General features: G+C 49.7%; 1 protein-coding gene and 1 pseudogene across 4 annotated transcripts; one reads left to right on the top strand and one right to left on the bottom strand.

Annotated features, from left to right (window-relative positions):
- Positions 1 to 15,594: 15,594 nt before the first annotated feature.
- On the bottom strand, positions 15,595 to 49,271 carry ANP32A (acidic nuclear phosphoprotein 32 family member A). Of its 3 annotated transcripts, none has more exons than XM_080930629.1 (7): positions 48,395 to 48,532; positions 22,669 to 22,818; positions 22,377 to 22,499; positions 20,513 to 20,705; positions 19,555 to 19,652; positions 17,321 to 17,384; positions 15,595 to 17,161 (listed from the first exon to the last, which is right to left on the bottom strand). In XM_080930629.1, exons 1-7 carry the CDS (start codon positions 48,404 to 48,406, stop codon positions 17,100 to 17,102), a joined length of 702 nt encoding a protein of 233 aa, XP_080786755.1. In that variant the 5' UTR covers positions 48,407 to 48,532; the 3' UTR covers positions 15,595 to 17,099. The 3 variants fall into 3 exon arrangements, with proteins under 3 accessions (XP_080786755.1, XP_080786756.1, XP_080786754.1); XM_080930630.1 differs by lacking the exon at positions 48,395 to 48,532 and adding an exon at positions 45,171 to 45,204; XM_080930628.1 differs by lacking the exon at positions 48,395 to 48,532 and adding an exon at positions 49,083 to 49,271 and having other exon boundaries at positions 15,633 to 17,161.
- Positions 46,074 to 49,076, top strand: LOC308431268 (annotated as a pseudogene). The gene is made up of 2 exons (XR_013975669.1): positions 46,074 to 46,695; positions 48,662 to 49,076. The product of XR_013975669.1 is annotated as an uncharacterized misc_RNA (transcript).
- Positions 49,272 to 63,675: the final 14,404 nt, after the last annotated feature.

Below are 63,675 nucleotides of genomic sequence, written 5' to 3'. Positions count from 1 at the left end.
GAGTTTGAGGACAGCCAGGGCTACACAGTGAAACCCTGTCTCAAAAAAGCAAACAAGCAAATAAATCATCCTTTTCTCCCCTGAGTTGCTTTCAAGCCTGGAATGATGGCTCAGTGGTTAAGAGCACTGACTGCTCTTCCAAAAGACCTGGGTTCAATTCCCAGCACCCACATGGCAGTCCACAACCCAGTTGCAGGGAATCTGATACCATAACACAGTCATGCATACAGGCAACACACCAATGAACATCAATTATAAATAAATACTTTTTTTAATCAGTAAGATGGATAGCTCCTGAGGAATAACACTTCAGGTAGTCCTCTGCACTCCCTCCACACACAAGCATACCATGTTCTCACACATGAACACACAGGTGTAAACACACATGTGCACATACATGAACGTACACACATACACAGACATGCAAAAATACTAAAAATATGTGAGTTGTCAGGTGTAATGATGGTACTTGTGAACATGACCTCAGGAAGCAGACACTTGAAGCTTGCCCATACATTTCAGGTCAGCAAGCACCGCATAGTGAGTCCATCTCTCAAACAAAAACAAAATGCAGGTGTTTTGGTTATTGGTTACGCCTAAATGACCACACAAGGCCCTGTATCAGACATAAGAAGAAAGTTAAAATACAGAAATAACTGACCATGGGGTACCCAGCCCCAGCTGATACATCTACAATATAATGCCAGCATCTGAGCCTCAAGGGACATCTTGGAAGAGAAGGCAGACAGACTATGAAAGCCAGAAGATCAGGAACTCTGCTATGAGATTGCATCTCCTGGAAATGGTGGGAAACTACACTCACGAAGTCTCGCCAACGTGGCTGCTCAAACAAGACCTAGACAAACACAACAGCATAGAAGGAGGAAATCTCGTGGGGCCCACCCTAGACAAAGAACTACAGGCACCTAGAAATGTTGAGAGTGAGGGAGAGAGACAGTCTTTCCTGGGGATGAGTCTCCTAAATGGTTATCCAGTGACCAACTGCACACACACACACACACACACACACACACATATTATATCATATATATATATATGTATATATAATACATGTGAGTGGGTGTGGGGGTATATATATATACACACACACACATATACATTTATACATATGTACATATGCAAATATGTGTGTGTGTCTGCATTTGTGTATATACATGATGCCAGAGCTGGAGTTACAGGCCTGTGTGAGGAGACAGATGTGGTTGCTGGCAACCGAACCAAACTGAGATTCTCTGGAAGAGCAGTCAGTGCTTTTAACCTCTGAGCCATCTCTCCAGCCACACTTGTAATCCTAGTCCCTGGAACATTGAGAGAGGAGGACGTCAAGTACAAGGCTTGCCTGGGCTGTAGTCAGTCCAGAAAGGTCGGGCTATGAGACTGTCTCAGTACAAACAAGAACAGAAAAGGGATTTAACAAGTGAAAACATCAGCAGTTATGGTACGGCTGTGCTGACTCCACCGGAGAACACACCGGCACTCTCAAAGCAGAACAGGAAGACTGTTGCTGGCTAGTGGCTACGTGAGGAGCTTGCCCAAATCATGCAGCCCCAAGCCTTATTCTTTACCTTCCTTTTATGCATAAAAACCACGTCCTGACTGACACACCCTGGTTAGGACCTGTTACAGTATTTACTGCTTTTTAAGATTGGGTTCCTGAACCAATAACCCCCCTTTTCTCTCAGAAGCTGGGAGGTATTTGGGATTGAGCAGTGGTTGAGTCTTACCCTACACCTGTGTCTACGGATTCACAGCCAAAAAGTGCCTCTCTCTCCCAGGCACAAAGCCTAGGCTGTCTGTATGGGAGGGGAGGGCAGGGGAGGAAAGGGTCCCAGTTGCCGTATAGCTTTCCTCTAAATTAGTATTTATGAGCCAGACCTAGTGGTCACACCTTTGATGCCAACACTTGAGAGGAAGTCAGATCTTTATGAGTACAAGGGCCAGCCTGGTCTATACAATGAGTTTCAGCCAAAGCTACAAAGTGAGTCTCTGTCTAAAAAAGGGTTACTTATGAATTTATGGATCGTTTGTGGTTCTAAGAACTAACCCTACGACCTCAGAGATGCTAAGCAAGATGTGCGCTACTAAATTATATATCAACCATCCCTTTGCATTATTTTAGGCCATCAAAAATGAAAAATCAAAAAAATTTTTTCAGGCCAAAAGGAAAAAAGAAAAAACAAATAAACAAACAAACAAAAAACAGGCTTACTGGGTGAAGGAACTTGCAGAACAAGCCTGCTAACATGCGTTCCATTCCTAGGAATCCATGCGAAGGTGGCAGGAGAGAGCAGGTCCACAGAGCCATCCTCTGGTCTCCATGCACACACGCGCACACCCACCTACCCGCCCACACAGAATAAATAAATGTTAGAGGTGATGGTGACCAAACCCGAGTCTTCTGCAAGAGTAGCAAGTGTCTTGACCTCTCAGCCATCTCTCCAGCCCCCAAATGTAGCCGTACTGAATTCTTGGCTACAGTGACGTTCCTTTCCACAGCATGGTTTTATAATAACAGTCAACTAACTCTTTAGAACTTTAAAAAATGTTATTTTATGTGCACTGGTGTGAGGGTGTCAGACCCCTAGAAGTGGAGTTACAGACAGTTGTGAGCTGCCATGCAGGTGCTGGGAATTGAACCTGGGTCCTCTAGGAGAGCAACCAGTGCTCTTAACCACTGAGACATCTCTCCAGCCTGGATTTAAAAAAAAAAATCATTTCAAAACAGTGTCTGTGCACTGCAGAGTGTCTGCCTCCCTAGTTTCTCTCAGTGAGATGGTTTGCCCTATGCACTTCGAGCTTCTGTGTCTGGAAAACTGGGCTGGTGGCCCCTTCCCCACATGAGACCAGAAGCTTTATATCTGTAAAGCTCTGAGCAGTTCCTTTCACATCCCACCAGCTTTCATCTCGACACATGCCTCGGCCGTTGGTGTGAGCAGTTTGGGCAAGACAGTTTTCTAGAGAGAGACGGTGCCATGAGATGGGTCTAATAGTTTGTGCCATTCGATCTTAGTGCTTGAGAAGCTAAGGCAGCAAGATCGAAAGCTCAGGCTTAGCATGGGTCATACGGCTTGGGCTACAGAGCTAGACCACGTGTCAAAAGAAATAAGTAAGTAAATAAATTTAATTAATTACTTAAGAAAGGTAGAGTGGGAAGAAGAAAGAAGTGAAGGAGGGAGGGAGGAAGTGAGGGAGGAAGGGAAGAAAGAAAGAAGAAAGGCAGAGAAAGGAAGGGCTAAAATATCAAAGCACGTTTCCACAGCCATTGTTGGCGTCTGAGCCAACCTTGTACCATACACTTGTTCTTTTCCCTCTAGGCCCAGCCCCCCCTTTTTTAAAAAGATTTATTTATTTATTAGATATCAGTACACTGTAGCTGTCTTCAGACACACCAGAAGAGGGCATTAAATCTCATTACAGATGGTTGTGAGCCACCATGTAGTTCTGGGATTTGAACTCAGGACCTCAGAGGGAAGAGCAGTCAGTGCCCTTAACCACAGAGCCATCTCTCCAGCCCTAAGGGCAGCCTTTTAAATACTTCTTTTCAAACATTCATGGGCTGGGGTTATGGCTCAATTAGTATAGTGCTTGTCTGGCATGCATGAAGCCCTTAGTTCAATCCCAACACTTAGCAGCCATGGTTACACACCTGTAATCCCATCACTGGTGTGTGGAGAAAGAAAGATCAGACATTCAAAGGCATCCTGGATTAGACAGTGAGTATGAGGTCAGCCTGAACTGCATGAGACACCCCTCCCCAGTTAAACACTCACCCACGGTTAGAAGCAGGACTTGAGTTTCACAGAGATGTGAAAGTTCCAAGTCCATATGGTGGCTGACCTCAGGATGCCAAGTCTGGAAATGAATCATCCGGGCGCTGCAGCTGGCCCGCCAGACAACGTGGCTACAGAGAACACATCGCAGCTTTGTGCGTGGCAGAAACAGCCTGGAAAACAACAGAGGACTAGTTAAATAATTCACCGCTTACCCACACAGTGGATTACTGTGTCACCCTTTAAAACAGAAGGAAGGCTCTCTCTGTACCCAGAACAATACCCACGATTCATTTCCCAATGGGAATCCAAGAGTGCAAACTTTAGTTCCCAGATCTCTCCCTCCATCAAGCTGAAGACACGTGCTTCCTTACTCCATAGCATATTTGAAATAAAGATGGATTTTATTCTTAGTATGTAAAATAAGGACATGTTTTACAACCCATAGCATTTGGGATTTTTTTTAAGTCAATAGCATTTACCAAGTTAAAGGCATTGTCTTGTGTGATATGCTGATATTGCATATATGTTTCGTTTTACCACATTTATTTAGTTTTTCTGTGTGTGTGCAAGCCTGTGCTCTCTTGAGTGTATGTGCACAGACAGTCCAAGCCCAGGGGGCTCCAGTATCCATTTGTTATTTTGGTATTTTGATTTTTATCTCTTAAGCCCCTGACAGATTTCATTTTGTTATTCGGAAGTACCGAGGGACAGCAGATGAATGCTTCCCTTAAGCCGGACCACACAGGCTGTGGTTCTGAGCCACAATCCCATGGCTCTGCCTCACACGTGGGTCCCCCAGACCAAGCCAACAGAAGCAGGGCACCATGGCTAACCCTCTGAGGGCAACAGCACAGATGCCAGCCGTGTTGGAATGGGGATTTGTCTTCTAAGTCCTTCATCTCCCTACGGGTTCAGTGTCGTTAGCTCTGACGTCCTCTGCCTCACAATCCACAGGGTCTGAATTGCTTAAATATCAGGATTCAAACATCATCTTTCCCATTTTTTAAAATGATTAGTTTATTATTTATGAGTACACTGTAGCTGTCTTCAGACACACCAGAAGAGGGCATCATATCCCATTACAGAGGTTGTAATGTGGTTGCTGGGAATTGAACTCAGGACTTCTGAAAGAACAGTGAGTGCTCTTAACCACTGAGCCATCTCTCCAGTTCATCTTTTTCATTTTTAAAAAATGTATTAGAGCATGTGTGTGTGTGTGTGTGTGTGTGTGTGTGTGTGTATGTGTGTGTGGTGTGTGTGCTCGTGTGTGTGTGTGCTCGTGTGTGTACGAGTGTGTGTGGTGTGTGTGTGTGTGTGCTCGTGTGTGTACGAGTGTGTGTGGTGTGTGTGTATGTGTGTGTGTGTGTGTGTGTGTGTAGAATAAGCCTTCTAATAGATGCTCCTGGGAACTGCTCCAGTGTCTTGGGGATATAACAGTGAGGAGTCCCCAGTCTGCAGGAAGCCCTGGGCTCCGCCCCAGCACTACGTACACAAGGCATGGTGGTGCACACTCGCACTAGCTCTTGTGTGGTGGAAGCAGGAGGATAAGAATTTTACGGCCATCCCTCGTGGGGACATAACGAGCTCAAGGTCAGCCTGGGCAGCATGAGACTGTCTCTCATCCCCCATCCCTTGAAGGAGGCCATGTTAGTGTCCTGCATGGTTTTGTTGTTGGATAGTTTTGTTTTAAGTTTTACCTTTTTGGACCAAGCATAGGGATGGACTCCTTTCATTCCCCTGGGGAGGCAGAGGCAGGAGCATCTGAGTTCAAGGCCAGCCTGGTCTACAGAGTGGGTTCCCGGACAGCCAGGCTACTCAGAGAAACCCGTCTTGAAAAACCTAGGCCAGCTAGAGCCCTTCAGTTTTGCCTCTGTGTATGAATGTCTTGTCCACATGTATGTTCGGACACTTCTTGCTTACCTGCTACTTCTGAAAGCCAGAGACGGTCCCAGAGCTGGGAACGGTTGTGAGCTGCCGTGTGGGTACTGGGGACTGAGCCAGGGTCTTCTGAAGCGCAGACAGTGCTTTAACCACTGAAACATCTCTCCAGTCCCACTAAAGTCACATTTTAGGTACTGGAGAAAATAAAGAGACACCAAATAGGCTCACAAAAAAGATTGTGTATATTTCAAATATCTGTATTTTATATTTTATTTTACTTCATTGTATACACAAAAGTCTCATATATCCAAGCCTGTGTGAAACCAATGGTGACTAAAATAGGCCCTTTCAGTACAAAAACAAAGTTAAAATCAATTCATCCTATTTTTGTTAACCAGGAGATAATTACAGAATTCATAAATATTCACCCACAGTGCAATGATTATACATTCCTGACATGAAAAATCATATTATCTACAATTACTTTAAAATCAAAATGAGTTCAAAGATAAGTGATAAATGGGGAGAAACAAATGGTACCAACACATGAGACGTGGGATTACAGTTACCTCACAAAAGCACCAAACATCCCTCCCACTGAGGAAAAGGGTTAGGGAGACCTAAAAAGCCATGCAAATTTTTATCTTGTGGCTCACTATATTCAAGGTTCTGGGTTCAATTCCCAGACACACACACACACACACACACACACACACACTATGAATAATAACCCAAATCAAAACTATTAACTTGTAAAACGCATGGTGGGTGGGATGGCTCAGTGGTTAGGGGCATGTGTTCCTCTTGAGGACCTGGGTTCTGTTCCTAGCACCCACACACATCAGGTGGCTCACAGCTTCCTGTCACTCGAGATCCAGGGGATGTAGCAGGTCTGGCCTCCTCCGGCACCTGCACACACATGGGAAGGACACATGTTTATAAATAATACATCTTTAAAAAATATTTAATTCAGGCCAGCAAGATGGTTCAACAGATAAGAGTGCATGGCACACAGCCCTGGAGAGGATCAAGATGGTAGAAGGCAGAACTGAGTCGTGGGAGCCGCCTTCCAGCTCCCCTTCACACGTGAATTCACACTCATGTTCACGCACACACTCATAAAAACAAGACAGAGAGTTAAAAGTGAAGTCAAAGCAAGTTCCTCCTCTGCAGTGGGAGAGGGGCACAAGTAAAGAAAGGTAAAGGAAGTCCTAAGGTAGGATGGTGCAGATGTCCGAAGGTTTCTGGAAAATAATTTGCTAGTATTAAATATTCAAAAAGTAAAACAAAGCCATCAACCCACATCAAGGAAGGAAACTTCAAAACATGGCCTGAGGCGATATTCCCTGAGCCTTGTTGTAGACAGAAAGTTGGAGGCTAGCTAGCATGTGACGCAGTGGACAGACAACTCACACAGCGAGGGGACACTGCTGACTGAAAGTTGTGCTTTTGAAGTCAGCTTCAGCCAAGTGTGAGGCTACACACTGAGGAAAGAGGGAGCATATTGCTGTGTTCTTAAATGAGTTCTAGGTGGGTCATTAGACTGATCGATCGATTGATTGATCGATCGATTGATTGAGACAAGATCTCACTATGTAGCTCTGGCTGGCCTGGAACCCACTGTGTAGCATAGATTAGCTTTGAACTCAGAGATCTGCCTGTGCCTGTCTCCTGAGTGCTGGGATTGCAGGTGTTAGCCACTATGTCCAACCATGGTCCAGAGCTCCTGTTGACAGTGTGTGTGTGTGTGTGTGTGTGTGTGTGTGAGAGAGAGAGAGAGAGAGAGAGAGAGAGAGAGAGAGAGAGAGAGAGAGAGAGAGACAGACAGACAGACAGACAGACAGACAGAGACAGAGAGACAGAGACATGGAGACAGAGACAGAGAGACAGGGTGCCATGGCGCATGTGCAGAGGTCAGAGGACAACTTTAGGATATCATTTCTCCTCTTTCTACCTTGGGTTCAGATGGTTGACTTGGTAGCAGGCACTTTTACTCACTAAACTTTCTTACTAGCCCCTTTCACTTCGGTAATATAAAAAATCACATTGAAGTATTTTAGTTAACTGTGAAAACACGACAACATTCTCGATGATCATAAATTGGCTGTGGTTGTCAATTTGTGTTCTTGGTTTTGCATGTAATCTCCATGCTGTTGTTTAATTACGGCGTTTTCCCACACACAGAAAGCCCGATAATATATTTGCCACCTCCGTTCTATAATTAACCTTTTTTATACTTACTTTATCACATGTACATCGATCCATATAATTTTTATGCATTACTAAATAAATTCCAGAAATCAGCGCCACTTCATCCCCGGGTGCATCAGCACACACGGCGTTAGCCGTGGTTCACTGCTTGCCTACATACAGTTGTGTGGCTTTTTGGTTTACACACAGTGAAATGCATAAATCTTACATGGTCGATGAATTTTGATAAATGCATACACATGTATAATGCACACCCAATTAAGATGTAGAGTAATTTCACCATCCCAGGTCAACCTCCCCCCCCAATACATTCCTGTCCCCGAGTTCCTGGAGGCCAACCAGTGTCTGACACTGCACGGTACTTTTGCTTGTTACTTCACTTCATAGGAGTGTTTGGGGCTGTAGCTCAGTGGTAGAGAACGTGTGTTTAGTGTGAGCAGAGCTCTGGGTTCTACCCCTGACACTATACTGTAGGCATGCATGAGCACACACTCATGCACTCGCGCACTCACACACACACACACACACAGTCTGTGGGTGGGCTAAGGGAGATTGCTTAGTGGGTAGTGTTTGCTGCATAAGCATAAAAACCTGAAATCAGGTTCCCAGAACCAACATAAAAGCCAGGTGTAGTAGAATGTACCTGTGACCTCAGCCTGAGTAGGGTGGACACACAGGATCCTAGGGGCTTGCTGATAAGAGGCAGATTTCTGAGTTCAAGGCCAGCCTGGGTTACATAGAGAAACCCAGTCTCAAAAAACAAACCACCACCACCACCAACAAAACCGCTGTGATTTCTTGGTGGGTCTAGGAAACATGAGAGAAGAACATTGAGTGGGGCGTAGCTCAGCTAGTAGAGGCTTGCCTAGCACACATGAGGCCCTGGGGTCAACCCCCTGCACCACAACAACAGAACACGTCTGTAACTGCAGAACTGGAAGAATGGGAGCAGGAGGGATAGAAAGTCTTTCGCTACTGAGCAAGTGGAGGGCCTCCCTTGAGTGTGTGAGTCCTTGCCTCAGACACACAAACAGCTATGTCCACAGATTCCTCTAGGATGGGAACCTAGTGGTTCTCTCTGCATCGTCTGGACGGTCTGTCCACTGAGGTTGGAGCTCCCTGACAGGGAGACTAGTGTCTGTCATGATATGGGCATGAATGTCCCCAAAGGAAAAATATGGAAACATCTGAGCCCCAGCTGGTAAATGCAACCACTGGGAAGTGACCGGGTCATGAGGGCTTTGACTCCCTCAGGGAGCTTACCTGTTGATAGATTCACAGTTGACAGCCTTATTGGGTGGTGGCCGAGACATCAGGAAGTGAGGCCCACTAGGAGGAAGTAAATCATTGGAGACAGGTCTTAGAGGGGTGACATATATTGTCTCCCTCCCATTCAAATATGTCTTCTCTGCTTCCTGCCCATCACGAGGTGAGCAGCTATGTCCCACCCTGCCTTTCCACCATAACGCGTCACCTCAGAGGCCTGGACACTAGGGACCCAGCTGGCCAGACTCCCTGTGAGACGATGAGCCAGAGTGAACGTGCCTTCTTCTGTCTCCTCTCAGATGTCTGTCACAGCACCAGGAGCTAACCATCTGTCGGGTCCCAAAGAAACCTGGACTAGGTGATGACGACTGGAATGTCGGCTGAAAAAATGCCAGTAGAGGGACAATGACATATGGACATGTTTAAGAGGGTGTGTACCTGCGGTTCCAGCACAGAACTTCCCTCTGAAACTGGTCTAGAATGGATTCAGGGCAACAGGAGAAAGACAATCCCTGTACCCAGTTAAAACAGAGATTCTGCTCCTGTTGCCATGACTACCCACCAAACTGTACCCTCCCACCAGTGAATCAACCCACGTAGGTGATCAGTGGCCTTTCTCTTGCTCTCTGGTTACAAAGGATGAGGTGCATCCTGTCTCTATGGAAAGACTCTATTAGCCAAGGTTATTGGAATGACTTACAGGCCCCAGGTCAGCTAATCCAACAATGGTGGCCTGTGAACAGAAAGTCCAAGAATCCAGTCCAGTCCATGTGGTTGGCCGTCTCAGCTGGTCTTCAGTATATGCTGTAATTATGAAGAAGCAGGCTCTAATGCTGGGGGTGTGGTGGGGGTGTGGTGGGGGTGGGGTGTGGTGGGGGATGGACTTGTTAGTAAGGGGAGAGCAAGCAGACAAATGCAGAAGCTTCCTTCTTCCATGACCCGTATATGCACTTCCAACGGAAAGTATGGCTCAGATTAAAGATGCGTGTATCATATCTTCCCCTTCAAGATCTGGATTTGAAGTGGATCTTCCTTTTGCAAAGTAAGCAAAAATTCCTCATTGGTGCGCCCCCGTTTCTCGTATCTTAGTTCATTTCATATGTAGTCAAGTCGACAACCAAGAATAGCAACCTCAAGACAAACTTGTATTTAAATCCAAGCCCCCATGCTTCCCCACTACCCCATGTCAACCATAACGCGTCCTCCTGCACATCCTTAGTGGGACGTGTGCCCTGACCTCCCGAGATGGGCAGTGAGGGGGTAGCCCCTTGCTCTGTGCAGCCTCGCCTGGTTTTTAAGGCATCAGACACTGCTGTTGATGCTTGGAAACAGCCATCACCTCTGCGACCAGCAAGAGCCTCCTTCTTCCTGAATTTTAGAACATATTTGTTGTGAGACATCTGTCCCCAGGGATGATGTGACTATCGTGTCCCTGGTTTGGAAGTAGAGAGATGAGAGAGGGGACCGTGCTGGATCTGAGAGCTCCATTCTTGAGGGAAAGTGTGAAATTAGTCAAGGTAAACCTTGCTGTGTTAAACTGGAAGCCACACTAGCTCTACAATCCGAGGAGACACGTCTGTGTCCAGAGTGGGAGGCTGCGGGTTCTGATGCTACTGACACCTTTCTGGCTGGGTGACCTTGAATGGATAATGGCTATTTTGAAAGTTTTGGGAAACAAGACAGCAAAACATCAAGGGATACTCCTGAAGTGACTGTCTGTGCTGGCTGGTTTTATGTCCGCTCGACACAAGCTAAAGTTATCTGGAAGGAGGGAACCTCAATAGAGAAAATGCCTCCATAAGATCTGGGTTTGTCTCGTTGACATGAAGAGACACCGTGACTATGGCAACTCTTATAAAGGAATACATTTAATTGGGGCTGGCTTACAGTTTTAGAGGTTCAGTCCATCATCAGGAAGCATGGCAGCCTGCAGGCTGGTGCTGGAGGAGCCAAGAGTTCTATCTATATCTTGAGCTGCAGGCAGCAGGAGACTGTTCCACACTAGATGTAACTTGAGTTTAGGAGACCTCAAAGACCACAGTGACACACTTCCTCCAACAAGGCCACACCCACACCAACAAGGCCACACCCACTCCAACAAGGCCACACCCACACCATCAAGGCCACACCCACGCCAACAGGGCCACACCTCCTAATAGTGCTACTCTCTCTGGCCAAGCATTGAAACACCTGAGTCTATGGGGTCCTTACCTACTCAGGCCACCAGAGACATTTTCTTAATGCCCCCTGCGTTCCAGGAAGTTATCTGTCCTTGGGCAAGTGGAGCTTACAGTTTAGAGGCATTTTTGTTTTGTAGATTTCTTAAGCTCAGTAATTTAAACTTAACTTTAACACTCACAGTTGGTTTGTACCTCTAACCATGAGGGTTCCAAGTTTGAGGGCAAATGCCTTAACCCTCTCCTCCTCTGTCATCTTGCTAACATATCATTTAAGAAAAAGAAATTAGTTTTTGCTTTCTGCTCCCCCTTGCTTTTTGCCAGCATCTCCTGTGAGACACGTGGGCAGTTGCTCTCACCTGCTCTCTACAGGAGCTGTGAAAATCATGCAGATCCAAGTTTGAAACTCAGCTCTGCTACTTGTTGGTTGTGTGACAAGTTAGATCATTCGGCGTCTGAGTCTCACTGCCCTTAACTGAATGAATGTGGTCCAATCAAACTTTTCTCTCCAGGTCACTGGAAGTATTCAGCTTAATACACCATGCTCCAAACTTCCCTCACAGCAAGACTGTTTTGGGGGAGTGTTAAAACCTTTAGTCCTGGGTTCTCCAGGTCCCAATCTAGAGTGAACCAGAATTCCCTGGCCATCAGACAAACCTCAGGGACTCCAATCAGGAATCTTTGGGAACGTTGGGGCTGATACTGTGCCCAGTACTCAGCAGCTAATCTTTACTGAGCACTTACATGTGTGCAGTCTTCGTAGTGAGGATGGTTATAAACCAATTAGATTTCTAGTGAGTGAAAAGCAAAATTGTCCAAGGACTACTGGGGGTTACCCATGCTGCTTTGGTCAGGCTGAGGCTGAATGGAGCCGTGGAATGCTAGGCTACCCTGATTTCCTGGCTCTGGTGAGAGGCTGTCTTTCCCTGGAAGATTCTCCTCCACAACCAGGCTCCTCCCACTCCCAGTTCTGTGCAGCAAGATCTACGTATTTCACTTTTGGTTGTTGATGGATTCTGCTTGCTTGTTTGTTTGTTGAGACTGGGTCTCACTTGGTAGCCCTGACTGGGCTGGACCAGGCTGGCCTTGAACTCACAGAGCGCCTCCTTCCTCCTGAGTGCTGAGATTAAAGGTATGTACCATCTTGCATGGCCTAAGAATGGTCTCAGTAATAACTTTCTGTGGACCAGGAGAGGTGCCTGTGGCTAAGAGTGCACACTACTGGGTTTGCAGATGAACTGAGTTTGATTCCCTGCCTCTGCTGCAGGTGGCTCACAGCTGCCTATAAACTTCAGGGCTTCTGACTTCTGTTCTGGCCTCCTTGGGCACCTGCACTCGTGTGAAAACACACACACACACACACACACACACACAATCTAAAACACTAAATTTGGTTTAAGATTTATTTATTATATGTAAGTACACTATAGCTGTCTTCAGATCCCATTACGGATGGTCGTGAGCCATCACGTGGTTGCTGGGATTTGAACTCAGGGCCTCTGGATGAGCAGTCAGTGCTCTCAACCACTGAGCCATCTCTCCAGCCCAAACATTGAGATTTTAAACAATAACAAAACTGTCTCTAGACACCGAGCAGGGGCTCCCTGACACCTGCTGCTCTGAGGGTGAGCATGGGACAGCATCCAACGAGACATCTGGAGTAGAGAATGTTCACACAACTGGTCCATCCACAGTCCAGTGGCACCCCACTGAGAGGAACTGTTATGTCTCTGCGTTTACTCCCTGTTAGCACCTTCCTGGCTGGCTTCAGATCTGTCTCCATCTCTGGCCACCCCTTACCCTCTACTTGCTCACGCCCAGCCTGCCTCAGGAGCTGCTTGTTAGGGACCCAGGGTGGGAATCCTTCCAAATATGAACAATGAGTTTTGGAACCAGGATATAAATAGTCTTTGCAAGTCAGCGAACGAGAGCCTGAATTGCTCACCTCAAGCCTGCATCCGCCAGCACTTCTAACACAGGCTAAGAGCCATGCCTCTGGGGTCAGAGACCTCTGGAGAGTCACCTTGCCTCTGAAACTCCGTTTCCATCTTTGTGCAGTCTAGGAGAGCGGAGGGAGTGGCGGTCTGAAAGCATGAAGCTTTCATGGAGGCCGCGGCACATGCCGCCATGCTTTCTCCAGCCGATGGCTAGACTAGGAGACGAGGAACCCTTCACTGGTAGTTGGCACAGGGAATGTGGAGAGCAGGCGATGGGTCCTGTTGCCGTAGGAAACCTGTGTAGGGTTGGCTCCTGCTGCGAACACTGCGCTTCATCCCCCCCCCCCCCCCCCCCCCCCCCCCGCAGAGGAAGGTACCAAAGCCCAGAAAAGCTATCCTGGGCTTGAGGCTGGGCTCTTCCACTCCTGACATGTGACCTTGGGCCCACCACTTGTCCTTCCTGCACCTCATCAAGTTAGAGGGTAAACAGGGCTTTTTAATTTTTTTTTTTTTTTTAGAAAATTTATCAAGTAACCAGACTGTTCAAAAGCTTGTGATATAGGCAAGCATGGCCTTGAACTTCTGATTCTCTAGCCTCCAACTTCCAAGTTCTGGGACTACAGGTTGGTGTCACTATGGCCTGGGCGACTTCTACCAGCCTTGTGGGATTCACCCAAACAGCTCTTACTAGCACACTGGTGACCCCAGTGGTGGCACTGTGCGCTGAGGAACCAGTTCATACCTCATCCAATAGTCGTGTGCCACAAGCCAAGGATGTAGGCTGCAGGCTGCTAGGGGGACTTTGTGTAAGAACAAGGTTGGCTTTGGGACCAGACATGAGCTCAGCTCCTCGGAGCTCTTCTGTATGACAGTCACTCTGAGACTCCAAGGGAACCGGCTGGCCACGGGGTCAAGGCTCAGAAAGTTTACCCTTCCTCCTTTCCATTCAACAAACCTAATATTACGGTGCGACAGGCCTGGGTCTTACCTTTTCTGCTCAAGGTCCTCAGCCCCAGCCTTCCTCATTTACTGGGGGGCCAGTTCAAGGGGGACAAAGAATATGCTCCTGTGTGTAGTACAGTGGATGTTGAAGAAGGTACTCAGGTCCTCAAGTGCACACAGAGCATCTCCCCAGAACTTTCGTCAACTGTCCTCAAGGGCAGATGGAAACTCCTGGTGTGATACAGAAAGGGATGGCCAGGGGGTGGCCTGCAGAACTTCACCCACGCTGTGCCAACTCAAGCCACCATGGAGGGGCTTGGCATCCACAGCAACTGTCCTGACACATCACTTCCATGTTCTAGGTGCCCTCCTGTGTGGACCTGTCCGCCTGGCTCCTCGTGACCACAGAGCTTAGCCTGCAGCCCGCCTGACTCCGCTTCTGGCTAGTCTAAAGGAGCAGGTGTCAGGGTGAGGCGAGGCCCAGGCCTTCTCAGTAGCGTGTAGGAGTCGCTGGAATCCCGCCATGATCGCAAAGCAGTGAGCACCTGCTCGGCGTGCGCAGCCTGTGCACCTACCGACTGCTGTCACTGTTTTGGGGTGTTCTAGGCAGTCTCACACGCAGCCTTAAAAACTCTAGGAGAGGTTTGGCCCCATGAGCATCTTGTCTTAAGAGTTGACGATGAAGAATCTGAGAGGGACACTTGGTAGGCAGAAGCAGGCGGATCTCTATGGGGTTGAGGCTAGCCTGGTCTACGGAGTTCCAGGCAAGTCAGTGCGATTTACTGTTTTTAAAAACTATTAAAAAGAAAAAAAGAGGTGTAAGTACTTAGGGCTGAGATGGGAGGCAGCCACTGACTACAAGTCTTTGCCATGGAGTCTGATGCCTCAGAATCAATCTCTGAGACCTACACGTGGGGAGAACTGACTCTCCGAAGCTGCCCTAACATGCAACACACACACACACCGGAACTGAGACCTACACGTGGGGAGAACTGACTCCCCTAACATGCAACACACACACACACCGGAACTGAGACCTACACGTGGGGAGAACTGACTCCCCGAAGCTGCCCTAACATGCAACACACACACACACACACCGGAAATAGATTTTTAAAAGCTTAAGTGTTATTACTTATGAGAATGCTGCTGCAACAGAAACTGGAAATAACCCAACAATCTACCTGTTTGGTTACAATAAATCCAACCAGAACCCAGCCACGGGATTATCAATCAAGGAACCACCTAAACGCTTCCGAAAACCCCGAGAACAGAGACCCAGGACCATAAATAAAAAATGTAATAAATACCAGCTGTTAAGTCTAGGGTTTGTTAAATGTTTTATACGTTCCTGAGTTTAAGCATACATTCTTTTACAATATGAAAAAAAAAAATCAAAGATATTCAAGAATATTTAAAAAAACAAGAGCTACTTATCTTGTTGGTCTGCCTTTGGGTGTTTGTTTATTTTTTATTTATTTATTCATTCATAAGTCTTATAACCCATTCTCCCCCTTCCCCGATTTTAAAAAATGTAGCCTTTAAGTAGAACATACCCCACCCAGGCTTGCTTTGAGAACAGAAAGTGCCTCTCCGGTGAAGGTTACTGATTCTGTAAGAAAGCTGGTTAGCAGGGGCATAACAAGGCTTCCCTCCAGGGTCAGCTGAACCCAGGACAATCAATGGCTTGTAAGGACTCAAAAGAAGCCATCTCCCCCAAAAAATTGTATAAAAAAGATTTATTGAAATTTATCAATGACAAACAGACATAAAACTCAAAGTTTGGCTCTTCTCAAGGGCGGGAGAAAAGTGAGCTGCAGTGGTCTGTACAAATGAAACACGGGAGAAAACAGCACTTATAAAGCGATCAGTGAGGGGACGCTGAAGGCACACAGCGTTCACTAGGGGAAGCCTGCGGCCACTTCAGAGTCCCACTAGGTAAGAAAATACGGCTTTGCACTCCTTCCCCGTGCCCCTGCGTATTCGAGAAGGAAAACAGAAGACAAACCCGGAGGACTCGAGGAGCCTCGAAGCTTAGATTTGTAAAAAGGTTCTAAGCTGGGGCACCCAAGACAAGTCCTCCTGTCATTTCTGAAAAACAAACTGCTCTAATATTTTACAGACGAGATAGAACAGGTTTTTTTTTTTTTTTTTTTTTTTTTTAAATGAAGTTGAAACATGAAGGTTCACTTCTTTCCCGTTTTACACACATCTCCTAAACCCGCCGGGTTTCTTTTGCTGTTGTTTTTGTTTTGTTTTCTGATTTTTTTTTTCCTTTTCTTTTTGGCTCTTGGGATCACAGTCCCAGAATAACAAGAGTTCTCTTTGCAAGAAGCAAAGCCCACTGCCATCTGTGGAGGGGAAAGGGGATGAGAGATGGGGACTGTCCCCAAACCAGTGCCAAAATACGCCTTTCGGTTGCTATTTACAAACTGGGGTGCTGGGTGCCTCTAGAACAGGAGTTAGTGAAGACAGGGGCTGGGATTCATGGCTCTTGGGCTGTGAGTCACCTGGTGGAGGCCAGCCAGAGCCTCCTGATCAACTCTGGGGATGTGGGACATATCAGAAAACGTGAGAGACCTCCAAGCCGTCCTCTCCAGAGTTAGAACAAACACTTGTTTGGTGTGCACTGAGCTATTGCGTTAATGGGGACAAAACCAGACACAAGGAAAAAGGAGGGGGGAAAATAAAACGTGGCAGTAAAAATAGTATTTTATTCCTCCCCCCACCCCCACCCCCGGCAATCCCCAGTACACTTTCCCCTCTCATCCCCTCAGCAACGCTACAATCAGAAAAAAATAAGTTTCGGGGGGCAGGAATAGGAGGGGGAGGGGATATGGGTAAAAACAGTCAAATCACAATAGGAATTTCCCCAAACAGGTTCATCCCCTTTAGTCATCCTCTTCGCCCTCGTCGTCCGGTTCTCGTTTTCGCTTCTGACTCCCTTCTTCTTCTGGAGAGAAAAAAAAAATCGAGGAAAACGGATGGTTAGCATCAGGTAGCCATCTTTCAGGCACCCTGCCCCACTGTCTGGCCCTTAAAGCCCAAGCAAGGCAGTGCTGGAGTCAAGGGGTCAGGCTGCCACCAGGAGAGAGCAGGAAGGCTGACGTACCACCAGCATCTTCTTCGTCTTCCTCGTCATCCACCTCCCCGTCGTTGTAACCTTCTTCATCCTCCTAGGGGCAAAGGCAGATGGCAGGGGTTAGAAATGCCCCTGCTGGGTCTGGGGAGGCAGCTCCCCAGTTCCACCGATCCAGGCTCCACCCCCGTACGTATGTAAGGACCCAGCAGCACACCCGTGTCTCCCAGCACCTTGGAGACACAGACAGGTGGAACCCTGGAGCTCACCAGCAGCCAGTTTGGCCAAATCAGCGAGCTTCGGGTTCACCGAGAGACCCTGGCTCAAAATAGAAGGTGGGGAGTGGCTGAGAAATACAACTGACGCTGACTTCAGGCCTCCACACATGGTGCATGCACACACAAACATGTGTACACATGCAAGTACACACACTACACCCACACACATACACGTGTTAGATAGAGATGTCCCTGCCTAGCATCCTAGCTCAGAGTTCACAGTGAGGCCTGCAGCTCAGAGTGAACACACAGTAGGGCTTCTTACTGTTTTGTATAAAGGAACCATTTGAGTCAGAAGACTTTCAATACGTGCTCTAAGCCATTTCCCACGCCACCTTGAGTGTGGCGTAATTTTGGACTGTTAGAAACCCTGGATGTGAAGTCCCTAGAAAAGCCAGCTTGCAGAGTGCAGGCTCCCAGGAGACCAGGCTCCCTAGGCACATGCCCTGTCGTTGAAAGTAGGCCATCCTTTCCAGCATCTGTCCTCAATATGGTTTTAGCCTCGAGGAAAAGACCCCAGTTCCAGCAAATCCTGACTCAAGTGGGCCAGCCTGGCAGCTGAACGGGTGGGATGCAGCAGGTAGACTCACTTCCAACTCACTTATGGTTCTGCCAGCCTTGTGGCTTCACCCTCCCACCCTAGGGTCCGTGTTCTGGGTCTTCCCCAGGGTTCCATGCCGGTAGCCTCTCTGGTTCCTATGGCTTCCATGGCATGCAGCAGATCACTGTTTCTAAGAACGGTTGAAGTAAATTTGCTTTTCTATAATTGAATAGTTCTTTCCCTGGTCTGTTTGCTAAGTGTGTGTGTGTGTGTGTGTGTGTGTGTGTGTGCGCGCGCGCGCGCGCGCTCGTGCTCGAGAGTGCATGTGCATCCGCAAGCACTCGTTCACTGGTGACTGGTAAAGGGCAGATGGTCAACGAGATTACAGAAAAATAGAAAATCTGCATGTGGGGCTCTGGTGACAGCAGGCAGGAGTGGCACAAGACAGTCTACCAGCCAGTGTGTCCCACCGCCTTGTCCTGGAGGAAAGAGGTTCCCTCCTGCAGGTGTCCCTTAAAGGTGGAGCTGATAGAGAAACTGCAGGAACAGATGGGAACCTGGCTTTTCTGCTGGCACCCCCTCCCCGGGAAACTTGCTCAAGTGGTGTATGTGGCAGGTGGACCTGTCCGCTACCAAGCGAGGAGGAGGGACTACGGCCTGTGTACTGCACACCCGCTCACTCGTGTGCACGGCAAACCTTTCCTGGAGTGCTGGTTACTAGTGGTAAGAACAGATAGATTCAGCATTCTAAACAACTCACGGAAAACCCTGCGCTGAGACACCCTGCGCACCCAAACTCAAATCCCAACACACACAGAACAAGGAGGAAGGTGTGGACACACCTGAGACCCCCTCCCTGACCTCTCCAGTGAGAGGGGACAAGGTCCCTACTTCACAGATTACAGAAGAGCCAGAGAAACTAAGAAATTCAGGACGGGGCTGGAACCGGCCACTACAAAATTAAGTAGAAGCTGGGGGTGGGTGACGAACGCCTTCAATCCCAACAATTAAAGAGGCAGGTGGAGCTCTGAGACCGAAGCCAGCCTGGTCTACACAGTGAGTTCCAGGACAGCCAGGGCTACACAGAGAAACCCTGTCTCAGAAAAACAAAACAAAAGGTGGGGGCTGGCAAGAGAGCTCAGCGAGGGTGGGTGTTTACTGCCAATCCCCAGAAATCACAGAAAAAAACAGAACTGCCTCCCTAAAGTTGCCCTCTGACCTCCACAGATAGGCCCCGCCCAAAGCACGTTGAGCCCCTGCTTTCAGAATCCCCTTCCCTACTCTAACGTCTACGCAGCAGAGCCTGTACTGTAGAAGTTTTGGAAACAGACCCCATTCCCTTCCCCGACAGTGGGCAGGAGATAAACAACCACGGCCCTTTCCTGGGTACCTGCCAGGTCAGAGGTGGGCGTACAGAGGCGCCCAGCCCCCCAGCCCTGTCTCCTTACCTCCTCCTCTCCACTCACGTCCTCTTCCTCCCCTTCTTCCTCCTCATCCTCTTCCTCTTCATCTTCCACTAGCTGGGCATATTCATCATACTCCTCCTCTGTGGGGGGATGGGCGGCAAGGAGACAGCTTGAGCTGAGGCGAGAGGGTGCCCATGTCTGCTCCACCCCCACCAAAGCTCAGAGCCAGACTGCTCTAATGCACCGAGGTGGTGTCACGAGGCCAAGCACCCAAAGAGTGACTTATGATATAAGCCTTCTTTCAAGTCAGATATGTGGAAGGTGCAATGTGAGGGTAAGGCCACAGAGACTCAGAGGTTTGGGCAAGAAGCTCGGGGGCCCCAGGGAAGCAAAGAGGCTACGTCAACATAACTAATCCCTCTTCAGAGAAATGCCTTGTTCAAGGCTACAAGTGGCTTGCGTAGTGAAGCAACTGGGCAGGGGCTGTACCCTAGACCCTTCCCACATATCACAGACCCACACTGTGTCCAACACGGGGACACTTACAGTCTGTTGGGAAAAGGATCTCCACCAAGGCTGACAGACTATATGAACGTATGTGAGCATCACACAGAAGACCCCAGACCTACAAGGATCACAGAATCCATGTCTGCACTGACTGGCACTATCTGAGAGCTTAGCTTTGTTTGGGCTATAAAGCCCTGCAGTAGATCTGTGAGGTGCCAGCTGCAAGGAGCCTGCAGAGACAGTGGGACGGGGTAGGGAAGAGGGCCCTTAACTGCCCTTTCCTTCCCAAGGGACCTGACATTGACTATAGCCCCCAACTTCCCTGAGGCCCCCGAAGAACCCAAAGCTGGCCAGTGGCCCTGCATGCTGCAACCACCAGGGGGCGCCACAGCATCTCCAGAGGAAGACCCTGGTCTCCGGGAAGCCCAGTGGCAGATGGCTTGCCAGCTTGTCCTGGGAGCTCCTGCATCCCAGGATCCCCACTGCCACCTACCATCCTCATCTTCCTCGTCGTCATCCTCCACGTAGCCCTCCACATCCGAGTCAGGGGCCTCCTTGTTGTCCCTGTCATAGCCATCGAGGTACATGACCTGGGGCAGGAGCTTGAACACGTTTTCTCGGTAGGCATTCAGGTTGGTCACCTCACAGTTAAACAGGTCTAGGCTCTTGAGGTTCTCTAACTTCTTCTGCAAGCACAGAAAAGTAGTCCGCACTGAGGGTAACTGTGGAACGGAGGCGGGAAGGGGGAAACACCCTAGGAAAGGCACCACCGGCAGCTCAAGAGAAGGAAGCCAGGTATGTCCTTGTGCATGTGCGTGTGCTGTGACAGTCTCTTCACTGAATCTGGAACTCGTCACTTTGAGTAGTCTGCTGGCCCCGCCCCTGGGACCCACAGGAGGACAATATTCTAGCATTGAGGACCCAGGGGTGCATTTTCATTCCCAGCTGTTTCTTGGGCTGAGGATTTGAACTCATAGCCTCAAGTCAGTACAGCAAGTGTTTTACCCAGAGATCAGACCAGCCCTGGCCAATGCTATCATGTTGGAAAGGTAAGAAAATGGAGGCCCAGGAAAGAGGCACACAGCTAGCAAGAAATGCAGCTGAATCCTGACCTTCCATCTCATTCAAAGACCCATCCCACACTGAGTCCCTGTTGCCATGGGGACCAGGTCAAACTAGGGAGAGTGGGCTCTTTAGAGTCAGTCTAGACTCTGCCACTTTTGTACACAGACCCAGGTGATTCTTAGTGGAGGGGCCACGGGCAGGGAGGTGGCCCAGCACCTCCCACGACCAAAACAGGTTCCAATCCGGGAGGACAGAGGACATCATGTCAATGACCAGGATGGGAAGCCACATGGACATGTGACCTGCGTGCAGAGACGTGAGAACGTGACCCTGCCACACTGCCTCAGGAAGACTTTATACCTGTGGACACGCTCCCAACACAAGTGAGTCGGAACTTTGAAGAGGTCTCTCTTTGTAACGGAATGATGACGTCAGGGCTTCCAGGCTGCCTTCCCCTAGGTCAGTGGGAGACCTGGGAAGACTTTCTGTGGCCAGTGTGTTTCATTAGGAAGACAGACAGACAGACAGGTAAAGTCTGAGCCTGAGAAAGCAGTGCCAGCTTGCTGTCATAGCCACCGGATGCCTTGTCCTCAGAGTGTCCAGAGACTGATGAGTGCTTTGCGGACTCGGAACGGTCACTTTTGCCATGTCCCCAGCCCTTCCCTCCAGTCAGGCTTTGTGACTTTTCTCTATTTCCAAAGGATTTTTTTTTTTGGGGGGGTCACATTTTCAGGCCGTTTCCTTAAAATTCAGAAGAACACTGCACCTAGGACGCTGTCGCAGAGACTGTCATCCTGACTAAAATTTCCATTCCTAACTGGAAAGTGAGTAAAGCAAGAAGCAGAAGTGTCGTCCATTCAGTGTCTGAGGCACTTGTCTCTCTACACGGGGCTCCCACCAGGTACAGCCTCAGACTCCAGGACCCCTGCCTGTGTCAGCACTAACCCCTAACACACTGGCCTAACCCAAAAGAAAGGGTGGCTGATCTACCTCCAGAGTCAGCTTACATCTAGATTTGCTCCTCTCTCCTTAAAGGGTGGCAAGCCAGTCAGGCCTTAAGCCCAGACACACCACATCCCAGGCTGAAGGGCACACTCCATCCCTGCCCCACACTGGGTGCCCATCCAGGCCCAGTGAGCTTGGTCTGACTGAAATCTCCATGGATGACGCAGAAGTAGTGCCCACGGCAGAGGGTGAGAGTCAGAGACAGTGATAAATAAGTATCACCAGGAAAGTTGAGCTCCCAAGAAGGGGGAGGCCCCGCCCAGGGAGAGGGAGCCCGGGGGACTCACCAGCGGTTCTATTGTGCTGAGGTCTTTTATTTTGTTGCCACTGAGATTTAGATGCTTAAGGTTCGGACATTTCTCGGCCAATACTTCCAGGTCCCCTGAGATTCGGTTCTCGCTCAATTCAAGCTGTGGGAAGGGAAAGTGAGTTGGCTTAACACCGGGCTCAGGGCGCTCTCCCCAGACATCCCCAGGGATCGTGCCAGCAAGTTGGAGCAAGCACCTGGCCTTGCCCTTAATCATGCTCCCTGAGCACAAAGCACCCCCACCCGGGGCCTCCCATTCCCAGGCTGTTTACCTTCTTGAGTTTGTTTAACTTTGGTAAGTTCGAAATGGAGGTCAGGCCTACGTTGATTGTACTTAGGAATTCCAGTTCTTCAAACTCATCCGTGAGGCCTTCGATTTTGCCTTCAATTGACCGACAGTTATCCAGAACCAGCTCTTTCACCTAGGAAGGGAAGGTTGGAGTGAGTGGACACAGAGAAGGGGTCAAAGGGGTGCTCCAAGCCCAGCCTTGTCCACACCAGCCCTGCCTCAGTGCTAAGGATGACCAGCCTGTCTCCCTTTCCACCATTAGCAAGACCCAGATAGGATGTCGGATATGTACATCTCTAGAACTGGAGAGCCATTGCCGAGAACATAACCAGTAGGCTTTACTGTCACCAAGGCTGGTGTGTGTTTGTGTGTGTGTACAAGCTCCTGCTACACTCTCTTCAACCCCAGTATACAATAAAAAAAGTGCCCACTGCCCACAGGCATCAGCTACAGTGGTGGTGCCACCTGGTATCCCTGCCTACAAACGCCCTGGCCAGACACCCACCAAGGCTGACTACTCACTTCCCACGCCCAGCACCCCACTGGCCTGCCCCCGCCAAGTGCTCACGGCTTACACAGAACATACTTATGCTTGCTTGCTCTCCTCCTTCCTCTGGCCTCAGCCTGTCCCTTATCACTGTAATCAGGTACCCGGCCTGTCCCACCATAGCTGCAGCATAGCAGAGAACCCCATTCTAAGTCTTCGAGCCAGGTCACTACTACCCAGGAGACGGTCCCACCAGAAACAAAATACTTGGTGCTGTCTAAGAGCAGAGCCACAAGTCTCGCGTGGCCCTGAACATTTGGTGTTATTTTAATCTCAAGTATACAAGAGATACACGGCACAGTTACTGGGCCCTATGGTTCATGAATGTTTCCCTTGGTCCTGCCTTGTGGATGAAGAGGAAACCTGTATGCCTAAGACAGACCACACGAAATTCGAGGGTCCCTACCCACTGCCTCTCCAAGGACAGGGAGTGGGTGGTGGAAGGCGCGTCTCCGTTTCTGAGAGAGTGGAAAGAGACCGTGAAGTCACTCTGGGGAAGAGGCTCCAGTCAACACAGCAAATGAATGACAGGGATGGCCAGTGGGTCTCAGGAAAGTCACAAACAGCCGAAGGAATCGGCAGGCAGACCCCTGAGCAAGCCAGGTGCTTGGGGAACCCGGTGTCTTGGTGATACCAGGAACCCTTACTGTGGCAGGGGGCGGAGGGTTGAGCAGAGGTGCTCACACAAGGCAAGTACCTGCTCCCTTTACTTCACTTTCCCCCATCCCTTTTTATTCTGACACAGGCTTTTTCTCTGAGTTGCCTTAGGTTGGACCCGAACCTCCCTTGTCCGTAGCTTTAAAAGGCCTCCAGTGTGTAATCCTCCTCCTGGCCTGCTTCTCAAAGAGTCAGGACTAGAGATCGGTGGCACCAGGGCTGGCTGAAAAAAGTCTAAAAAGAGAAAACTGACCCCTCCCCAGTGGCACTTGTCCCAGTGCACCCCTGCACCCCATGCACAGGTCGCTGCTCCCCTCCCCCACCATCCCAGCCCACAGCCAGTCCCCACCCACGGCTGCACCTCTCCTCAAAGACAGGCCTTGCCTAGAGATTCCTCTGGTCTTCCAGAGGCTGCACGTGTTCATGCACCCCGAGAGGAAGAGGTACAACTGGGTCCACAGCAGGATAAGTAATGGCCAGGGACTATGGGGCACCTGGGTCCCAGAGCCCTGCCTCCCTTCTTCCCTGTGGATACAGAGAGTGCTCCATGCAGGACAGCCTAGCAGGGATTCACAGTTCTACCAGAAGGAACGAAAGCCAAGAAACACCACCTTCTGAATCACAAGCTCCAACCTCTGCCCTGGCCACGGGTCCAGATCAAGCCACTCACTGGTTAGAGTATAAGAAAGAGACCTTCGGTAGAGAGGCCTGGCTGTGGGCAGCAAGTGAGCGGAGGGAGAGCCCCCCCCACACAGTCTGAGGTGCTGAACTCCTGTGGTCCAGTCTTCCTTAAGTGGCTTTCCAGGGAATCCCTGCCTCCAAAGGCAGATCCTGGCGCATTCTCAGAGACTGCAGACATACGTGGTTTTCCTAGCGTGCTCAACCTCCTTAATGCCATAAGCAAGTGTTGTAAGAGGACCTAGGATGGGGAATTTCTTGTTGCTTCTATGGAGGTGGGGGGAACGGCACCTCCCCCCACTCTTGCTAGGACATGCTGCCTTGCATTTCTACAAGCAGTTGACCAGGCCGGTCCCCACCACCTCCCAGCACCACACACACACACACACACACCCTCCATTCACAGCCACATCCGGAAGCACCTGTGTGGGTCTGAAGACCTGGCTCAGTAGGTAGAGCATCGGGTTCTGATCCCCAGCAGCACACACACACACACACACACACACACACACACACAGTCGGTAGAGCATCGGGTTCTGATTCCCAGCAACACACACACACACACACACACACACACACACACACACACACACAGTCGGTAGAGCATTGGGTTCTGATTCCCAGCAGCACACAAACTGTTCAAGGTCACCATTTGGCTACACAGCCAAGTTTAAAGCCTGCCTGGGTTATACAAAAACTCGTCTCAAAAAATGAGTAAGAAAAAACACTTAACCCAAAATGCAGCCCCAGCAGGTAGCCGCCTAAGCAAAGTGTTCAATGCTGGCCACTCAACATAGCGGTCGGTGCCCTGAAGCACCTCTGACAGCCGAAGGTACAGGGACAGTGCCTGACCAGGCATCAACCCAACTCCGTAGGCCCCCGTGGCTGTAATGGCTTCCCTTCAGCCCTGTTTCCCGTTCCACCAGCTATGTGGTGGGTATCACATCCAACTCCTCAGTCACCAAGGATTTGCAGAGCTCAATCTGGCCTGGGTCATGTGGCTGTTCACTCCTCCTCCAGTAGGGCGTGAGGCCCCGGGGAAAGTCTCCTTTGCTTCTCTGCATCTCCTTCCTGACAGGGAGTCAGGGTGTCCGGCAGTGTTTCGGAAGGGCCGGGACACAGACCCAAAGGTTTTGGTATCGTGTAGAAACTCAAGCCTCACAGGCCTAGAGGTGGCTCAAACTGGACAGAGTGAAAACCAGCCACAGTCCCCCGTGTGAGCCTTCTGCCGGCCCTCCCTCCTCCAGCACCCATCTCCCAACGGCCTTCCCTCCTCCAGCACCCATCTCCCAAGGCCTGTGACTGGGGGGACTCTCCCTGCAACTGTTATCATTTCTAACCCACTTCCTCTGTCCTTGGCAGCCTCGTCTCTAGCCCTTCCATGTGAGAAGGTCCCTTTTGTATCCAAGGAGTGCTATGCTTAAAAAGAAAGAAAGAAAGAAAGAAAGAAAGAAAGGAAGGAAGGAAGGAAGGAAGGAAGGAAGTAAGGAAGGAAGGAAGAAAGGCCCACTTCCCTTGCCAAGTCCAGAGTGAGAACTACAAGTTAAAATTAAACTGAAAAATTGTACTTTGGGTTTAGACTCTCTCCCAGTTCCACCAACCCTTAAAACAACAACAATAACAATATCCCAACACACTTAGACTCTGTGCCCCAGAGACCAGGACCTGCTTAGACAGGGTCCTCAAGCCTCAGGCAGGAGGTGATCTTCATTGCTCCAGAGGTCACACCCAGGAGACTGACATTCACATCCTGCAGGCAGCATGGAGGAACCACACATTCAGAAGAAGTCAGCCTAGCCTGGCTCTCCTGTTCTTAAAACAAACCTTACCCCCGACCCCAGGCTTGAGTCTGTCTTCATTCTCACCAGTGAAAACTGAACAAACACATTTAGTTTGCTTCAAAACCACCAAGCCTGATCCATATAAACTTCTTAGATGTGACCTTTCTTCTCCTAACATGGCAGTTACCTCAAACTTGAAGGCCGTGACCTCAGGGAAGGATGTGGTTATGAGATAGCCTGGCTACTGGTGACCGACCTCACCCTGGATACCAGACCCCCTAATCTGGGTTGAATGATACCATCTCTGTTCTCTGGAGCCCAAGATTCCACCTCCTCAGGAAAAGGATGGGGACAGCAGCCTAACCTATATACAAACTGCAAACGCCAGCTTCTAAAACGCTTGAGGCAGGTTAACATCTGGGAAAACATGCAGATTTCTCAGTGTGCCCCTCTAGCCTCCCCCACCACCTACCAATCCTTGCACCAACTTTAATTCAAGACCTCCTCCCAGGAGGCCATCCCTGTAGCTGGCTCTAAGAACCTAAGGCTGGGCACTGAGCTCGGAGGCGGCAGCATGAATCATTTAATCGTGTATTAAGCATCTGATCCTCCTGGAGGTCAGAGAACTGTCCTTCCCCATAATCAGCCTAGAGGGAACACACAGGACGGTGCTGCTTAGCAAATGTCCCTCTTACTGGGCCAGATACAATATAAGTACTAGGAATACTGGGGGGAGGGGGGGGAGGGGGAGGGCACAAGCAGCCTTGAGGACAGAGTACAAACAGTGCCCTATAGCAGGCGGAATCGATACACGCGCTTCATGCTTCCGCCTTTCACGTAACAGCTTTGGGTGTGTGCCTACGCCAGCCAGGCACCAGCCCTGACGGGGGATCAGCCGCTACCCCACCAAACTGCAGCACTCAGCACACACAGCCCCAGTTCTCTCTACACAGGCTAAAGGGTCACAGACTCCATGGGGAACCACGATGGGGGGTGGAAGGGGAGTCTGCCAGAAAGAGAGGTGGTGGCATGCCGGGAACCCCCAGCTAGCTGGCAAACAGCCCCTCATCGAGGGGAGATGAGAGGTGCCCAGGAAGACCAAGGAGGGTACGGCCTCAGTCCGGAATGGCTTTGTAACTAACTGCTCAGGGCAAGATGCTCAAAATTTACCTAGAGGGTTCAACTGGTAACAGAATGCTCTCCTAGCATGCATTCAGTCTCCTGCTTGATTCTCCAGTACTACAGAGACTGGGAAGGAAAGGGAGGACCGGGACCTCAAGTTCACTATCATCCTCAGCTACACAGTGGGTCTGAGACCGGCCGGGGCTATGGGAAACTCCCGTCACAAACCAAAGCCTCACACAGAATTCCAGGACGGAGATGGCTGACTATGTGTGTAGGTCACATGGCCGTGAAGCTCGCTCTGATTAAAATGGACAGCTCAGGTCTACGACAGCCTTCTAAGAAAAATAATGGCCCAGAGGGAAGGACACTTTGAGATCTGCACCCCCCCCCACACTTTTTCAGAACTTCTGTGGCAACTCAGGAGGGGCAGAAGGCAGCAGACTCTAGTCAGACAGACCAGGCTCTCACCCAAGTTCCTCTCCCTAGCCCAGTGGGCAGGGGTCCTCCTAAGTCAGAAAACAGATATTCACACCATGATCTGTAACAGTACCCAAGTTACAGCTATTAAGTAGCAATAAAAATAATTCTATGGTTGGGATCACTGTGCCGAGAGTGGGAACTCCTGGTCCCGTTCTTCTCACCTCCCCGGGCCAGATTAAATAAGAAGTCCAGCCTAGAATTTTGCCAGCTACAAAGAAAAAAGTACCCATCATCCTCTTTACCCACGGTGAAGCCAGTGTGGGAACAAAGACTCCAACAGCCCCAGCCCTCCAAACTTTCCTGCCATCCCAAGCCTTCCATCTGCTCCAGAGCTGTGGAGTGTGTTCAGAGTTCAGCCTCTACACCAACCTTCAGCCATAATATACTGAAGGAGAACTGGATAGCGCAGGTTTCAACCTCGTCAATCCCTGACCAATCTAGGCTCCAGCTTCCCGGCTCTGAAATCAAACTGACCCAGTGTTTTCTGGTGCTCCTGGGTTTTAACTAGGTCAGCTTTTAAATGGGCCATCCCCCTGCTGCAGCTCCCGTTCCTAGCTAGAAGGCCAAATTGTGAGTCACTGAGGTTTGAGACAGAGACGACAGATGTACACTTGCGTCTGTTTTAACGGTAAAATCTACTTACCAACCCATGTGGCGAAACCTACAGAACTCAACCAGGCTCCCAGAGGGAAGGGACACAGCTCTGGGTGGGGGGCGGGGGAGGCTGAATATTTTTAAAGTTACAGGGACCTCGGGGATTAGGTCAGTGTTTTCCGATTGTAACCCACTGCAAGGAATACATTGTAGGAGCTAGAGAGATGGCTCAGCAGGCAAGAGCAGTTGCAGCTCTTATAGATGCTCTGAGTTTGGTACCCAGCACCGGGGTCAGAGCGGATTCGATGCCCGTTCTCTCTAGTCTATCTGGGCACTTGTCTTCACGTTAATTACACATCCACATTAACACAAACAAAAGCCACTTGGCATGCGTACTTCCTGTGTATAGGCACACACAGTAAAAACAAAGAACACACGTTGGATTCCCATCTATAGATTTCTTAAAATCTTGTTCTATTTATGTATCTCTGAGAAAGAATGGCACTTGTGTAGGGAGCCTGCGGAGGGCAATCTCTTGGAGGAATTACAGGGGGCTGGTGAGGAGCTGGATGCGAGTCCTGAGAACGGAATCCAGGTCCTCTGCAAGAGCCGCGAGTGTTCTGAACTGCTGAGCCATCTCCCCCAGCCCTCCTACTAACTTAAATTTTTAAAATGGAGCCCGCAGTGAGGGGTGAAGCGGGCCGCGGAGATTGATTGGTCAGCAGAGGGCACAGGTGCGGGGGGTGGGGCTGGGCAGCGAATGCAAGGAACTGAGCTGGGTGATCTATTTTTCCTTTCTGCCACATACCACCTTCTGCCCTAGGTCAGAATCAGCTCCCCACCCCCACTCCCGAAATTAAGGAAACCCACAGCCAAGCTCCGCGCGTTCCTGTAGCCTCGTGGCAGCCAGGGCTTGGGGTCTCCACGCCCCTCAGCATCTTGCGTCGTCTTAACTAGGGGCAAGGTCCTTCTTCGCCTTAAAAACAAACAAAACCCTCCCCAGGAATTAATTGAAAGGCGCTCTGGGTCTCGGAATTTTTGCCGCTGCGTACAAAGCAGGCAGGCAGGCGGCGGGGGAGCACGTGGCGCGGGCAGCGGTGACGCCATCCTCATTACATGGAGGCAGGAGGGCGGGCCGAGGAGACCAGGCTGGCTCATAGGTCGGCTGGCAGGGCAGGCTGCGACTGCACCAGCCCAGCGACTCGCTCTCGTCGCCGGCTCCGCCCCGCTCCTCCCCGCAGTCTTCGCCTAGGCTTCCACCCGCAAAAGTCAGTGCTCGGGACTGCTCGGGACGCTTCCACTCGCTGGAAAGGCCCGGTGCTAGCCAGACTTGCCCAAAAGAACACCTGGCTTCTGTCCCCCAGCCTTTGTGTCCCTCTTATCTTTGTTTTTTTTTAAAAAGATTAAAAAATGTGTTATGATATGTTTTAAAGATAAAAAATGTGCACTGTGTACGTGCTCACCGGGGCCAGAAGAGTTTTGAAACTGGTGTTACAAAAGTGAGCCACAAGTATATTCTGGGAATCGAACCGGGGTCTTCTACAAGAGCAGCAAGTGCTGTTAGCTGCTGAGGCGAACTCCCTTCCACTCCCAGCATTCCTCCTCAGACTTTCAGGTAACAGAAAGTTACCAAAGAAGCTGGGAACAGCCTAGAACCAGCTGTGGGGGATAAAAGAGAGATAGATGGGGTGGGGAGAGGGGCATGGGAGGCCAGAGATGATGGCCAAATCTAGCAGGCTCTATTCTTTAACAGTTGTTCCCGTCCCATTTTCCCGTGGGGGCTGGCATGCAGTCAGAGGCAGAGCCCTAGTCCAGGTAGCCAGAAAAGGGCCGTTGGACAGAAAGCATAGCACTCACACACCAGTGCTACCAGGCAGGATTGGCTTCTGCTCCTGCTGTGTCTCCGAATTTGCTGTGTGCCCTAGTAGAAGTTGCCCCACTCTGGGCTTCTGCTCCGTCCTCCAGGCTGCACACTGGGCAGTGGGGCTGGAATAAAGAGATGAGGTCCTAAAAGCCCATGTCCATAAAATTTAAATGCCCGGTGTCCCCTGTACAGTTCCTCCGGCAGGGACCTCTCCAAAGGATCTCAGACAAGAGCTCGGGATTCAGCATGTGAAAGGCACAAGACTGCTCATTACTCTAGGTGATGATTAAAATGGAGAAACAGATCGGCTAGGCTCTTTCTGCACACCGCCACGACTTTAAAATTAGTCCCCAGAGGCCTGGGTTATGAGGTTCCAAATGTGGGAGTCTCATCAGTCGACTTGGGAAGCAAGCAGCCAAGGCAGCCACCAACCACCTCCACTGACAAGGTCCCGCACCTCACTCACCAACACTGATCTAATTCCTGGTAAAACCTACGGTGGTTGATAGGACCTTACTATAGACTGTCCCTGTGCAGAAGAAAAGCTGGATTCAGAAAGGTTGGGGCAACAGATCCAGTGATAACATTGTGGACCATTATCCCCTCCCACCATCCCCCCCCCAAAACCTTTAATGGCCAAGGAGATCAAGTGCAAACTCAAAGTATGATTCCCAGGCCCCCAACCGCACACCTCTTTCCAAGGCAGCTGTCCATGAGGGTGCATGTCACAGGAACACTGCCTCCCCTACCCTACCACTCCCGGAGCCTGCCTGTTCCTATCCACCAAGGCCTCCAGAGCTGCCACACGGGTCTGAAGACTCCGTCCACCTTCCCAGGTGCCCTGCACGGAGGGGCTGGCATCAGTGTGTGCTCACTGAGTGTTCCCATGGGAACAAGCCATTCTAGAGAAGCTTCTAGATGGCTGAGGCAAAACATCCCACTGGAACCACGGCTGGGCAGACCAACTGTGCCAGTGGAGGGGTGCCAGTGGCTAGCTGCTGAGATCAGACTAGGAGATTTAGACCTAGTGATGCTGTGGTTGCAACCATCCCAGACCCTGCCATGACCCGTCTCAAAAGGCACAAAGCATTCAGACTCATGGGCCAGGACACTGGAGCCCTGGTTTGGAGATCTACCCCACTTCCAATTGGCTTTGCAAAAAAACAAACCAACCAACCAACCAAACATATGCCTCAGGGATGTGGATACAGCTAAGTGGGTAGAATGCTTGTTTATTTAGCACCCGAGAGACCCTGGGTTAGATCCCCAGCACCAAATAAACCATGCTGATGAAGTGTCTGTGGTCCCAGCTCTAAGCTGGTGGTTGCAGGAGAATCAAAGCTCAGTGGTTAGGAGCACTGACTGCTCTTCCATAGGTCCTGAGTTCAAATCCCAGCAACCACATGGTGGCTCACAACCATCTGTAATGAGATCTGATGCCATCTTCTGGTGGGTCTGAAGACAGCTATTGTGTACTCATAAAAATAATAAATAAATAAATCTTAAAAAAAAAAAAAGGTCAAAGCCATCCTTAGCCAACCATTATATATGCAAAGATCAGAGTTGATCTGTGATGGAAACCTTGGGCTGTTCCCTGTCCTCTCAGCCTAGGGCTCAGATATCCAGGGGAAACTCCTTGAAGCAACAGGAAACAGGACCAACTAAGAGGAACGAAGAGGGTAAAACCCAGACTTGACCTGGGCCACCTCCACCAGGCTGTCCACCAGGCCGTACACACCTCAGAAGGCAAGGAAACAGACAAGAAGTCTAATAGCCTCAGGAGATCTTTTGCCCTCGGCTTCCTTCCTGCCCCCTCTACCAGACCTGACAAGCAGCTTCCTCCACCACCAGAGCTGAGCAAGTCCTGGTGCTGACGTCCACCCAAGCTCCTGCGGGGAATGGATGATTTGGGCGGCAACCAAGCAGAAGAGCCTCACCAATTAGCCACAGTGACGCACAAGAACGGAGTTAATCAGCCTTTTCTCCCTTAGCCTAACACGATGCACTCAACTTGCCCTAAGTGGACAAATCAAATACTTGTGTAAAAAACTCCTGGTGGAGGAGGAAGGGGAGGGCGATAAGGGGAAAGAAAGGGAGATGGGAGGAAGAGGAAACTCAGCCAAAGCAGGAGCTGCAGGTTTGGCTTAGCTCCAGAGTGGCGTTTTCTCCGCCTGGTCTCGCTAGTGGAACCTGACCTATACTTAATGTTTTTAAAAATAGAATACAGATTGAGTTAGCTGTTGTTCATGAGTCTATAGCTTCTTTAATTTTGGTTTGTTTCTTGTCAAGACAGGGCTTCTCTGTGTAGCACTGGCGTCTGTCCTGGAACTCGCTCTGTAGAGCAGGATGGGTCAGAGATCCATCCACCTGCCTCTGCCTCCCAAGTGCTGGGATTTAAGGCTGTGCCAACACTGCCTGGAAACTGCTTTAATCTTAAAATGCCGAAGAACAAAATGTTTCGACTTTTTGACAGTGAGAGTCAGGGAAGGGCTGGTTGGCTGGGAATAGGTGATAACGCTGGGGAGATCAGTTTTTCTAAGAGCGCACCCCACCCCCTCCGTCACAGCAGCCCACACAGACAAAGCTAAGCTGTTCAGGCTGTGCTGAGAGAAAAAAGCAGGCACGAGTGGGGGTGGGGCTCACTGGTAGAGCGCTTGTCTAGCAGGTACTTACATGCCTTATAGTCAAGCTCTGGTACCAAGGGTGGGGTGGGCACTCAGTGGCTGAAGGTGCTTGTCACCAAGCCTAATGACCTGTGCTTGATTTTTAAAGCATACATGGAAAGAACCAGCTCCTGCCAGTTCTCTGACCCCCACAAGCACAGGGTACCACCCGTGTCTGAGCACACAGCTGCACAGAAAATGTAACAAAAAAGACGAGTGGGGAAGACCCAAGACTACTTGGTGGCAGTGACCCAAATCCCTGCTGCACCTACAAGACCAAACCGTATATCCCAGAACTTCAAGGGCAGATCGAGGGGAAGACAACCAGGGTGGGATGACATCTGAGGCCTGGGGTGATGGACAACTGAAGGATCCAGGATGTTTAGGCAGGAAGGAGACCCACCCTGACCAAAACCCTAAGCAGCCATCTATAAGAAGAGTGCTGTATCCAAACTATGCCAAGCACCCATTACAGGGTGAGTGATATCTTATGAAGCATGTGCTGTGGGCACTTCTAAAAAATGCTGCTTGGGTACCTTCCTCTGGAGGAAGGTTCCCTGCTAAGACCACAGGCCCAGTATGCCAGGCACCAAGCTAGGCAGTAAGAGATAGCATGGCAGACAGCAGTGATGCTGCCTTCTAGTGGGGAGTCAGGAGCTAAGTCAGTCACTGTGTAAGATACAAATGATGCTCAAAGGAAAACAGGAAGTCGACGGGACAGCACTGAAGGGGTGGCCAGTCTGAAGGGGTGGCCAGTGAGGGCTACCCAAGACTTCTGCACATACCTGCACCTGAGTATCTGCCCAGGGAGGGCTCTTACAGCTGTGGACAAAACACAAGTGGGAAGCAGCCTTGGCCACACTGCAGCTGAAGAGTTTGGGGAGGACTGGAGAGATGGCTCAGTGGGTAGAACTGAAGTCAATCCCTGGGCCCCTGTACTGGCTGGTTTTGTGTCAACTTGAAGCAAGCTGGAGTTATCACAGAGAGAGGAGCCTCAGGTGAGGAAATACCTCCATGAGATCCAGCTATAAGGCATTTTCTCAACTAGTGATCAAGGGGGGAGGGACCAGCCCATTGTGGGTGGTGCCATCCCTGGGCTGGGAGAGCAAGTCAGTAAGTGACATCCCTCCATGGCCTCTGCATCAGCTCCTGCTTCCTGACCTGCTTGGGTTCCAGTCCTGACTTCCTTTGGTGATGAACAGCGATATGGAAATGTAAGCCTAACAAACCCTTTCCTCCCCACCTTGCTTCTTGGTCATGATGTTTGTGCAGGAATAGAGACCCTGACTAAGACACCCCCACATGGGGAAGGAGAGAACTGACCTTTACAGCTGCTCCGTGGCACATGAGCAAAAGGAGCTTACTGGGGGCTGCAAACAGCCACGTTTTCGGGTAGAAGTAGGCCCTCGCCATACAACGAGGACATCCTATTACTGCTGCTTTGATTATCAGCACAGGGACACGAGAGATGGAGTCAGTTTGGTTTGACTCTAGGCTTTTCCACTGAAGGACACAGACATACTTTGCTTGTTGTTTTGAGACGAGATTCTCATGTAGACCTGGTGGTCATAAAGTCTCTACTGCAAGTGAAGAGGACCTTCAGCTTCTGAACCTCTTCCCTCTACCATCCAAGTGCCAGGAAGTGAGGTGTGCGTCCGGTTTCGGCTGGGCTGGAGATGACCTGGGCACGCTAGGTAAACTCTACAAAGTGAGCTACATCCCCAGCCCAGAACTGTGGCTTTGTTCACCAACTCAGTGTTCACTGCTGGGATGGGAGGAGGAGCTGTCTCACAGAGGAGTCCCCGGCTGGGTAGGAAGGCACTTGGGAGACTATGCTGTGCTTGGCATTACTGCGATCAGTTTCACAAGCATGTTCCTCACCAGGCAAGATGCTGCACCCAGAAAAGAGGTACTGTCCACCCCGGTCCCTCAGTAAACGTTTGCTGATCAGAAAGGCATCAAAAATAACCCTGGAAAACATTCTGAGAACTGACTTCACCACGAGATGGCACCAGGAATGTTCTAGAACATTCTACTGGATCCTTCACTTTAACCAGTTAGGAAAAGAACCAACTGAGTTACACTGTGGCAGTGTGTTGGGGAATAAACTCCAGGGATGGAGACCAGGGCTGACACCCTGGAGGAGGTGGCTGCTCGCTGTGATGGCATCTCAGCCTTCCTCAAACTTTGGAGAGCAGGAGAAGCTCGTGGCCAGAATATCCCCATTTGGACTAAGAAGCTATTATCTACAATAGAATGCCTAGTCCAGGAGGAGGAGGGCCAATCCCCCTCACCACCCTCCCTGTTGGCCCACTACTCCGCCTATCTATCTCCAGGGTCTGATTTGTCTTACCCTCAAACTAACCTCTAACACCAACTTCGGGGTGGGGGGGTGTCTTTAGCTGTAATAAATAGTCATGGAATATACAAGTAAGCTCGAGCGCGCGCACACACACACACACACACACACACACACACACGTCACTCTGTGTCCACTGGCTTGGGTTTAAGAACTTAAATCAGATCCCACCCTGGTTGTAGGGTCACAGTCCACAAAGTCCCACAAATCCAAGGGCCTCGTCACCTTTCGGGATTAGCCTCGGTTTACACCTCAAGTGCTAAAACTGACTCAGTGGAGACTACAACATGACAGGGTGACGGCGGAAATGGTGTCCTTGCCTCCTGACCCAAGAGGCCATTACAACACAGAAGCGAGCTCCAGTTCGCCAGTCTGACCTCTGTGGGCCAGTCTTCCTATCTCATAAACAAGTGGCCCAACCCACACCTCAGGATGTGCTAATAGATCCAAAGGGTAATGTTTACCAAGTACGGAACAACAAGCACCACCCCCAACTCACCTTAGGCACTTAGTAAAGGTCAAGTAAGCCACCTCCTACCCCAGGAGAGGGCTTAGCTGAGCAGGGCAGGGGACCTCTGCATACACAGTTGCCTGTTAACAGGGGTCTTGCTACTCTGCTCTGGCTAGAGGCTCCCCTCCGATCCCTGCTTCTGTTTGCCGAGGCTGGCCCTAGGCCCCTAGGTACACGTTAGCCCTAGTTGTATTGGAAAACTATGCACTTTTTTTCCCCCTACTTTCCAGATGTGGGTCAAGATCTCTGGGTATGTTTCTCATCTGCAAGCCTAAAAAATCTTACTGTGTGAAGTCTGCCAGAGTGCTGAAGGGAAAGGGCCTTCCCTAAGACCCTGGCACATCCTGAAAGCTCCAGGAGAAGCTTGGAGTTCATGACGAGGCAAAGGTGAAGGAAAGAGGAGGGTGCGGTGCAGACAGAAGACAGACAGACAGACAGACTAGAGGCCCTCCCCAGGTGATTATCAGCGTGATCAGAATCTGCAGGTCAAAGCTAAGGTTTCAGGTTGTGTGCACAGCTCTGAAGGTGACCTGGACCAAGCTACCTACTCAAACTTCCTAGGCTCATCCCTCACCTCCCGTAGGAAGGATCTTAATTACTTCGTAGAACTCTGCCCTTTAGTAGGTACGTGGCACACAGGCATGGGACAGTAAGAAGCAAACAAAACACAATTTTAAATGACTTTCCCTCACAGTGTAGAGCCAAGTCGCAGGCCTAGTGCCTTCCTTTCAGAAGCCTCGAGGAAGGCAGCGCAGCATTACTGAAACAGCGCTAACAGCAGGAAGCTTTGCTGGGTCCAGAAGTATGGGTCAGACTCTTTCTGGGTAAAATCCAGTGGGCCAAGGTGGTCCACTCCGATCCTTCCACAAATACCAGTCAGGGGACATTAGGGGACATTAGGAATCCTGCATCAACACTCAGCTCAATGGCAGCAGAGTGCTGTCCAGCCCACCTCAAAGCATGCAGACCTCCACCCACCAGTGTAAGGGCAGGAAAGTTCTAGGCAGATTCAGAGCAGTAATGGTTGTTGTCCAGATCCACTGTAGCCTCAGAAATCCAGGGTAGAGCAAGGTGGGGGTGGCACATGCCTCTCATTCCAGCACTTGGGTCCTGTTAGCAAGGCCAGCTGTCTATACAGAATGAGTTCCGGGACAGACAGAAAACAAACCTGTCTCAAACAAACAAAACAACAACAAAAACCGAAAGAGAGAGGAGAGGGAGAAAGGTAGGCCAGTGCTTACAAAAGGGATGGCATCTCTACCCAGACAAGAGAAGACCAACTGATAGTAGCCTTGGCTGGAAGGGTGGCTGTGTCTGATGTGGTCCCAGTCCACTCCCTCCAACTCACCCAGTCACAGCTGAAAAGGTAAATTAACAAACCTATTTCAGGGGCGGGAGAGATGGCTCAGTGGTTAGAGCACTGGCTGCTCTTCCAAAGGTCCCGAGTTCAATTCCCAGCAACCACATGGTGGCTCACAACCATCTGTAATGAGATCTGATGCCCTCTTCTGGTGTGCCTGAAGACAGTGTACTCACATACATAAAACAGATTAATAAATCTAAAAAAAATGTATTTCAAAGTTCAGATCATTCAAGGTCTGAGACTTAAGAGAGTTACAAGCCATTCCACGCTGGCGAGGCCCGGCCTAGGGCTGCAGGGCAGAGTCCTGGCCAGCCAACATGATCTCCAGGGTTTGTTTGAATTTTCACTGCCTCAAGTGATGGAACACATCAGCAAACCTGGTCTTGTGTAGAACTGCGTGCTGAACCCGGAGTTCTGTGCGTGCTGGCCAAGTGTTCTGCCACTGAGCTACAGCCCCACTCTCTGATTATACACACCGTCACTGTCCTCAGACACACCAGAAGAGGGCATCGGATCCCATCACAGATGGTTGTGAGCCACCATTTGGGTGCTGGGAATTGAACTCAGGACCTCTGGAAGAGCAGTCAGTGCTTCTAACCACTGAGCCATCTCTCCAGCCCTCTGTTTTACTTTTTAATTAACAGAGTATCACTAAGTTGTCTGAGTTAGCCTAGAACTCTCTAGTCCATCCCCGGCTCAGTCTTGCCTTGGCTCAGGTGCCACAGGCGTATAAATTTACATCTTATTCTCCTGGGATCTGGGTGTTCTTATGCTGCCCATTACAATGCCACCTCCTCCGAGAAGCCTTCCCTGAACAGAAGCTTTGTTTTCATGGCACCTAGTGGGGCCTTTGCCATGGTTTGTTTAACAGACTGTCTGTGAATGGAGGCTATGTGTTCAGGACAGGTGATGTGCTTGTCTGCTTAACTGTCACACGCAGTCAGCCTGCAACAAACCTGGCAGGCAGCACGTATTCAATCTGTGTGTGGGAAGATTAGACACAACCAAGGCTGGGGTCAGTCAGGGGGGTGGGATTCCAGGCCTGAGCTGATGTTTGCCACCTAGGAAATGTCTCCCAAGCTGCATAAAACTGGTTAATGTCAAATATCCGGCAGCCAAGGGCTGCTTACCACTGGCACATCCCCGCCCACGACTCTCTCGGAGATAATGCATTCAGATACAAATCTGTGTGTGTTCTGTTGCAGTGGGTCTTCAGCCACCCGTCAGTCTCAGAGGCAGCTGTAAACATGTCCTGTGCCACTCCAATCAGTGACCACACGGGCCACTAGAGTAGACAGAGAGTTCCTGAATGCTCCCAGAGAACAAACACGTGCCCTGAACCCAGCACCCGTGTGGCCTAGGGCAGCCCACAATCCGATCCGGCTCCTACCACCGCATCCAACTCAGCAGCCCAGTGTTTGCTCCAGAAGCCACCCCAGACTCACCCCCGAAGAACAGATATGAGGGCACAAACCCAAGACATATACCAGCGTGTAACAGCCACAAACTAGACGGTGTTCAGAGCGAAGCTACAGGCCAGCCGCTGCAGAAGCTACCCCAGCCTCTCAGAGCGGGTGAGGGAGGCTAGCACATCACAGCCAGCTGTCCCCGGCCATGTCCATCCCGCAGCACGGAAGGCCAGCGGCCCCCAGCCCTGCACACGGATGGAGTCACTTCTCACAAGCAGTTGGGCAGAGGCTGAAATGGACCTCCGTCACCACGGAACCTTCCTGTCCCAGCTGTGGGGGAGTCACACGGGCCTCTGCATAACCTCGGCATGCTCCCTGGCAAGTGTACAAAGAAAACACGAGGAACCAGCACACACTCTCAGGAGACACTATGGGAATGGGACCCACTGGGGGACAGACCACGCCCTCACATCCTGTATGCCACCTGGGCAGATGCAGAGGGCCCCCTCCTTCCACTGAATCCAGGAGGAGCCTCTTCTGCGCGCACACGGTGTGGATCAACACCTGGTGTCTTCCTCAATGGCTCTCCCATCGAGTTTTCTGAAGCAGGGTTTCTCGCCGAACCTGGAGCTCACTGATTGGGCTAAACTGACCAACCACTGAGCTCCAGAATCCTCATTTCTGCCAACCCCCTAGTACTGACAAACAGGTATTTGCTACCGCACACAGCCCTGACGTGGGCGCTGGCGGTCTGGGTCCTCGTGCTCTCACGGCAGGCCCTTCAGCAACTAAGCCACCTCACCTGTCCCACTCTTGGTGATATTCTGGTGGCAGCAGCCTTTCCGTTACATAGACAGGTGTGACCAGCAGAAAGTGGAGTGTCTGAAGACTGTGTGGGGAGGGAGAGACACGGGCCGCCCGGCACGCCTGGATCATTCTTTAGTTCTTTTTCCTTTCACTTTCCTCTAGCCTGTTTCTTCCTATCTTCGGTGAAGATCTGCATCCTGCAGCAGCCTCCGCATCACCCCAGACCTTTAAAACCACACGCATTGGCAGACTGGCAGTTGGGGACGAGCCTGCGAGGCTCCCCTGGTGGCTCTGATGCCAGATGAGGCTTCAATCTGAGTCATTAACCATTCTTTCCTCCTGCCTATCACCCAAGCTCCACAGCAAGACACAGGCGACCCCGCCCTCCGCAATCTAGTCCTCCGCACCTCGGCCCCGCCCAGGACACCCAAGACACAGAAAGAGAATGCAAGTAAGTCGGGTTAGGGTTAGGGTGCAGCTAGCTGGCTAAAAATAACCCAGCCTTATTCCAACACCAGCGCATTGGACACAGCTGACGGACAGGGAACAGGATTTATGGGAAGCCGCCACACCATGCTGGTTTCCTGTGAGGGAAAATGGCGGACCTGTTACCCCCACAGTCCTACCAATGGAGAAGTCCAGGCCTGGGCCCCGTGGCTGGCTGCAGAGTCCTATGTACACACACCAACTATCCGAGTCTCACTCTTGGGTATGACAGCACACACCTGTGGTCACTGAGGCAGGGGCATGAGGTGGGAGTGGCTTGGAATGGAGGGAAAAAAGGAGCCAGCTCATGTGAGGAGAAAGACCAGTTAAAAGGCCGGCAAAAGGGGCTGGAGAGACGGCTCAACAGGTAAACCAAGGAGCCTGCCACCAGCTGACAGAGAGAGAAGTAACTCCCCCAAACTGTTCTCTGACCTCTAAGAGCACGACATACACAGACACACACACACACAGACACACACACACACAGACACACACACACACACACACACACACACACACACACACACACACACACCCCGGAGGAGGAACTGCAGGGGAGGGAGAAGGACCAGAAGGCACTCTTGAGTGGCTGCCTGAAGCAGCCGATGAGCAAAGGCACTTCCAGAGGGCAGTGGACACACAACCTCTATAGAAACCAGGGCCAGAGGGCAGCTGATCCGGACCTACAGCGGCTACTGGCTGACACCTCCAGATTCTAACCTCTCCCACAGAAACAAGTGCCACTTACTTTAATCTCTCTCTCCCTGTATGTGTGTATACACACATACAGTCAGGGGACAGCCACAGGTGCTGGTCCTTCAGTTCCACCTTGTTGGAGACAGGGCCCGCTGATTTCCCTGTTGCCCTTGGCAATCTTCCAGAGCTGTCGTTCTGGAGCCCTGGATTACAGGTGCTCACTGTCACACCTCCACACCTCCAGCTTTCATGTGGGTTCTGAGGATCCGAACCTAGGTCAAGGCCCCCCGTGTGGCAAGCGTTTGACCACTGAGCCATCTCCCGAGCTACTTTTCAGCGACTGCCAGCTTGCACTCCCTAACGCGGTGGCAGTGGTGCTCCTGGTGCCGGAGACTGGGTGGGTGCTATGACAGCCTCACTTTGGGGACCCCAGTACACACCGTGAGGCAACCCGCCAGGACTGGAAGTGAGAGACAGGCACTTACCAGGCACCCCTCTCTAAAAGTTCCTGATTCGGTGAAAGTGAAGTGTTCTTCACAGTACACAGCAGAAAGAAGGTCTAGGAGACACGGTAGCAGGAACCGGCGTAGCCAGTACCTCTGCAGGCACCGTCCGGGATATGCACTTAGGCTACTTTTACCAGGAGGTTGCTGGGGTAGAGCAGAGAGCAGCTGGTGACCAGGAGAGCCAACGGTGAGCGCCATGAAATTGGGGAAAGCCCTGTTGTGTCACTGCGGAGACTAGGCCAGGCTGAGGAGAAGAAAGGACCAGCCCCACACTAAAAGGCGAAACAGTGGAAGGAACCTTAATCTCCAACCTTTAATATTTTCCAAACGGTAATAAAGTGAAATCAACTTATGAGTCTGTCTTAGTCAGGGTTTCTATTCCTGCACAAACATCATGACCAAGAAGCAAGTTGGGGAGGAAAGGGTTTATTCAGCTTACACTTCCATATCGCTGTTCATCACCAAAGGAAGTCAGGACTGGAACCCAAGCAGGTCAGGAAGCAGGAGCTGACACAGAGGCCATGGAGGGATGTTACTCACTGGCTTGCTTCCCCTGGCTTGCTCAGCTTGCTTTCTTATAGAACCCAGGTCTACCAGCCCAGAGATGGCTCCACCCACAATGGGCTGGGCCAGGGGTGGCTCCACCCACAATGGGCTGGACCCTCCTCCCCCAATCTCTAGTTGAGAAAATGCCTTACAGCTGGATCTCATGGAGGCATTTCCTCAACTGAGGCTCCTTTCTCTGTGATAACTCCAGCTCGTGTCAAGTTGACACAAAACCAGCCAGTACAACTAAGCTACCATATTTTGATTTAAATGAATTCAAAAGTGTTAGTGTTTTTAAAAATAACGTGTATATAAATGTATCAATACGTGCTGGGCAACAGTGTGAATCCTACTAGTAGGTTCAAAAGTCTCAACAACACTGAGCTTGAATTCCACACCCTCAGGGGTCACTTGTAGCACAGGCTAACCTTGAACTTGATATGGAGTTTAGAATGATTACCTTTCCAGTCCTCCTGCCTCCACCCCTGAAGTGCTGGGATTGCTGTGAGTGCCAGTTACACTGGCTTATGTGGTACAAAAAACAGAACCTAGGGCTCTGTATATTCAAGCCAAGAACTCTAGTAATTGAGTTACAACCCCAGCCCTAACTAACACCCTTCCCCCTCCATTTTGGATGGTGAGAAGCTGAACTTGTCCAACTCAAGTTCACGACCAAGCTGAGAACCTCCAAGTCTCTAATGATTCTCAATAATTTCCTCACTAAACCAGACTCTCAAAATGCAAATACTTCAGAGAGAAAGACGAGGATCCACGTCATCGGCTGAGGAGGGTCATCTTTTAGACATGCTGCCTGGGGCCAGTTTGGTAAAGAAACTAAACTGGGCGCGTCGGGAGTTGGGGGAGCTGCTCAGCAGAACACAGGTTTGAGGGGACCTCCCGCAAGGTGCTGTGTAGTAGCGAAGAGGACAGGGTGCTAAGCACAGAGCAAACACACCTGCCTCACCCCGACAACTGGTTCGAATGGAGGCCGTCTGTGTCTGGAAACGCTCACAAATGAAGGCCACGGACGTTTTGCTTGTCTGCTTCAACCAACTCCACGAAATGAAATGTTCTGAATAACTACCTCCCCGTTCCAGTCAGGAGCCCTCTCCCTAACTCCGAATTTGTCGTATAATTATATCCCAATGTAATAAAAGGCTCAAGTCAGGTTCGTGTTTTTCTACCCGTCTGTGGGAAGCAGGTGCTGGGCACCGGTGGAGAGCAGGTCCCAGAAGACACGGTCCAAAAGGGGATGTCTCCAAGGGAAATGCCTTCTAGACACCAAAGCAATGTGCTTCCTGTTCTTCCGAGTCAGAATTCAGGCCAGAATGCGAGAGTTCATTCCATCAGACTCCCAGCACAGCCACGCAGCAGCAAGCTCAGGGCTGACACAGAAGGAAGAGGGTAGGCAGACAGCTGGTGCAAACAGCTCCTGGCTCTTCCGCAAGGTGAGTTAGTACTGAGTCAGGCACCTTTTTCCCACTGGGCTGCAATGAAGAAGGCTAACTGCAGAAGTTCTAAGTCAGTCACCTTGAGAGGCTGCTAATGTGCCCCCAGGCCAGGGAGGGGACAGGATCTGACAATGAGGTTTGGAACTTCAAGTTCCACCTTGGGCTACTAGCTCAGGCATTAAGAAGCTGCAGTTAGACAAAGGTTTTGAACCCAAAGCCATTTCTGCTTTGCTGTGGGGTTGTCTCCCCAGGAAACATGCACCGTGGAAGAGCAGCAGGCCTGAGGTGGAGGGGCCCGCGTGACCTGGGGTTTTTGGTGACATCTCCTGACCCTGTCAGTCACTGGGTACAGGGCAGCTTTGCCTTCAGTAGGCCTCAAAGCCTGGAATTTGGCCACTTAAAAGTTCCTCCTCTCTACTCTCCACAGGGAGCCTGGAATGAGAGCAACTCACGGAGGCCGGCGAACTGGGGCCCATTTCTATGAGGATCAAAGTAGTTTAAATGCATATACAGAAGGAGGCCTTGGAAAATTCAGTGCACCATGAAATGTAGGACTTGCCACAGTCCTGAAAGATGAAAGCACAAGACCCCAGGGACCTCCCTGGCCTGCTAAACAAAGAGAACCAACTTTCCAGGTAGGAAACTTCAAAAAGCAACATTGGGAACACAACACAGGTACCTTTATAACAAAAGGCTACATGTCTCCCTCCAATTCTTTTATTGAAACACAAGTTTTTTCATTAATACAACTTTTGTTACCGTGATGAGTAGGGTTTGTAGGGAGGAGGGGTCAAAGGTTCACTTCCAGATTCACAAATCTCTGTGGTTATGCACACAAATTGTTTTCAACTCAAGCAGCAGAAAACGAACGGCTTAGCTGCAATTCCAGTGCCCTGGTAGTAAGCCCATACCCGGGGGTGGAGCCCAGGAACGTGCATTTTACCAGTTCCCTGGATGATCTGGTCATATGGTCCTGTTTGGGTCTTGGTCAACTGCAGGAAATACACAACCTGCATTCTCTCCCGTCCACACAGACGACCTGGGGAGGTTGATTCGAGTCCTAAGTGATCCATATTAAGGAACTGCAGGCAGGGTTAAGTTACCAGGGTTGTTCTCAGCTACGCTACATCCCAACACTAAGGTCCTGTGTATTCTGGTCTGAGATTCCTTTTTTTTTTCCTACAGAAAAGACTAATTAAAAAAAACAAAAAACAGACAAACAAAACAGTAAAACTTATTACATAAGACCCCAAATAACCACTTGCTAAGAATGGCTCCTGTCTTCTCGAGAAGTCTAATAGTCTGAGAGGCCAGATATATCTCAACAGTGCGTATTTAATATTCTAAACCAGGGTAAGGCTCCCCCCTTAAAATGCCTACCCACCCTGCTTGTCTGTTCCACCTAAAAGTTTCAACAGGAAGCCCTGCTTTGTTTCCTCGTCCTCAATACCAACAAACCCACCCTCTTGCTACTAAGTGGCCTCACTCCAAGGCTGGAGGAGAAAAAGCCCTTTCCCCTGGAGCTCTGCCTCAGTTTCCTTACGTTTCATATAAGAATAAGAACAGTACTTAACACAGTGCCCTTGTGAGGATAAATTAACTGCTGTCTGTGATCCACTCAGCAACATGCCAGACGCAGTAAGAAGCTATGTGAGCATCTGCTATTATTGTTGGAGTTGTTATTTTAAACCTCCAAAAAGCCCTAAGTTATTCCTCGCCACTCCCCAGTAGCTCCCCAGTATCTTCGACTACACCAAGCACCTGCTAAGGCCAACTCAAGCCAAGAGTCACTTATTGATAAATCGGAACTGTCCCGTCTGTCTTACAGGACACATGTACAAAACTTTGGAGGTAAACTAAGGTAATCTGTTTTAATACCAGATGGCAGGTTGGCAGGATCCTACCTCCTTGCAGCTGGTGAACTCAAGCCCAGGTCTGTGTAGATTCAGAACCCAGCCTCACCATGGAACCTTCAGATCCAAAACAAGCCTCAGCAGCTGCCAGTCACAAGAGTCAACTGATCACCCCACACCAGGGCCACACTCAGTTCTCTGCCCCCAATCCCTGCTTGGCACAAATTGGAGCAAACAGCCAGGCCACTCACTTGAACCCAATTAGGCAGTAAGTCAACCTGGGAGGAGAAAAAAAAGAGAAGGAAAAAAAAAAAAAAAAAAAAGCAATGCATTCCAGAGGTCAAAGTAGACTCTGGCTCCGACGGCAGCCTTTGCCCGACACTTCCATAAAAGTTAGTCTCTCTGCATGCAGATACCAGCCTGCAGCCCGCGAGGTACCTACCACACACTCTGAGTCCCACATCGGGGTCAGCAATGCGGGGGGAGGGGGGGTAAGAACTGCCTGAGTCTGAAGCCGACACAAAAAGACAGCTTACTTTTCTCTTTTTGTAAAGAAAAATCCTTTCCTCTTTCGGTTTAGGGTAGCGTCTACTATGTAGTTACCTACCTTCCCCGCCAAAAAAAAAAAAAAAAAAAAAAAAAAAAGGTGGGGGATTGGATAAAGAGCGAGGGAGCTCCCCCAGCCGGCAGGGCTCTGCGACACCCACCTGAAACTCCACCAACCTTTCTAGAAAGCCCAGCCCCGGAGGGCGTTTCCCCAGCGCATCCCGACAACACGTCCCTCCCGGGGCTGGCTGACGCCCTCGGCATTAGAGAGGGCCACCAGACTGCGAGCCGGAGCCCCTCCCGCCCTCCAGTTTCACCCCCACCCCCACCCTATCATTTCCGCTTAAGGCGCAAACACCAGCGAGATCGTTTCGCCTTCAAGGCCACCTTTCGCTACGTGCCGAGCGCTGCTAGAGTCACGGCGGAAAACCGAACTGGGGGGGGAGGGCAGTGAGTTGGGGCAAAGGGGGCGCTCGATAAGGTAGACCTTCACCTTTTCGGGGCTACAGCTTCGGGATCCTTGGGCCCCGGGTGGGAGCCCCTATAAGGCCGAATGCATAAGTGGGGTGGGGGTGTCCTGGGGAACCAGCTCCCCAAGCAGCCACCTCGCTAGAGGGCGACCGTCGGGGCGATGGCGCAAGCTTCTCTCCCTCCCCCCACAAGCGCGACAACAGCCACGGTGACAAAATGGCAGCTCGGCGCCCGACTGGCGAGCCACCGGCTCACAGCCGGGGACTGCCGCCCCTGCACCCCTAGAATGCCAGGGCACCCTGGGGCTAGGTCTCCCAATGGCCTAGTGTGCAAATGGCGAAAGCAAACGGGCCCGCAGATCCTAGCGGGTCGAGGGTCCCTGGCCCGCCGCGCCCTCTCCAGACCGAATCCCCAGGCCCGCGCCGCGGAGCTTCGGCTGTGCCGGTGCGCGCCCGGGCCCCCACCGCTGGGCGCCAGGGTCCCCGTGGAGCTCAGTACGCGGACGCCGTGGGGGAGGGGTGGGCCTCCGGCGCCCCGGGAAACATGGCTGCTCGTCCTAGAACGGCGGCGTCGCGGCCACCAGTCCCCGAGATGCGACCTGGGAGAGGTTGCAGAAGGTGGGTGCGTTGGGGAGGAGGGGGGCACTCCGGGGAGGGAGGTTCCCCCGGAACGATCGATTTTCCAAAAAACGTTTATTTGAAAAAAAAAAAAAAAAAAACCAGCAAAACAACAACAAAAAGCCAGTTCCTCCTCCCCCACCCCTTTTGTCCCTCTTTCGAGAGCTTTCTGCCCTCCCCTCCCCCACGCGCAGCAAGTGCCCCCTCCCCCGCCACCCGCGCGCCCCACCCCGCCGTAAGCCCGGAGGCCGGCGAGTGGGCAGCGGACTCACGGCGAGGGGGCGAAGCGTGAGAAATCGCGCCCAGCCCAGAGCGCCCGCCCCTCCCCCAGCGCACACTCGGGGAAGTTTAAAGAGCCGGTTCGACCCGCTTTCCGTTTCGCTCCGAGTCGGCTAGAACTGTGGACCGCTCGGTCCGGCCGGGCGCTGCTGCTACGCACCCCACTCGCCGCGACCCTGAGGCCCCAATTACGCACAGGGGTCTTCCCGGAAAGTACGCGGGAAGTCGCGTTCGGCCCCCTCCCCCAGCACCACACCCAGTCCCCTCCACCCCCGGGATCGGGCACCCTGGCTGGGTCGAGACGCCACCGGCCGAACCGGGCAGCCCCGCGGCAAGTCCTGCGGCCCGGGGCGCCCCCTCCTCCCGCCCTGCGCGCCATAAGGCTGTAGCACGTCTCCAGGGCACAGCTGCGAGGATGGGCGGACGGCAGAAAGGAGCTTGTTTTCAAAAAGTCTTACTCCGGTTTGGAAGGAGGAATTAGGAGAAAAGAGGAAACGAGGCCTGCCTTTGTCAGGATTCGAGGGGCCAAGTGGCTGGAAGGGCGACAGGTCAGCCCGACGAGCCCCCCAACTCGGAGTCCAGACCCTCAGGCTAGACCCGAGATCTTCCCGCCCGCGAGCCCCTGCTCCCCACCACCGGGCCTAGAGGGGAAGTCCGCGAGGGTTTTCCACCCCAGACCCCAGGCTCTCTCGAATGGGTCAACTCACAGACTACATCCGCGTGTGTGAAAGCGAGAGGGGGACAAAAATAAACAGTAGCTTTGGAGTCACCCACCCACCCTCACTTCCCCTCGCAGTGGGCTAGCGCCCAGCCTCCCTGTTCCCACCGGTCTAAGTTTCCTCCTGCCACACTCGTGCCGCTGCCCAATCCACAGCGGCTACGGTCAGACGAACTGCCCATCCCGGAGCTGCGTGCCAGCCGTGTCCGCAAGAATGTAGACTGGGTCGGTCCCCACGGCGGCACCAGCTCGGGCAGCTCGGGTTCTGATAAAGTTTCCCGTGCCCATTTATTTATTAACCGAGCGCCGAATGGCTGCCAGGGAGCCCACCCCAGGGGAAGCAGGGACCGGGAAGGTGGCGTGTCTGGTGCCGATGAGGCGTCAGGGTGCCAGGGCTGGCATCTGGGGAGGGAGCCGGGGGGCCAGAACGGGACGCAGCCTCCGGGCAACTTACATTAGCGACGCTCGTGGTTGGGGAGGCGCGAGGATTATCTGAGCATTTGCACACTCCACAATCCCTCCCCCTTCTCCTAAGATACCCCCCCTTCCCGCGAGGAAGAAGGGAGAAAAGACAGCATCTGGCCCAAAGGTGGGGTGGAAAGAGTGAGAGAGAAAGGAGAAGGAAGGCAGGCAGAGAACGGGAGGGAGGGAGAGAAAGGGCGCGTTCACGAACACGACAAAGTTACAAATATGGCTCCCCACCTCTCGCCTCATCCCCGCAGAGAAACGAAGACGCGCTTTAAACTCGAGCCATCTCTCAACTCCGCAGCAGTCGGGTCCCCACGCGCTCTCCCCGGGGGCCTCGGGCTACATTGATCAGAAACTATACCGGACTCGCGAAGCCCAAAACTTATTGTGTGCGAGCGAGCGAGCGAAAGAGACGGCAAAGGGAGGGGGCAGGCGCGGGAGGGGGCGGAAAGGGGGTTACGCTTCTAAAATATAACACCCCCTTTTTGTTGTTTAATCCAGGAGGCAGCCCATCTTCTCCTCCCCTCGATCATCTTTTCCATCCAGATGCAAGTCGTGGGAGCTCGGACGAGGGTGAGATCGCCGCCTTCCCTCCGACCCGAACGCGTGCGCCCCGCCGGCCCCCCGCTGGGTGCACACTCGCACGCACACCCTCGCACCCATACCCGCACACGCGGGAGCACACGCACAGGTAGTCAGTCACACACCAAGGGCAGCAGCGACGGCGGACGGAACATGCTCCGATGGCATTGCAACCCCCCCCCCGCCATCCAACCTTGCAATTCATTTGCAGTCAGACCCCAAACCCCACACCTCCCCGGAGCCCCCCTCCAAAAAAAGTGCCTTCCCCCCAAAACACACACGCACACATAACACAAAGTAGGAGAATGGACCGACAGAGATATTTTTGGCAAATGCTCACATCAGAGGGCGTCCTGTTCCGCAGCTCTAAATAAATCCGTTTGTCCATATCCATCTCTCGCGCTCTCTCTTTCTGCAGAGGATCCTGCGCCAGCGGAATTCAATCAATAAACCCCGAACCCACGGCCGCGCGTTTTAGGACTTTGAAGGCTCAACCAGCTCCGCTCGGTTCTCGAGCCCCCAGCACCCGCGGCGCACACTAACCTGATCGCCGTAGAGGCGGGACCTGCGGCTCCTGCGTGGAGCGGCGGCACCAGGAGCCAATCGAATGGCGAGACTTCGCATGCCAGCCAATGGTGGTGGCGGCGGCGGGGGGCAGGGTCCAATGGGCGACCTGCGCAGCGGGCCAGGGAGGCTCAGCCATTTGGCTGTGGTGCCGGAGACGGACCCCTTTAGATACCCGAGCAGCCGAAGAGGAGCGCGGCTGCACCTTGGTGGTTGCGCGCGGGTGGGAGGGAAGGCAGGGCAGGTGCGTGGACGTGAAGGTTCGTGACCGGGGGCGGGGCCGCAGGTGCGTGGACACGGGAGGGGCGGGGTCCTCGCGGGGGCATCCTCTGGGTGCTGGGCGGGCGGACGAGGCCTGGGGCGCGCTGGCGCAAGGCAGGCCCAAGGAGGGCGCGCAATCTTGGGGCGCAGGAAGGACAAATCCCAACACACACGCGCGCGCACACCGGGGTGCCCACCTTGGCACAACCCCTCACACCCAGTCTACTCCTATTCCAGCAATTAAATAATCAAGTCATAAGTGCTTGACGCTCCCACCTCCGGAGGATCGAGGGCGCGATCTCGACCCCAGAGGCTTGGCATTCTGGTGTCCTGCCTTAAAAGAAGCGATTCCCCGAGAGCCACCGGGAGATCTTGTGTAAGGCCATTAATGAATGGAAAGACCGCAGATGCAGAACTGTATAAAATATTTAAAAAGTGGAAAAGGAAGGTGCTGGGAACTGCCGAGTCTCAGAGCCAAACGTAATTGATGGGCTTTGTAGGTTTTATTATTATTTTTAGGGAGAGAGCGCTGCACGTTTCATTCTAATCGTCCACTAGAGTCGTTTGGTTGGAGCTAAGTTGCCAAGGAGTCCCTAACTGGAGCACTTAGTCCAGGTCTTCCAGTTCTTTGGGTTTTGTTTTAGTTCGACCACGTTACGTCTTTAAAGAAACCTTTACAGCCCTAGGACCTCGTTACTACGAGGATGTCTGTGGCTGTGGACAAATCACGGGATACATGTTTAATTTCATCCGCACAACTTGATCTTAGTGTCTTTTTCTCTTCGTATGTATTCTTCCGCAAACGCCCCCAAAGTAATTCTATCTTTTTGGATACATTAAAACTGAGCGTTCTATTCAGTTAGTTCCTTTAGATCAAACAATAGATTTGAAAGCTGATAAATGTTTATTCTACGAAGTACAAATAAAAACGTGTCATCTGGGTAGATATGTAATTTCTTTGAGTTGTTCATTTAACCTTTCTTATCCTTAGATTTTTGTTCATTTTTACAAAGGCTTGTGTAGCTGGAATTTTTCACTTGTGCTGGTTCCTTTTAAAAACACAAAGAACCCCAAATTACCTCTTTGCCAATGTATCAGCGTATGTTTCTGGCTATGATAAGTTTGTCATCACAAGGATGTTTAGAGGATGTAGTGTACAGACCTGTTAGCAGGAGTCTTGAAGTCCGTGCTCTTTTGGATGGTAAATGCTTCTTTGCTTCCTAAACCCTGAAGTATAGTCAGGGTCCCTGCTATCAGCAGTGTTGAGAGAGTCCTTTTCAAGCATAACTCAAAATCCACTGAAGCAAGGAGGTGTTCATTCTACGACCTCTGCCAAATAGAAGCCAACAGCCCAAGTGACAAGGACAGAAAATGACTTGGGATCCCAACCCCACACACACACCTCCCCTTAACAGAGGATATGAAAAGGCAGCAGTTTCATGTGAAGAGAAACCAGAGTACTGGAGACTAATTACAATAGGAAAAAAAAAAAAAAAAAGAACAGTGACCTAAATCACTGAAAGCATTTAGTATAACTTGGTTTTGGAGTATCTACCTTTTACAAATTTCGAATAATAGCTTTTGCATTTAATGTCACAAAACTGAAAGATGGCTTTCACTGGATGTCAGTATGGAAGCTGAAATATAAAAACACTTTGAGTATTGCCCAATTGCTAGTACATGCTGAAGGAAGAAAGTTCCTCTTGTAGTTTATCTAAGAAAGTTCTAAAAGGACTTTGGTGGTTTTATTAGGAAACAGGAAGACAGTTCAGGCATCTGCCCTCCAAGACTTGGATATGTATATACACATATGAATGTGTGTAATTATTATTTACAGGGATATTAAATTATGTTTTTATTGTGTGTTTTAGTAGTAGGTACTGCTCCCAATTGGTCTGTATTTTGGGAAAAGTAGTAAGAGAAGCCCTACCTCTCTTGGGAGAGTTTTTATATGGGCCTGGAACAGGTGCGTGTCCTCCTTACTGAGTGAACCTACAACAGACTGGAAGTGGGGGAACCCGCAGTCTGCAGCAGGGTTTGATTCCAGCTGGGAGTTAATGAGATGCAAATCAAGTTTTGAGCCACCACCGGAAGGGGTGGGCTTGAAGGAGGGCACCGTCAAGGGCTACCCAGAACCATCCCAAACTAATGAGCAGCCTGTTCCCAAAGATAAGAGCAGTGGGTGCCCTTAGCCTCCATTTGTCTTGAAGTTTTTATTTATGTGTACTGTGTGCACGTGAGTGCACTGGCCCAAGGAAGCTAGACAAGAATGTTGGGTCCCTCTGAAGCTGGAGTTCTAGGAACTTGTGAACAGACATCGGTACTGGGACTCGAACTCTTGTCCTCTGCAAGAGAAGCAAGTGCTCTTAACGACTGAGCCATGTCAACCATGTCTGATGTGGTGAGATGTCCTGGCTGCTGTTTTAGCTCGGGAGTCCTTTGTTCAGTCTCTAAAGATGCTGGCCCTTTGGTTTTTATTAGTCAAGCTGCTGTATGCACAGTTTAACTTTGAGTTCAGCCTGAAGGAGCTAAACTGACTGGAACCCAGCCATAACCCTCTTCCGCTTACAAGAGAGCCTGGCTGCCCGGATCCCAGAGACAATGATGTGGAAAGGCTCCAGCGAGCCGTGGTGCTCCTCTGTCCTACATATAAATAGCTTTTAGAAATGTAGATTATTCTTTTGAAACCCTTGGTAACAATGTGAGGATGTCTGCATTTTGATTTGAATAGCAAAGGAATGTTGAAGTCCATAATCTTAAGCTAATCAGGAATTTTCTGTTGCTTAATGAAGCATTGGATTTTTTAAGTGTATATTACATTTATTTTTGTGTGTTGCTGGTGGCATGTGCTACTTCACATGTCTAAAGATCAAAGGACAACTTTCAGGAGTCAGCCTTCGTACCTTGTGGGGCCCAGAGATTGAAATCAAGTCCTCAGACTTGGAACCTTTAACCCTCTGAACCATCTGGCTAGCCTGGTGAGTTTAAAAAAAAAAAAAAAAAAAGTAATAACCAAAAATAGGTATTACAGGTCACAAAAAAAAAAAAAAATGTTAACTCCTATCTGTAATAGCAGTGGGTTTGAGGCAGCCTGGGCTATTGGGTAACACTGTTTCAGTAAGTCGAGTATGATCACCTATGCTGTTGGTCTAGCATGGAAGTAGGAACAGCCTGGGCTACCTAAGACCCTTTATTAAAAGTTAAGTAGGGCTGGAGAAGTGGCTCAGCAGTTGAGAACTTTGGCTGTTCTTTCAGAGAACTTGGGTTCAGTTCCAAGCACCCGCATGACGGTTACAACTGTCTAGAACTCCAGTTCCAAGGGATATGGTGCCTTTTGGCCTTTTGGCCTCCAAGGGCATCAGGAATACACACAGTACACAACATCCAGGCAAAACACCCATACATAAGAATTTTTATTTTAAATAAAATATGGGGTTGGGGAGACGGTTTCCCTCAGTGCTCTTCCAGAGGTCCTGAGTTCAATTCCCAGCAACCACATGATAGCTCATAACCATCTGTAATGGAATCCAATGCCCTCTTCTGGTGTGTCTGAAGAGAGTGACAGTGTATTCACATACATAAAATAAAAATATTTTTAAAAATTAATAAAAATAAAATGGCTATAAAAATAAGTAAGGCAGGAGACATGGCTCAACAGTGCAGAGCAACTGCTGTTCTGGCACAGAACCTGAGATGAGCTAGCTGTAGGAACCTACAACCATCTGTGACTTCAGTTACAGGGACTCCGATGCCCTGCTCCCATTCCATGGGTACCAGGCACATGTAATGTACTTACATACATGCAGACCAAACACCTACGTGAATAAATCTTAAAAAGTAGGCAAGCTGATGTATACCTACAATTCCAGTACTCAGAAGGTGTGAGCACAAAGGTCAGAAGCTCAGGGCCCTCCTTTGCTACCTAGTGAATTTGAGGCTAGCCTGGGCTACATGAAACATTCAAGAAAGCAGTAGCAAAAAGACAGTGGAGAGATGGCCAAGTGGTTAAGAGCATTTATTGCTCTTATAAAAGGACTGATTTCCATCCCCAGCACCTACACAGTGAGTCACAACTATCTAATTCCTAGACACAGAGTGCACATTCATATGTATAAAATAAATAGGAATATGAAGTCAATTAACAATGTGACTAAAGGCAATTCAGATAAAGAATATAGAAAAACTGGCCTTTAATCTCCTCACTGGGAAGACAGAAGGATCTCTGTGTTTGAAACCAGCCTGGTCTACAAAGTGAGTTCCAGGACAGACAGGACTATTACACAGAGAAACACTGTCATGAGAAACATATATATATATATATATATATATATATATATATATATATATATATACTTTTGAGTCATTATTTTTAACCAGTATGGAGTTGAAGCTCACCTCTATAGAAAAACTGTTAAAACACATCAAGAGGGCTGGAGAGATAGCTCAGTGGTTAGGAGCACCGACTCCTCTTCCAGAGGTCCTGAGTTCAAATTCCCAGCAACCATATGATGGCTCACAACCACCTGTAATGAGATCTGATGCCCTCTTCTGGTGTGTCTGAAAACAGCTACAGTGTATTTATATATAATAAATAAATAAATCTTTTTTAAAATCTTAAAAAAAAAAACACATCAAGAGGCAGTTGTGATGCATACCTTTAATCCCAACACTGAAGAGGCAGATTTCTGAGTTTGAGGCTGGCCTGGTCTACATAGTTCCAGACCTTATCTCAATAATAAATGAGATAAATGGGCTGGAGAGATGGCTCAGCGGTTAAGAGCACTGACTGCTCTTCCAAAGGTCCCAAGTTCAATTTCCAGCAACCACATGGTGGCTCACAACCATCTGTAATGAGGTCTGATGCCCCTTTTGGTGTGTCTGAAAACAGCTACAGTGTACTCATATATAATAAATACATCTAAAAATAAATAAATAAATGAAATAAACATATTAATATGAGGATCCAAGTGAAACTTTATAAGAGCTTTTAGCACATTTTTATTTGCAAGTGCTTTTCTTTAGCATCCATAGTTTATCTGCCTCCTCTCTTGGATTCTCTGCTTTCTAATAGCAACTATCATGACTTACAGATACTCCAAGGTGCACACTGCACTACTCTTCTGGAGTTAGAAGTCTGCTGAATGCACTCAGATAAATGAATACATTCGTACTATATTTTCATCTGAAATTGGGCCATCCCAGAAGAGTATTGTGTAGATTTATGTTACGGTGATATATGATTGGACAGTAGAGAGACAGGCGGAAAGGTTGAGGAGCGGAAGTGGAGGCAGGAGACAGAGAAGGATTCCGAAAGAGTCAAGTTGGACTGGGAGAAGGAGGATTTAGAATCAGGTGGTCTTAATTGGCGATAGGTAGATATGAATATTTTTAATGGTTTTTATAGGTCCTTTTATCTCATATAGAAGGGCAGTTTGTGTCTTTATCCATTGGATGTAATCTTGTTGTGTAGAGGGTCTGTGCCTTGAGAATTTAACATATAAACCTGCTTGAAAGGCTACCGGGCTTTGGAGTCATGTTTGTACCGGGCAGTGGAGAAACGGAAATCGCCGGTACGGTGGTACCCACCCGGGACAGAAGTAACAAAGTGGGTGGAGTGAACCGCCTGGGAAGGTAACCATGTGGAGAGTGGGGCTTGCAGACCATGTGACGGAGTCCGTGTGCCAGGCTCCACACTAGAGCGACGTGGTCAGGGCCAATAAAAGGTTAAGCCATCCTTTTAATAATTATTCCAAGTGTCTTAAGCCTTCTCTGGACACTCTAGATGATTGTAACATGAATATAAAAGGTTTTTAAAAGTATTTTAAAATTTATACTTTTATGTGTAGATGTCAGAAGGAAACCCACAAGAGTGAGTTCTCTCCTTCTACCTTGTGGCCCCTGGGGATGGAACTCATGTCGTCAAACCTGGTGGCAATTCTGTACACTGGACTGTCTCCAGGACACAAATAGAAAATTGTTGAAGTCATTTGCATATGGCCGGATGAGATGACCCTGTTAGGACTTTGAGGACTCACGCCCAGCATAAGGACACCTAGTCTCTGCTAGACTGGTTAATTGATCCAAATGCAGCTTACACACCTCTGGTGTTTGAGGATCGTGTTCCACGCACTTGCACTTAAAGGTGAGTTTAGCAGGGGCGACAAATACATTTCGCTCCGCCGGATGGAATCTTTGCGCGTAGATCAGAGTGACGCAGCGCTGCCGAAGAGCACACGTGACTGAGAAATGTGTGGGACAAGATGCGGGCCCAGATGTGGTTATGCTGTCCGGGCAATTCCGTGATGGCCAAAGGAAACCAAACGTAAAAGGAATGCCATGTCTCCAGAGGAAAGGTCGGGAGGGTCATACCGAACAGGCTGGCCTTGTTCGCTCACCGAGGAGCTGACCTGACCTCGAGGTTCAGCTCATCCAGCCTCCATCTCCCCAGCCTGTGAGGAAGGACCGGATCCCGTAACTCATGCATCCCTGTTTCTCCTGCTTGCTGCACGAACTGGGAAAGGCACCTCATTAAATGTTTTGCATTGACCTGAGGCAGAGTTAACATCTGAAATCCTAATGTTCTTTGGAGTCCCTCTTCCTACCCCAGAATAAACAACACATCACAGCTCTTGGCAGTTGAGTTTTTGTGAAGGTAGAGACAACAAGAACCTTAAGACTTTCCAAGAAACCATCTCTAGTCCAGGTCTGAAAGTTGATCTTTTTGTTGTTTTGTTTGTTTGTTTGTTTTTGTTTTAAGACAGGCTTTCTCTATGTTGAGCCCTGGCTGTTTTAGAACTTGCTTTGTACACAAGACTGGTCTCTAACTCACAGAGGTCCACATGCCTCTGCCTCCTGAGTGCTGGGATTAATTACTATCAGCAACCTAATAGTCTTAAATTAGAATGTACTCCTAGGGGGTCTGGAGAGATGGCTCAGTGGTTAGAGCACTGACTGCTCTTCCAGAGGTCCTGAGTTCAAATCCCGGCAACCACATGGTGGCTCACAACCATCTGATGCCCTCATCTGGTGTATCTGAGGACAGCTACAGTGTTCTCATGTACATTAAATAAATGTAAAAAAAGAAAGAAAAGATGTGTCCACTTCTGAGTTTGTTGATCAACTGTAAATTTGAATGATGTTATACTTACAATGTATCTTTGAACTTAAGGTTTAAGGTACCATAAAGTGTATGATGCATCCTCAAGAAATGACAGGCAGAGGTGGGGGGTGGTTTGGCCTGCTGGGCACAGAGTTCAAATCCTCAACACCCATATCAGACACCCAACAGTCTGAACAGAGCAGAGTAAATGCCTACAGCCTGGTAATATGGCACCTGTTACCACAGATGTGGCAGGTGGGGAGAGGGAAGGCTGAGGCAAAAGGATTTCAACTAGATCAGACTACATTACTACATAAGGAGGCTGTCTTGCACGCACACACACACACACACACACACACACACACACGAAGCAGGGTCAAGCCTGGTTAACATTTGGATGGCAGAAATATCTTACTCATCAAGTCTAGTTCTGTACCATCAGGGTACTGGAGGAAAGGGATTGCTAAGTAGCTTCTTTCTAACACAAGGGGAGCAAAAATAAATTCCTGTTTCTAGGACTATAATGCCGAGGCCTTCCTACTATGAGAATTTTATTTTAGGCACCTCCAGAATTGTCTTTATTTCAGGCTCTACTCAGGATTTGAATTGTCCTGGGAGTTGTTAGGAGAAATGGAGATCACAGGGCTCTCAGCCCTGTTTACTCTGATCCAAGTGTGAGTGCCTGTGTCAGGTGCACTTCGTTCCTGTTGTCCAGACATCTCATCTGCCCACTACAGGCAGGCAAGCCTGGGCTCTTACGTGAGTGCTGGGGGTCTGAACCCAGGTCCTTATGTTTTTAGGTCAGGGGCTCTTACTGACTGAAACATCTTCCCGGCCCCTTTATTTTTTTACTCTATCTATCTATCTTTGTTTTGTTGAGACAGGGTTTCTCTGTGTAGCCCTAGCTCACAGGAACTCACTCTCTAGGCCAGGTTGACTCCAAACCCAGAGAGCTGCTTGTCCCGAGTGCTGGGATTTCAGCACTGCACGATTCTTTAATTAATTAAATTTAACGTAGAGTTTAGTCTGCAGCGCTCAGGCCTCAACCTCACCATCCTCCTGCTTCAGCATCTCAGCTGCTGAGGTCACAGTTGTGAAACACAACCTTTCAGTATGTGTTTTGTTTTAGATGTATTTTGTGTGTGTGCAAGCGTGAGTACGTGTCACTATACAAGTGTCCCTAGAAACCAAAAGGTATTGGTCCCCATGGGGCTGACCCGCAGTCATACATAAAAATAGCATGTTCTTATCCGATGCGCCTTCACCACAGACTCCGCTTCCGTCTATTTCCTTTTGTATTGGAGCTGGTCTCACTTTGGCTCCCAGGCTGACCTGGACTCCTGCTGCTTCAGGCCCTCTTGTGTGGAGAATATAGGTGTGAACCATCTTGTAACACATACCCATCTTTTATTAACAGCCGAAGGAAACCTTTTTGCTGTTGTTTTGTTCAGCCCTAGCCTGTAGAGCAGGCTGGCCTTGAACTTCAGTAGCTCTATTTGTCTCTGCCATCCGGTGCTAAGATTACAGAAATGGGTCATCCCATAGGCTCTTGTGAAAGCTCAACACTTCCACTTCCAACATCAAGACACCCAGTATTTTTCTTCTTCCCCCAAATGGCCTATCAATATGAAAATCAATATGTACATTTTCAGGTTTATGCTGATTATCTGAGGAATAAGGAATTTAGCAAAGATTAAGCTCAGCATGGGACCGAAGCCTTAACTAGTTGGTAAAGCACTTTCCTAGCGTGTTCGAAGCCCTACGTTCCATCCACACACAAGGAAAAGAAGCTCCAGGAGCAGCAAGAATTCTCAGTGGGTAGAAGCACCTGCCTTGCAAACCTGACCCCCTAGGAACACCCCCAACAGGGCAGCAGGAAACACACTGGAAAACTTGTCTTCTAATCACACATACACCACACACACACACACACACACACACAGAGGTACACACACCACATACATACACACACAGGTACACACACTATATACATACACACAAAAACACACAGGTACACACACTATCATACACACATACACACACAGGTACACATACTACATACATACACACATACACACACAGGTACACACACCACATACATACACACACAGGTACACACACCACATACATACACACATACACACACAGGTACACACACCACATATATACACACACAGGGTACATACACTACATACATACACACATACACACACAGGTACACATACCACATACATACACACACAGGTACACACACTACATACATACACACATACACACACGGGTACACATACCACATACATACACACATATACACACAGGTACACACACCACATACATACACACATATACACACAGGTACACACACTACATACATACACACATACACACACAGGTACACACACCACATACATACACACATATACACACAGGTACACACACTACATACATACACACATAAACACACATGTACACATACTACATACATACACACATACACACACAGGTACACACACCACATACATACACACACAGGTACACATACTACATACATACACACATACACACACAGGTACACACACCACATACATACACACACAGGGTACATACACTACATACATACACACATACACACACAGGTACACATATCACATACACATATGCACACACCACATACATACACACATACACAAACACACATGCACACAGGATTGCAAACATGCAGCAACACCACCACCACCACTATTAATAAAGTAAGTTGGGGCTTAGAGGGATAACTCAGTGGTGAAGAACTTGTTGCTCTTCTGGAGGACTTAGGTTGACTCCCAGCATGCACACGGAGCAGCCATCTCCAAGGGATCCAACACCTCTAGTCTCTTAAGTTACCTACACTCATGTGCACACACCCACACGTATACATGTTTAATATAATAAAGTAATAAATTCAATGAAATTGATAAATTCAAATTTTAAAAAATTCGCTGGACATGGTGGTGCATCCCAGCACTCCAGAAGCTACTTAAGGATGAAAGAAGACTCTGGCCTCTGCCCGTACACCGTGGCCCGTGTGCGCTCACCCACACCATATAAACATGGGTAATATTTTTTCCCAATGTAGTTCAAATGTATTTCCCAGTTAAGATTATTAAAATGTCCACCACCCAAAGCAACGCACAGACTCCATGTCAAAGATGAGGACACCAACAGCTGCATTTGTGAGGGTCACACGGTGACCCCAGTTCTGGGGAAGCAGAGGCAGGATTGGTGTGGCCTCAAGGATAACCTGGTCTAAATAGTGAGATCCAGGCAGAGACACAGAGCCACACTGTCTTCCAATTAAACAATCCAACAAATACAAACACCACAGAACTAGATAACAGTTCTAGGATTTACACGGAAGCCCACAAAACACCCTGAAGCATGAAAGACCCTGAGTAGCCAAAGCAATTGTGAGCAAGAAGAACAGGACTATAAAAATATAGTAATCAAAACAGTATAGTGTGTACCAAAACAAAAAACAAACACACAGACTCCAGGCCCTAGAGATGGCTCGGTGGGTAAAGGCACTTGCTGCCAAGCCTGAGACCCTAAAGACCCACATGATGGAACCCAACTCCAGAAAGTCGTCTTCTGACTTACACATTGTGAGGTCCATGTTGAGATGCCATGAAAGGAGAAGGGTCTCAGGGTGAGGAGGTGGAAGAGATCGTGAAGAGCCACAGGCAGAGAAGACACATTTTATTTACCAGTGCAAAGAGCCTGGGGCAGCCACAGCAGTGACCCAGGCACATGCGTGTAGAGTGTGCAGTGACCTAGGCACATGCGTGTAGAGTGTGCAGTGACCTAGGCACATGCGTGTAGAGTGTGCAGTGACCCAGGCACATGTGTGTAGAGTGTGCAGTGACCCAAGCACATGCGTGTAGAGTGTGCAGTGACCCAGGCACATGTGTGTAGGGTGTGCAGTGACCCAGGCACATTCGTGTAGGGTGTGCAGTGACCCAGGCACATACATGTAGAATGCTGCACAAACCACCTGAGTGCAGGACATAGACCTACAAAGAAACACACATGAGGTCAGATATACACAGAATCTCGCAAAACTGTCACTTTGCTATACAACAGTGTTGTGTAACCCCTCATGTCCAGTGTCAGCCACACTTTAGCTGATTCTTATCAGATATCCACACCAGTCCCAAGTTGTCTAAACAGAAACGGATACACTGGCCCTTAATAGTCTTCTGTTACCAACCGGTTCTCTCTCTCTCTCTCTCTCTCTTTCACTCCCTCCCTCCTCCTACCTCTCTCTCAAAGAAAAAAAAAAAGGCAACCTCAAAGAACAAAGTTCTAAATTCAGTCCAACCTCAAAGAACAGAGTTCTAAATTCAGTCCACATGTTTACAACCTGCACCTGAGATTCCAGTCACATGCCACACGCTCTCTTTGACAACTACACCAAAGCTTCTATCAACGAAAAAGCACAGCTCTCACCTCAAAAGGAAGAAGAAATCATTTATTCTGAAGCCAAATGTGAGTGACCATAGCACAGAATACAGATTTAGGTTACTCCAAACGGCACGTTCTAATAAGGAAACAGTTTCATGACGTAATAACAAACACAAGTCAGCCAGGCAGGGATGGCACACGCCTTTAATCCCAGAACTCAGGAAGCAGAGGCAGTTGGATCTCTGAGTTCAAGGCCTGCCTGGTCTATAGAGCAAGTTTCAGGACAACCAGGGCTACCCAGAGAAACCCCGTCTCAAAACAAAACCCCACAAAAAGCAAAAAAGTAAAAAATCATAAACTAAGGCACTTATCAAATACAGTGAGGGGGATGGGTGTATCAAGTATGCGGGGAAAGCCGGGAGGAGAGAACTATCAGCCATAAATAGCATCTGACAAATAGCTCTTTGATTGGTAGAAAACTTGTTAATACATTCCAAAAGGTTTTTTAGATTGTTGTTGTTTCTTTGCTTTTAAATCTCTTGGGGTGTTAGGTCTGTCTTTATCTGACAGTGACAAGTCTCACAAAGAGGAAGACCGGGAACCGTTGTTAGTAAGCTAAGGGTAGCCCAGAATGAATTGTAATCAGGCTCTCACCGTCCACACTCTCTGCACCACCGAAGTTTCTGTCAATCAGCCTGTTCAGAAACAGCTTCTTTTCGGAAATTCTCCTTCACATTTTGCAACCAGGATGCAATTGTAGGGAGTATTAGACGGGGCTGGAGAGGTGGCTCAGTGGCTAAGAGCACTGGTTGTTCTTCTAGAGGCCCTGGGTTCAGCTCCCAGCACACACGTGGCGTCTCCCAGACTAACTGCAATTCTCTAACTGCAATTCCAGGGAATGTGACACCATTTCCTGTCTTCCTATGGGCACGGAGCACAAACATGCACACGGGCACAATATTCATACACATAAATTATATATATAATATGTATTATATATATGAGAGATTTAACAAACATAAATCTCAAATATAGAACTGTTCTACCAAATGATTTTTTTTATGAGTTTCAAAACAACCAAAAAACTAAAATTCGAGGAAAGCTAAGAACATGGTGCCTGAACTACGGAGATCTGACAGCTACACACCGTTCACGGGATAATTCTTTTTTCTTTTTAAGATTTATTATTTTATGTAAGTACACTATTGCTGTCTTCAGACACACCAGAAGAGGGCATCAGATCCCATTACAGATGGTTGTGAGCCACCATGTGGTTGCTGGGATTTGAACTCAGGACCTCTGGAAGAGCAGTCAGTGCTCTTAACCACTGAGCCATCGCTCCAGCCCTCATGGGATAATTCTAAAGCTTCAGTGAGAGCTCTTCACTCAGTGTTTATGTGCAACAATCCTAGTTTGGTGTGTGAGTGTGTGTGAGTGTGCTTGTGTGCCATATGCGTGTGTGTTGGATGTAGAGATGGATGTGAAAGGAGTCGGATCAATTTCAATGCTCAGGGACGCTGGAGATGACATCAAGTGTCCCATCACTCTCTGCCTGTGTCATTGAGACAAGCCTTTTCATTGCACTAGAGCTAGGGTGGCAGGTAGCAAGTCCCAGCAATCCTTCTGTCTCTGTCCCCACATCGATGGGACTCTGGGATCACTCAGCCAACCCCATCTTTTCATGTGGGTGCTGAGAATTAGACCTCAGCTCTGCTTGGGTATACAGCAAGTGCTCTTACCCACTAAGCCACCTTCCCAGTTCCTAACATTCCCCCTCCCCCTCCCCCTCCCTCTTCTTCCTCTCCCCCTCCCCCTCTAAGATTTATTTACTATGAGTAATGGTACTCTCCTTTAATCCCAGTAGAGGCAGGCAGGTCTCTGAGTCTGAGGCCAGCCTGGTCTACACAGATCAAGTTCCAGGACAGCCAGATCTACACAGAGAAACCCTGTTCCAGGAAAACAACCACAAGGGCTTTATTTGCTTACTTGCATGTTTGTTTGTTTATGTGTGCGCTCGCACACACGTGCCTGCATTTCTGAGAAGGCCAGGAGAGGGTGCTGGGCACCTTTCTCTACCTCTCTCTGCCAATTGCTTTGACTATTTAGCATAACCACAGTACTGAGTAGTCGCTACTCCCGCTCCGGGCCCATGGTTTCCATAACAATGGGCTTAACTAGATTCAGAGAGCCAAGCTTGAATCCTTTTCTTGGTCTCAAATCCAAGAAGAAAGAAAGCGGTCAGTCGCCCAGCCACAGTCTTTCTGCTACTGCACAGGTGGGTACAACTTGCCTGGCAGGTCTGGGTCTTAAAAGGTCCAGACGTCTTTTCTTCCTCCCCCTGCAGCCGGCAGAGGAGCTTCAGGCACCATGACAGCTAGCCGGCAGCAAGCTCGCTCAAAATCTGCTTTAGCTTGATTTCTCACGGGCTTCAACCAAAGTCTCACCAAGTCTCGCTTGTGTCTTTGGGGGGCTTCTGAGGATTCCCTGACCAATCATTCAGCAGAGCACAGGAACCCTAACTTGCCCAGCTCTAATTTCTGAATTTAGATAGTTTTATTTAGGGTTATAT

Source organism: Micromys minutus (genome assembly GCF_963924665.1).
Source record: "Micromys minutus genome assembly, chromosome: 16".
Lineage (NCBI taxonomy): Eukaryota > Metazoa > Chordata > Mammalia > Rodentia > Muridae > Micromys > Micromys minutus.
The sequence above is the reverse complement of the archived record's forward strand: the minus strand, read 5'-3'. Positions and strand labels throughout refer to the sequence as shown.

Excerpts from the sequence above, each read along its gene's own strand:
- ANP32A (XM_080930628.1), bottom strand. The coding sequence starts at position 49,136 with ATGGATATGGACAAACGGATTTATTTAGAGCTGCGGAACAGGACGCCC. Across the intron at positions 22,500-22,668 it reads AGTTAAACAAACTCAAGAAG|CTTGAATTGAGCGAGAACCG; the intron begins GTAAACAGCCTG and ends CCCTTCCCACAG. Across the intron at positions 17,162-17,320 it reads AGACGAAGAAGATGCTGGTG|AAGAAGAAGGGAGTCAGAAG; the intron begins GTACGTCAGCCT and ends TTTTCTCTCCAG.